The sequence below is a fragment of the Pteronotus mesoamericanus genome, unplaced genomic scaffold (genome assembly GCF_021234165.1).
Source record: "Pteronotus mesoamericanus isolate MK-2021 breed Mesoamerican mustached bat unplaced genomic scaffold, CSHL_Meso_final contig_82, whole genome shotgun sequence".
Classification (NCBI taxonomy): domain Eukaryota; kingdom Metazoa; phylum Chordata; class Mammalia; order Chiroptera; family Mormoopidae; genus Pteronotus; species Pteronotus mesoamericanus.
Window position 1 is genome coordinate 25,037,000 of NW_026555265.1, and position 72,089 is coordinate 25,109,088.

The following is a 72,089-nucleotide window of genomic DNA, read 5'->3' on the forward strand; positions in this document are numbered from 1 at the left end:
TTTAAGAGTGACATTTAGCCATTAATCCAACCTGTATAAATTTTGAACAAATAGTTCCTTTCCTTTTGACGAAACTCTGCCATTCAGAGACATAATTTTAACGGCGGCTGGCAAAGGACCTACAACCGAGGGACCCCAGGGAAGGAGGGGGTCGTTGTTTTGATAATAGCATCTGGGCACCCACCCTGCAACAGGTACATTTGTTCGGTAACACTTTCATAATATTTAATCATATACCTTCTATAGATATTAATATATATAGTAACTTTATTTTGATTTGCAGTTGTGTCTTTATACTTTGATTTTATATTTAAGCAGTAAGCTCCCATAAGGCAAGTGTTGTGCCTTTTCCAAGTCATTCTTTTATCCCTAGCACCAAGTTAAATGACCGAAATGATTTGCTTGTTTAATTAAAAATCCATTACAGTAATTTCTAATGTTATTTGGAGTATTAAAACATTACACATGATTGAATATATAGTCCCTTATGATAACATAAAAGATGGGGACACACAATCGGTGAAATCTGAAAAAGACTGCTTCAGAGACACTTAACATCTAAGAGTGAGAGTGGGAGGTGTTCATCGGAGGCACGGAATGAAAAAGGTGGTGAGAAAAAATCTCCCTCTCTATTTCCGCTTGTACATGGATGGGCGCTTAGGCTCAAGTCTTTCTCTTAACACTTTCTAGAAAAATGTTCAAATATTATAAATTGTCTCTCCATCCTTTATTTCAAATTGAGTGTTGCTCAAGATCATAAATCTTGTTTGTTTTTGCTTTTTAAAGAACTGTGAACTTTTAGTCTTTTATTCAAATAAATTTAAGTGAAGGCCATAGCAATCATCTGGTAGTTTGATTCTGGTAGTTTTCCAACCTGAATCATTCAGGTCAAATACAAACATTTTTCATTCTTACAGGTTTCTTTCTTTTCCCCCTTCGTCCTTGGTTTAATTTCCTCATCATTCCTCTTCACATTGCCTATGTAAATTAAGCTGTCGTACTCTAAACCACAGTTCCCTCTTGTCTATCTCCTCAGTAACAGATTCAAAGTACTGAAAAGCTAAAATAGCTACAAAAGAACAATTAATTTGTGCAAAATCACAGAGGCGCTGTAAGTATTCCAAACACTACAATAAGGCTTTTATCAGAGAGCTAACCTGCAGAGCATTAAGCTAAAAGGTAATAGGGCTGAACATGCAACACAATGATGAGGATGATAAAGGAATCTCTAGAACATGCAGAGAATCAGAGTAACATGATTTAGAAGTGATGCAGTTATTTCAAATGAACATCTTCATAAGTACATATGAAAAATGCTGATCTGTGTGGAAAGGTAGGTTTAGACCAGCAAGTAAAATTACACCTATTTTTTGAGAAACTTATATTTTTATGGAAAGTACTGTTGAAGGTTCTGATATTGCACCCTAAGGTTGTTCAATATATACTTGTTGATTGGCTGACAAATTGATGTTTAAAAGTGTAAGTCTCTGAACTATTAAAAAAAGAGAGGTCATATCATACTTAAAACTGCCTAAAAGAATAACATTAAAACATAACCTGGAGTGCATCACCTCTTGTGCTGAAACGACAATAAAAACAATTACTTTAGTCATCAATTGTTTATTTAATGGCTACTCATTGTCCAAAACTATGTTAGGTGCTATGGACTGGAAAAGAAGTAAAGCTATTGCTATAATATCTATGTAAACACCTTAAATGCTTCCTGAGTTAGATCGAGAAGAATTAGTGAATTAAATATAGTGGATGCACTAGGATATAGAAGGAAGGAAGGTTTTATAGAAACTCTAGGGAATGTATGCCTTAATTACTCTTCAAAAACATATATGTTTAGATTTAAATCCTAGGTTCTCTATTAAAATATTCTCATATTTTCTGCCAAATATTCTTTCTCTTTGAGTTTAAGTTTTATCAGCTGGAAAATAGGTAGAATAACACAGAACTCAAAGAGCTGTTATAAAGAGAAAATAAGAAAATATACTTTATTGATGGTAGCCATTCTGGCAGGTGTGAGTTGATGTCTCATTGTGGTTTTAATTTGCATCTCTCTGATGGCTAGTGATGTTGAGCATTTTTTCATATGTTTATGGGCCATCTTATATGTCCTCCTTGGAGAAGTGTTTATTCAGGTCCTTTGCCCATTTTTAAAAAATTAGATTGTTTGTCTTCCTGGTGTTGAGTCATATAATTTCTCTATACACTTTAGAGATTAAACCCTTATCTGATGTATTGTTGGCAAATATGTTCTACCATACAGAGAGTTCTCATTTCATTTTGATAATGGTTTCTTCAGCTGTGCGGTAGCTTTTCTAATTTGATGTAGTTCCATTCATTTATTTATTTTTCCTTTATTTTCTTTGCCCTAAGAGATATATCAGTAAAAATATTGCTAGACAAGCTATCTGAAATTTTACTGCTTATGTTTTTCTCAAAGAAATAATTGAAGAAGATACAAATAAGTGGAAATGTAGACCATGTTTATGGATTGGAAGAATCAACATCATTAAAATGGTCTTACTACTAAAAGCAATTAAACTCCTAGATTCGATGCAATTCCTATTAAAATACCAATGCCATATTTCATAGATCTAGAACAAATATTCCAAAAATTTATATGAAACCATAAAAGAGACTGAATAACCTCGACAATTTTGAGAAAGAAGAACAAAGTTGTGAAGATCACAAGACCTGATATCAAACTATACTGCAAGGCCACTGTAATCAGAGCAGTCTGGTAATGGCATAAGAACAGACACACAGACCAATGGAACATAGTAGAGAGCTTAGAAGTAAACCCATGTCTTCAGGGTCAATTAATATTTGACAAAGGAAGCAAAAACATACAAAGGAGTCAAACAGTCTTTTCAATAAATGGTCTTGGGAGAACTGGATTGGTACGTGCACAAATATGAAACCAGACCACCATCTTATACCATACCCTGGAATAAACTGAAAATGGATAAAAAGACTTAAATCTAAGTTGTGATACCATAAAAATCCTCAAAGATAATATTATTTTTTAAAATAAGAAAATAATTTCATACCATAGAGGTATTCCTGGCATTAACATTTCTCTATTTTCATTTACTGTTTATTGCCACACATACAAAGATAACAAATACAACTTAAAAAAACTTTTAGTCATTCAGATGTTGGGTTTACACCAGTTTTTTCATTTATTGGCAACACAAAAAATTACATGAATATCCTGAGCATTTGTTTTCTCTAAACTTGCAAAAATTATGTGATACTACTTATATGTAAAGGCTCTAGTGTAGTGCTTGGAATACTAGAGTTCAGTATAATTTCATTTCCTTTCTTCAAAAATGTTGAAAATTATTCTCTATGTAAATATTTGTTGAAAACCTAATATAAGGCTAAATAATTAAGATGATGGATTCAAATAAATGTACAGAGACTCTAGCATAAAGAAAAAAACAATGTACACATAATTTTAGCACAAAACTAGCAATAAAATGTTAAATACTAAATTAATGATTCTTATAGTAGAAAAGAATATAATGCACAAACTTTTAAAATAGCATACAGCAATATGTATTAAAATGATAAATAGTGATATAATTATTTGATAAGTCAAAGAAAATGGAAATAATTGTAAGTGTATTGGTCAGGAAATACTTCATTGGGATGGTGGGTAATAAACTAGAGGAGAGCAGGAATTGGACAAATACAATGTGGAGAAGAAAACTTCAGCTTTATGAATGCATATTAGGTCAAACTATGTCTACCAATAGCAAAAACTTACATACAAGATGCATTGGTTATGTAGCCCACAGCCAGGAATACTTTTTATTAGTTCTCTATTCACAATTGGATTGACAAATAAATAACTTCAAATAATCAAATAACCAGCGTATATAGAAAGATATTGTATGTTTCCCTAGTATACTATTTTTAATTTTTATAAACTTTTATTTCTAATGGCTTTTTCCATAGGCTTTCCTAAATATTTATTACCTTGCCTAAACTCTATGTAATCCTGCAATTTGGAGGGGTCCATGTTAAACTGAATAAAATAGCATTATCAAGGTGCAGCTTTAGAAAGACTTATTTATAAAGAAGAGTTTCCTGGTTCCAATTTTTCATGTGTTTGTAAATTTTCCATTATATATTTTAAATTTTATAAATTTGTAAAATAGTTAATAGTATACTAAACTCCCATCATTCAGCTTTCACAGTTTTTGCTGTTTTTAAAATCTTCCTTCAAATATTTCAATTATTATTTTTAATAATTATTATTAAAATAATTATTTTTGTTATTTTCCTCCTAATACAAATACTAGATATGATTTTATTTTGCTCATATATTGCAACATTCATCTATATATATAAATTGATCTTTTACAAATCTTCTCCTATTTTCCCTAATCTCCCAGTCAGTGGCAGCCACTTTTCTGCTCTATTTCTATTAAGTCTGACTTACTTTTTGATTTCACATATGGGAATTTATGCTGTATTTGCTTTTCTCTTCTTATTACACTTTGCACAATGCCCTCTAGGTTCATCTATGTTGTTGTAAATGATAGAGCTTCATTCCTTTTAAAACTGTACTATTCCATTACATACATACACACACACACACACACAAACTCACATATATTACATGTGGTATTATATATATTGCATTTTCTTGATCTATCTCTCTGTTGATAGACACTTAGCTTATTTCTATAGTTTGGCTATCACAAATAACATTGCAATGAATATGAAAGTCTAGATATATCTTTGATAAATGGTTTTGTTTCCTTTAATATATGTCCAGAAAGCGGTATTGCTGAATCATACAATAGTTCTATTTGCAATTTCCTAAGGGGAATCTCCATATTGTTTCTCATAGTGGCTGCACATTAACATATTTACCAAAAGTGCACTTTTCTCTCCACCCTGCTGAACATTTGATTTTTTTCTGTTTTTGATAATTCTTATCTTAACACTTGTGAGATGTGAATTTTATGTGCATTTTCTAACTATACCTAACTCATTGTGGATTTGATGTGATACTGAGCATGTCTTCATGTACCTGGTGGCCATTCATATATCTTCTTTAGATATACCCCCTTTTTAAAATGTATTTCTTATCTTTTATTCTGTAACAAATCCCCCTCCTCTAACTTTTGTGCTATTTATTTGTTGAAGAAGTTGAACAATTTGTCCTGTAGCATTTGGCTGATTTCAACTTCTTGGTGTTTTCTAACATATACCACTATCTCTCGTGTTTCCTAAAATCTGGTGGTTCTATATAGAAGCATTATTAACATTATATCTTTGGAGGTAAAATACTTCATGTTAACATTTCTGTGTATGTTGTGTTTGAGGAAATCAGGTGGCATGTGTTTGATTTTTTTGACATTTAATTATATTTGATCAGGGAGTTCCAATGTCATTCTGATTCATCCATTGTTCTTTATCACTTTTTCTCCAGCTAGTTTTGCCAACTATTGAAGTGTTTTTCTAGATTAATTAATTTATTAAGCCTGCAAATGATAGTTTTGTAATTCCATCACTGCTTCTACAATTATTACTTTGAGTCCCTCACTTGAAAACTCTTACTCAACAGCTGTTAGTTACATTGAAATTGAGGCATATACAAAATGCAATATCAGTGTTTGATTACACTCATGCATTTACAGTTTTTAGAATAACTAATTGCATGTGTTTCCATGAGTTATGATAATTATTCTGTTTGATGTTTTAATTGTGTCATCCTTGGCCAGTGACTGCCCCTTCAAGTTGGTTCCCATGTTTTTTGAAAAGCATTGGTATTTCCCATGCCATCGCCATAAGGTCATCTTATACATTTCCTGACTCAGATTTAGAATCACCCATATCTCCACAGAACTCTTGTCCTTTGAGTGGAAGATCATGTTTAGAGATAACAATCTGAAGGGATCATGTAGAAAAAAAGAAATTTAATGAATGTTACTTTAAATCAAGTTGTTGTAATACCAATTTGATTTAAAGTAACATTCATAATTTCCAAAACTTGGAAGCAACCAAAATGTCCGTCAGTAGTTGAATGGATAAACTATAGCTCTATATCCAGACAACAGAATATTCAGTGCTTAAACAAAATGAGCTATCAAGCCATGAAAAGACATTGAGTAATTTTAAATGCATGTTACTAAGTGAGAAGTAACCAACCTGAAAAGGTTATACACTGTAAAATTACAACTATGTGACGTTCTGCAAAAGCCAGAAGAGCAGGAACAATTAAAAGGTCAGATCCACTTCACACCTGTAAGTATAACTTATCAACAAAATAATAACAAATGTTAGAGAGTTTGCAGAGAAAAAAATACTCTTATTCACTACTGGTAGGAACATAAACTGGTACAGACATTATGGAAAACAGTACAGTGTTTCCTCACAAAATTAAGAATACAGTTACCATATAACCCAGCAACCCCTCTTCCAGGTACCTACTGAAAAATTTGAAAACATTTATTCGCAAATATATATGTGCTCTTATGTTCATTGCAGCATTTTTCACAGTGGCCAAAACATGGAAACAAGAAAAGCAGTATCTTTTGATCAATGATTGGATAAAGAAGATATGGTATATACATACGATGGAATATACTCAGCCATAAGAAAAGGTGAAATACTGCCATTTGCAACAACATGGATGGACGCTGAGAATATCATGTGAAGCAAAATAAGTCAGACAGAGAAAGTTAAGAGCCATGTGATGTTATATAAAACTGAAAGCAACACATGCACAAACAGGACAAACAAACCAACAAAACTCATAGACACAGAAAACAGTACGGTGATTACTAAAGAGAAGGAGACTGGAAGTGTAGTAAAAAGTGTAATAAAGGGTCCAATATATGGTGAAAAAAGATTTGACTTTGGTTGGTAGACGGACAATGCAATATGCAGACAATATATCACTGAATTGTACACTTGAAACCTATATAATCTTACTAAACAATATCACCCTAAGAGATTTAATAAAACATAAAACAAAACATACAAAAAAGATAAGTGGTTGCCAGGGTTTGGAGTGGGGGGGAAAAGGATGAAAAGGCAGAGCACAGAAAATTTCTCAGGCAATGAAAAAACTCTAAAATGATACTGTAATGGCAGATACATGTCATTACATATTTGCCTAAACCTATAAAATGTACAACATTAAGAGTGAATGCTAAGGGAAACTATAGATTTGAGATGACTCCGATGTGTTAATGTTGGTTCATCAATTATAACAAATTAATCACTCTGGTGAAGGATGTTGGTAATGGGGGAGGCTATGGATCAGTAGAGGAGGCATGGGTTATGTGTGAAATCTCTGCACCTTCCTCTCAATTTTGCTGTGAGACCTAAAACTCCTCTAGAAAATAAAATCCTTGAAAGAAAAACAAGTGTGCAATTTGTCTAGAAAAAAATAAATACAGTTTACATAAAGAAGGGTAAGCTATGCATTTGAGTCCACAGAATTCAATGGACCTATCACATGCCCCATCATCCAACAACAGGTGTAATAATACACTAGTGGAATGTTCTGCTGAAAACTCAGTGGTGTGCCAGTGAGGAGACAGCCCTTTGTGTGGCTGGAGTACGTCTTTAATAAACCAGTGTTTAGAATTTCATATCATTTCCCCACTGCCTGAATGCAGGACTCTTTTTTTTTAAATCTTCCCTTCGCTAGCCTCTGCACCACTGTTGAACTTGCAGACCTCTTAGTTGTGAGTTGGAAAATCCACTTATATTCTGAAGTTTTGGGCCGTATTATGTCCCGTTTATTGAAATATTTTTCTCTATTGAAATCCAAATTACTGTCTTTCTATGAAGTGATTTTGGCATATTTATAAATAAAATTGAATGACCATTTTCCCCCAACTGCTCATTATTTTTTAAACTACCATAGTACACTTTTCATTCAAATCTAGCCTTTAATTCACAATGTCATCAGATCATTTCTTTTATGTTTCTTTAGGGGGGTACTCCTGAAGAATATCAATTTGGAGACAGCATATCATGAGTTTTTATTTCTAAGCGTGTGACTTGTTTGATTTGAAAATTTACTTAATTTTGAGAAACATCAGTTATCTTTTTCTATGAAAAAATAACAATTATATTTACCTGAGAGAGTAATGAATTCATTAATTAATATCTTACAGGACTAACCACAATACTGAGGAACGGATGTTTGTCTTTGTCCCCATTGTGATTTAATTTCCTATTCACTCAACATTTCAATTTGTTAATGACACCCATTGAGAAACAGCTTCTATTTTTCTTTGTAAATGATACACATTGGAAATAAATTCCTAAAGAGGAAAGTTGTCTAGCAACTGAAGATACTGAAGGAAGCACATTTGGCTTATTTATTTTCAATACAATGTTAACAAATAAATGTTGTCCAATATCAATTCTGGCAGCAAGCCATCAGAAAGTCTAGCCACATTGGCTGGAGAGACTGGTTTCATTAAAACTATTGATCAGCCATATCTCTCAAAGTACTTAGACTGATTTGGCATATCAGACAGAGTTTAAAAATGGTCACTGACAAAAAAAAAAACACCATAGTACGCTTGTTTATGAAATATATATTTCTAGTAGATAGGTATACTGCTTTACTTTAAAATATGTCTTTAGAAATTGAGGGCCATGTTGTGTATATTTTCTGTATTGCTCCTAACATATTGTGAGAGATCAATAAATATTAAACCAACACATTGTGCTTCCACAAAACTAGACATGAATTCATACAGTGACAATCCAAGCACCAGGCAAAATATCTCATTTTGAACTAACCATATAAAGAGGCAATGGGGAACAGATTAAAGGGCACAGCTGTCTCATTCCACAAGTTTAGTTGGAAAATAGCCTGGAGAATATGGGAATATGTGACTGTACATCTTTCCTATAGACTCATATCTTCTGGGCTCCAGAGACTTTTACAACAGTACCTTTCCTCTTCACTGCAGATCTGTGGTGCTCACACATTGACAGCAGTTAGTTCTACTTATTGAACTAAAATTTTAGTGTGACACTTGTTCCCCCAATGGCTAATGAAGAGTCAGAAAAATGTACTGCATTTAGTTTAGTTCCACACAACTTTGGGTTGATTATATTCGAGATGATAGAAGAGAAGTTAAAATAAGTGAAAGACATAGTCTATATTTTTCTTTAAATGATACTTTACAGATCCTTTTACATAGTAAAGTTATAACTGTAGTCTTGAATTACATTAGGTGCAACTTTTATCTTATCATTTATCATATAGCAGCAGGCAAACTGGGCTTTTTAAAATTGGTATTATGTATTTATTTTGTTTGGGGGGAGTGGGGTGTGTGTATGTGTGTGTGTGGTCACACACTGTCAACACTCCTATGAGTTCAAGAAAATGAAAATCTGGGGTCGGAGGGAATTGGAGGAAGATGTAAAAAAGGTGCAAACTTCTCGTTATAAGATAAATAAGTACTGGAGGTGTAATGTACATAATGATGACTATAGTTAACACCTCTGCATGGTCTATGTGAAATGTGAGAGAGTAAATTTAATAGTTCCCATCACAAGGAATTTTCTTTCTTGTTTTACTTTTTATTGTATCTACATGAGATGAAGAATGCTGCATCAATCATTTCACAATATATGCTAATCAAACCATTATCTGTATAACTTAAACTTAACAACGTATGCATATTATATTACAATAAAAATGCAAAACAAAATTTGAAAGCTTTTATTGGATTTGGCACTAAGAAGCATTTTGGGTATTTTTTTCCAATTTATTTAAACTAAAGCACGCACACAATTTACCTATTTCTCCCACCCTCTACCCCTGCCTTTGGCAACAACCAATCTTTTCTCTGTATCTATGTTTTAAATTTATTTTTAGATTCCATATGTAAGAGAGATTATACTGAATTTGACTCAGTGACTTATTCCACTTAGCATAAAGCCCTAGAGTTCTATTCACATTGTAGCAAATGGCACTATTTTATTTTCTTATGGCTAAATAATACATATGTATAATCTCACACTTATTTAATATTAATATATATCACATTTTATTCCTTTGTTGATAGAAACTGAGGTTGTTTCCATATTATTATTATTATAAATAATACTGCAGTGAACATGGGGATGTATGCATCACATTGAGTTCATGTTTTCAATTTTTTAAATCCTCACCTGAGGACATGATTTTAGAGAGAGAAGAAGGGATAGAGAAAAGCATTAATGCGAGAGAGAATCATTGTCTGCCCCCCAAAAGTTCCCTGACGGGGATCAGTCCTCCAACCCAGATAATTGCCCCAACCAGGAACTGTACCCACAAACGTCTGGTGTACAGGGTAATGCTCCAACCAACTGAGCCATCTAGCCAGGACTATTTTCATTTTCTTAAGATAAATATCCAGTAGTGGAATTGCTGTATTATATTATAGATTTATTTTTAATTTTCTGAAAAACATCCATGCTGTTTTACATAATGGTTGTACCAATTTACATTCCCACCAGCAGTGTATAAGAATTCCCTTTTTTACATATCTTTGCCAACACTTATTTCTTGTCTTATTGATAGTAGTCATTCCAGCAGATGTGAGGTGATATGACATTGTGGTTTTGATCTGGCATTTCCCTGATGATTAATGGTGTACAATATCTTGTCATATACCTGTTGGCCATCTGTATGTCTTATTTGGAAACATATCTATTCAGACCTTCTGCCCAATTTTTAATAGGATTTGTAATTTTTATTGAGTTGTATATGTTCTTTAAATATTTTGGATATTAGCTCCTTACAGATTCATGATTTAAATACGTTTATTATGCTTCCTTTTCATTTTTGATGCTTTTCTTTGTTGTGAAAAAGCTTTTTTATTTAATGCAGTTCCACTTTAGTTTTCATTCATTGCTGTTGTTTTAGCTGTCAGATTCAAAAAGTCACCACCAAGACTGATGCCTATGATTCTTCTAGGAGTTTTATGCATTCAGGTCTTAGATTCAAGTGTGTAATCCATTTACAGTTAATTTTTATGGATGATGTAAGATAGTAGTCCAGTTTTATTATTTTGCATGTGGTATCCAATTGCCAACATCATTTATTGAAGAGATTGTTCATTCCCCATAGTGTATTCTTAGCTTTATTGTATATTAATTGGGAATACATGTATGGTCTCTGTTCTGTTCCATTATTTTATGTCTGTTTTTATGCCAGTACCATATTGTTGTAATTACTCTAGCTTTGTAATAGTTTGACATTAGGTTGTATCATGCCTCCAGCTTTATCCTTCTTTGTCAAGATTGCCTTGGCTATTCAAAGCCATTAAGAGGTCCATACACATTTTAGAATTGTTTCATTTCTGTGAAAAATGCCATTGGAATTTTGATAGAAGTTACATTAAATATGTATATTGCTTTGGGCAGTATTGACATTTTATTAGTATTCATTGTGTTTATATAATATTACTTTTTTACTCTTAGCACTTTAGAGAATGTAAAAAATATTATAAGCATGGTATTTGGGTTTTTTAACTACTCTGTGAAGCCAGAAGAACTAGTATTATTTTGTCCAATACAGAGATGAAAATCTGACCCTCAGAAAATTATGCAATTTGCATATACTTGATAGTAGACAACTGTGAGAGGCAAAGCTAGAACTTGATCCTTGGGCTATACTTTGGCCCATTTTTAAAAAATAATACTTTGAATTAATTCATTCATTAGTAAGTTATGCATTGAGTAAGTAGTATATGTCAAAAAGTGCCACTCTGCTAATGATGAAAAAGGCCTTGTAAACTAATAAAACAAATATATAAATAAAGTAACTATAAAATGTGTGAAGTGCAATAAAAGCTATACACAGGGTGAGATACCAAAGGCCAAAGAAGTCTTCCAGGAGTTGGGTTGCCAGATTGAGCAAATAAAATATAGGATGCTGGGTAAGTCTAAATTTCATATAGCTAACACATTTTCTATTTTTATATTTATGTTCTATGCAATATTTGCAAGATGCATCTATATATATATATATATATATATATACACACACACATACTTTTTTATTTGAAATTCAAATTTAACTGAGCATTCTGTAATTTTTCTGGCAAACCTATTTGTACAGTGACATTTGAACTAAGACCTAAGTGGTATTTGAACTATGAATGAAACAGAAGAGTTAACTAAGTAAAGATCCAGTCCAAATAAATAAATAAATAAGCAAACAAATAAAACAAAATAAAAAAATAAAAAGAAATTCCAATAAAAGATCAGCTAAGTGTTTGAATCCAGAAAGTTCTTGAAAAACCTAGATAAGTTTGTATATTTTTGATGTTGGCCAGTAAGAATGATAATGGTTTAAGATAATATTGGAGGGGTAAGCCAAAGTCAGATGATATAGTCATTTATTTATGTAATGTGGACTCTATTCTTAGTACATCACTTATCTCTGAGGAGGCTGGAAGCTGGAAAGGCATTGTCTGATATATGCTTTAAAAATATCTGGGTTCTGTAAGAAAAAAAAATGAAGAGTAGGGCAAAAAACAAAGTAGGGGCATGATTAAGAAACAATTTCCAATGTCCAAGTAAGAAGATCTTGGCTTGAGTTCAGAACTGGTAGTAGGGTACGAGAAGTAGATGGATTTGAATTTGACATTTTAGGTGACCCTCAAAAGACTTACTAATATGGTATGAGGGATGAGAAAAGGGGAGAAAGTAATAATGACTTTTGTTTTAGTCTCAAGCAACTGGGTGTGTAATGATGGCATTTGCTGGGATTAGGAAGAATGTACAAAGGAAAAATCAAGAGTGAGGTTGGGAATCAAATGATCTCTTTTCAGCATGTTAAATTTGGGAGGCCTGTTAGATTTATAAGTGGAAACATCAAATCAACAATTGGTTCTCAACTGAGAGAGCAGAGTTAATATCCTCAGTGAAAGTGATGTTTAGAGTAAGGTCAGGAATAATACCACCAAAAAGAAAAAAAACAAAAAAAGGAATTTACATAGAGAAATATCAAAAGTTTTATGTCTATGACCTGGCGCACTCAACTTTACAAGGATCTAATTTCATCAACAGAAAATGAGGAGGAAGACCTAAAAGTTTAGGTCAAAAAAAGCAAGAATAAACAGCTGTATTATAAATGATGGGATGAGACTGGTCACCTATCTTCTAATAGAAAGTTGAGGCTTAGAATAGATTTAAGATAGAAATATAACCATTTGACATGAGTAAATGGGGTCTCGGCTCACTTTGAGAAACCGAGTTCCTTAAAGGTATTAAGTGAAAAACTTAAAGATCATCTTCAGATATTTCATAACTGAAATCTGGGTTTGTTTAAATAATGTTTATTTTCCTTTTTGTCAGTGATTCAAACACCAGAAACTCTCTCATATATTTAAATGTGTCTTTAAATGTGCTGCTCATTTCCAAAATATTCTTTCCTACTTAAACTTTTCTTCCTTTACTAAACATGGATTTAGCATCTATCACATACAGTCACTGGTCTAATTTGGGGAATAAAAACAAGTCAAATATATACTTCTTAATCTCAAAATTGTTGTTAAGTGCAAGAAATTGAAAAGGCTACAGCAAACTATAAACTAATGTTTTTTAAGTTGTAAAAATATTGATAAACTTATGTACAATTCTGTTTGGGGAATTTAGGGTACCTAAATTTAAACCTGTAAATAATATGCCAACCCTTAAATTCCAATTAAAATAGTATTTAAAATCAACCATCCTTCTTGCAAGTCCTTAGAAACTGTATTTGGTAAATCACTTGGTTAAAAAAAAAATCAGTGTTATTATATTTCTTACTTTGTTTTTTGACATTCACAATGAAAAATTGTGCTATATTATTAAAGTGGCTGACATTAACTGCACCCTAAAAGTTAATTAATTTATTTTAGGGTGAAGTTCAGAATACAGAAAGAAGTTGCAAAAATGCATTAAATGTTTCAATTATAATGTTCACTGCAATACACTGTCACTGCAATACATTGAATGATCTAAGTACATTAACTAAACTTTGTTAATTTTATTTTTGCAAATTCCACCAAAAAACCATCAAAATAAAATGTATTTTTATCCTCTAGGAGGGAATCCATTACATTGCACCTTATACATCAATCTATATTTGTGGCTTCCCTAGAGGCAAGAATCGCTCATCTCCATGATCTTGATGTATATGAATGCTTCATTGTTTTGTATCCAATTAAAATGTGTTACAGATTTTGCAAGGAGGTAATTTGTTTCATGCTCATATTTGTGAAAAATATGTGTTTAATCTTTCCATAATTCTTAATTGGAAAAGTTCCTTAGAGAAATTAGCCTCAAAAAGAGGAATTTGAATGGATAGAACTACCATTCTAGCTGACATTTTGAAGGGAGTGAAATGCTATATTGGGTATTACTGAGGAAAACATGTCCAAATTCAGGAATATTAGGTATGTGATTCTCTCAAAAAGTTGATGTAATGTCTCTAGAATTTAAAAATATAATCTCTATTCACCTAAATTCATGGAGTTATGAATTGAGCTTTTTTACATTATAATAAACATCACAACTAATGACTGTACTGGAGAATCATTGGTATTGTTGACAAAAAGGAAGAGATCTATTATAGTAATATAAAGAGTTTTTATATTTCTCCATTCAGAATTTGGAGAAAACCATAAAAACTTTGTTATGTGATTGTTTACCATAAGCAAATGTCATGGAAATATCACTTGTGGTCATTAATGTAAATAATGAAATCCAATATATGAGGTCTGTCCAGAAAGTGTCCAACCATTATAAATATAATAACAGTTTGAGCATCATTGAGGTAACCAGGCAGCCAAGGGGAGTGGATTCGAATCCATGCATGAATAATAATGACTTTGCTGTACTAGTCAGTGGGGACAGTAGACACCATTGAGCGAGCATGTGCACTGTGTGCCCATCGCATTAAAAATGACTGAGTAAATGGAGTAACAAAACTTCATCAAATTTTGCATTAAACTTTAATATCCCTCCAAGGAAACTATTTGGAGGGTTCAGAAGGCCACAGCTATGGGCAAATGGTCATCGGCAGCTTCGTCACTGCAGCATATTCACTCAAGCATCTCATCTCGTGCAGTTTTTTTGATGAAACAGCAAATCACTCAGGTGACTCAGCCCCCCTACAACCAAAATTAGTGCCCTGAAACTTCTGGTTTTTCACAAAATTAAAATCATTTTAGAAAGGGAAGAAATTTCAGACTGTCAATGAGATTCAAGAAAATACGACAGGGCAGCTGATGGTAACTGAGAGAACTGTGTGAGGTTCTAAGATACATACCGTGAAGGGACTGAGGGGTCATTGTCCTAAGTATAATGTTTCTTGTATCTTGTATCATCTTCAATAAATGTCTTATTTTTCATTGCGTACGGCTGGGTATTTTCTGGACAGACCTCAGTACATTGCCTTGTGTTCTCATTACCCAAAGTCTTCTCATTCCATTACCATGTATTTGACCCCATTACCTTTTTAATTGAGGTTTTTACTGATCTAAAGAATCCCAGTTGAAAATAGTTTTTCTTTTGAATTTTTAAGGCATTGGGCCTTTTACTCCTTGCTTCCAAAGATTTTTGGGGGGGAAATCTAATGCCATCTTAGCACAATATTGTACATATTTGTCTCCCCTTGCTTTTATTAGAGTTTTCACTTTATATTCACTGTTCAGGTGTTTGAAATTATGTTTTTGAGGACAATGTTCCATGAACATTTTCACATTTCTCTGTGATAATGGCTTACTGAGGAAAAATTAATGATGATCTAGGTTAAAAGGATACATAAATGTCAAACAATAATTGGATATTAGAAATTATATTTCTTGGCTAGAGAACTTGAAGTTTTCTCTTTCCCTGAACCATTATTTCAAAGATGAAGTAAATATAGAGGTTTTTCCTCTTCCTAGAAAGAATTTGTTCATATTCTAGAACAAAACAAAGATCTTTTCTCTCTTCCCTCATCTCTCTCTGTGTCTTTCTCTGTCTGTGCCCTCCCTCTCTTTCTCTCGCTCTCCTTCTTCCCTCCCTCCTCTCTCTCTCTTCCCTTTCTCCCTTCCCTCTTTCTCTCTGTCTCGTTATCTATCTAATCTATCATCATCTTCAGAGGAAGAAAGCTAGATGTGTTGTCCTTCTTATATAAGCTACAAAAATTTAGAGGTTCTTCTCATGTGCAAACTCCACTGCAGATGCAAGTTAAATTAGGCTCTGTCCACTGAATAATTCTTTGGGAAATTAGGATGTGAAGAACTAGTATTATGGTGCTACACTGGCTACCATAATTGTCATGAATAATAAAAGGTTCAACCTCTCCTCTGGAGGTCTGTATGAAGACTGAATAAAAATAAACAAAATTCTTATGCATTCAAATTTTCATATTTAACTACATGTTCAATGTGAATCATTTGTTTACTACTTGTTCTGGATGTCCTCAATCAAGAAATTCATTCCCTTCATTCTAGGGTATTTCTTTGTATTGACTTTTGGTGATTCATTTCCTACCACTTCTTTCTGTTCTTTCCTTCTGGGACTTTTATTAATTCTATATTAGAGCAAACTATAGTTTTCTTATTTTTATTTCCAATTTTGTGCATCTTTTCCCTATATCTGTTACTATCATTTCTACTCTCTTTATTTTTAATATTCTTAGTTATATAAAAAAACCACAATCTTTATATTTAACTCATATTTTAATTACAAAGAGATATCTCATGTCTTCTGCTCTTTTTAATAACTAATTGGTATTTTATGTATAAAAATCTCACCATTTTCATTATCACCATATATTATATTCTTAGAGATTAACTTTATCCTTTTATTCAGGTATTTCTTCTTTATAGTTTGATTCTTATCTCTAACTTGTCTTCTCCCAGTTCTCCAAAGATTATTGAATGTCCATTTATATAAAATTCTGAGGCACTAAATAAACTTTCAGAAAATGTGACAGTAGACTGGACATTTGCCATCTGTTAGAGCTTCCAGGAATGATATTCACAAACGTCAGTATGCATTAGTCCTTTCTCCAGGACCATTTAGTTTCTGACCAGGGTGGAATGATGGAAGAGAGTAGATGCTGATATGTGACTACTATTATTCTAAAACTGAGCAGTCCCAGAGAAGTTGGAGATTTTAATCATTCGATATATTTTTTTTAAACTTAACCCTACGCTTTCAGTACTTGATTTTTTTCTGTGTTCGTTTGTGACTGACTTCCCTGTGCCTGGGCTTCTGTAGTTAAGTTTCTTCCTAGAATAAGCCAGGCTCTGAGAGTGTGTAACCAGGTCCCTCCATGTTTAGAAGACAACATTGGGTTTCACTGCTCCTTACATAGACTTTCTAACACGTCCTCTGTTTTTATCATAGTTTCATTCTCTCCTTCCTAGTTATCAGAGACATTTGAAGACTGAATTTTTAGCTTCTGTACTGAGATTCAAATTGTTTATTATTATAATTCACTTGTTCTCATTTGCTGTTCAGGATTTTACTCTGCTGATTTCTTCATATTACTATTGTGCACCTAGTGAGTACTCGTCTGTACTTGTATGCACTCACACTTTTGTTTTCTAGAGAGGGTTGAATTTTTTTCTTTTTCTTCTCAACTTAAGTTTTACAAGGGTATAGATAAAATTATTTATGTTTAATTTACTATGTTAATTTGGAAATCCAAATATATTTTTGTTCAAATTAATCCAATATATTTTTGCCTACTTATTATCCTAGTTTTTATGCTTCATTTTTAATCTCAGTTCTTATTCTAACCATTTTATGTTCAAATAATAAAGATGAATCTGATTATAAATATATTTAGACAAAATCTAATTGCACAATAATCTGAGTAGTCCATTCATTCATTCATTCAGTCCACAAATATTCATTGAGTGCCTACTATATGCTTGAACTTTGAGTTAATAAAAGAGTTACTACTGTCAGAGACATTATGTTCCTATGGGGGAGAAAGTTATGAAATAATAGACTTTATTATTAACTACAGCAGTATTTAATTTAAGCCATATTATAATTCAGCTATAATTTATACGGTATGTTAGCTTTATACTATATTGCTGTGAGTTTCAATATTGGTGACATATCAATGAATTTTGATATGTAAACTGATGATTTGGTAGTTCATTATATTAGGGAAATTGACTTTTCATTTTTTCCTTTATTGAATAAATATAACTGAATATTGCTCTAAATGTCAAAGTTATTTTTGCATTAATTTTTCTGTATTTTTGCCTCCCCCAAATATAACATAGTTTTCTTTTAAACATGCTTAGAATAGACACAACTTTTTATTGGCTCCTTAGGATCAGTAATACTTTTATTTTTTACATTTTGTACTGCAAATGATGACTATGTCTCATGGTTTTACTTTGTATCTGAACTATCTGCAACAAATAAAAAACCATTAAGTGAAAAAATATTTTTAATAAGTTTTAGGGGAAGAAATTATGATCCAACCCAAAATATTCAAAACAATTTTTATAAATAAAAATCAGTTCAGAAATGAAAGCAAGATTTATATAAGCAATAACTAAGCTGAAAGCAAAAAAAAAGAAATCCATTGCAAAATATAACATATTAAGTACTTGTGTTACTTTGCAACCAAAGAAGAGAAAGCTTAATATTGGTTTGGTAAAGGAAGGATGTGGGAGAGACATCCTTCGGAGCTGATAGAGAATTAGGGGATCAATTTTCAGGCAGAGACTTTATGACTTGAGTCTTAAGGATATCTTGCTCTCAAACTGCTCATAAAAATAAACATATAATGCCAAAACACTTAAAAGCAAGTGTTTGGTATGGCGGGAAATGACTGAGCACAAGAATATTTCAAAATAATAAAAATAGAACATGGGCGAGCCAGACTGACTGAAGATGCATAGAAGATGCTATCTCTTTATTCACTTTCTGTGATTAAGCACACAAAGGAAACGATTTTGGTTACATATAAATATGGTGCATAGTCAATTCATTCTTTATAATATTCTATGATTAAAAACATTTGAGTATAGTCAAGTATTGAATATTTATATCCCTGTGAAATTGTCAGGTTCTTGTTATAGTTCTACTACAAAGATGTTTCTTGATATTATGACATTTATATTTTAGGCATCTTATTGTATTTTGGCATGTGAAAGGAAAGAAAATAAATTACCCAAATGAAATAGATTTCATTCACAGATTTAATGATCATGTAGAATGCTATGAAGTCCATTTCTAATATTCTAAAGTGGTTCTACAACTCCAGGTCCTCAGTCTGGAGAGGTACAGGGTAAGATTTTGTAGTAATCATGGAGTGTGAACATTTTACTTTATGTATACCTGAGACACCTCTTGATACAAGACAATTTGAAACACAATTTCAACTTAGAGTTTTGAAAACTTGGAGTGGTTAGCTGTATTTAAGCAATGTCAACTGTATAATGCTCACAGAATACAACAATTTATACATAAAAAGTGGAAAATAATATTGCATGCATTTAAATGTGAAATAATAAGTACACTTAACCTTCCATATCCACAGATTGTGCATGCATGAATGCAACCAACCTCAGATCCAAAATATATTTTTTAAGTTACATCGTTGCTGACATGTACTGTGCACAACAGGCCCATGCATAATGTCTTATTCAATGTCATTTTTTGATAATGTTGATAGGAAAAAAAATCAATTTCTGCCAGGAGCTACTGTCTTTGTGGAGTGTGTATGTTCTCTCCATGTCTGCAAGGATTTTCTCTGGGCTTTCAGGTTTCCTCCCACTTCTCAAATATGTGCACGTGAGATTTATTGACATTTCTCTTATTGTCCCAGTTTGAGTGAATGTGAGCAGGTATGAGTGACCCAGTTTGAGTGAGTGTAGAGCACCCTGTCCAGGGTGGGTTACCACCTTGCATCCTTAGCTGCCTGGAGAGGCTCCAGCCATCCTCTACCCAGAACTAGAATAAGCAGTTTAGAAAATAATGATTTAGCTTGTTTTTATAATCTTTCTGAAATGCATATATAGGTCACATTTACTTCACAATGTGTAATATTAAAAGTGTTTTGGATTTTTATGTAGAAATTTGGTAATGTTTCTTGTGACCAGAAAATTGCCATAAAAACCTTACTCTTCTTTATATTAATTAGCTTGTGGTAAAATTTGTTTCATTTCATCATACATTGCTTTACATAACGTTAACGTTTCCAACAAACTATGGGTGATATTAAGTGAGGGCATACTGTAATTAGGCCTATGATAAATATCTGTACTATGTAAACATTTGGAATACAATAGTTTGTACTATACATGTACAGACTATTTTTCTCATAATTATTCCCTAAATAGATTATTTAACAATTATTTACATAGCATTTACATTATATTAGGTATTATAAGTAACCTAGAGATTCTTTAAAGTATACATGAAGATGTACATAGGTTATATGTGAACACTATACCATTTATATAAGGGTCTTGAGCATCTGCTGATTTGGTGGGAACCTGGAACCAAATACTTCAACAGATACTCAGAGATGACTATAATCATCTACAGGTGAATCTGCAGAAATGAGTCTATATGCTTTTTTTAATGTTAGAAATAGGCATAGATATTGGTTTATACCTCTAAATGAGTGATAAAAATCTATTCCTTTTCTGAAAAACAACAAAAAATAATTATTTCAAACACTTAAATGTGCCACAAAGTCTTTTTGATTTCCCATTCCCTGTTGCTAATTATGTTGGAAAAGTTTTCCTTGGATACATAAAATGTATGACAATTTTAAAAAGTAGAGTACATTAAAGTATATAAAATATTTTATTAAGGTTATCTGCATATGTTGATGCTTGTATTTTAGGAAAAACAGAAAGCAAACAAATCAACCAAAACACAAACAAAAAACTATTAAGACAGAAAGAGTGGGTTAAATTACATAGCTACATAAATTTGTTCCATCTTTTCCTAAAGCCAAATTAGAGATATATAATGAAGCTGTGCAAAATGAATCACTGGGAGTTATTTATTCTCAGCACTTATTGAGCTAAAAATTGTCCTGCTTTCTTTGGGAGTTGTCTCTCCAAAGTACCTGGGTAAGCACAAAGAAACAATGTGTAGGCTAAAAAATAGTAATTTATTTAATGAGGTCCAGGGGAAAAATTATCTGAAAATAAGCACTCAGGCAATTTAGAAAATTGCAGGTGTCTACCTTTTCTAGTTGTGAGACAACTACAATTTTCAAGAGTAAAATTTACTTAATCTTAGTTGTGTTAATTCTTCTAGCTTGTAACATTGCTAAACATTATAGTATTATAAATAAGAGTGACATGAACACATGAAATTCCATACATCATATAAGCTTGTTTCTTCTTTGGGGATTGTAAGTATGCTAACTTTCTCAAACAATTTTTGAGACGTCTTTGGAGTGATTTTGTTATTTATATATTTATTTATTTGTTTATTTTACCAGAACCTACATAAATGTTTTTTGTTACTTGTCAGCTCTGTATATTAAAAAAAAAGATAAGTTCCATTTTCTGAAATAGTTATGAATTCTTCCCAAAATCTACAATCTTATTTCACATCAAAAACAGTGTCTCTAAAGTTACAAGACCGATTTATTTACATGGGTTAAAAATCCTACTGTTATTTGTTAATGTTTTAAGAAAAATCTCTAGAGTACTGACATTACCAATCCAAAATACAAAAAGAAAATTATTATTTAGTGGTGAAAATGTTTTAATTTGTATAAAAGTTTTATGCAAATTATTTTTAAAATAATCTCATTGTATATATTAAAATAATCTCTTGTATATATATAAATACTTACCTCACATATAATCAGAAATGATAAAAGTACTTAAGAATAGTAGAACAATAAACCAGGAAATTACATCAGTAATTTTATCAGATTTTAGCTTTAAAAATAACAGGCACCAGTTTTCATATAAAGAAAGGAAGGGAGAAATGAAGATTTATAGATTATTACAACTTTATTATTAATGTCAAAATTTTTAAAAATTAAATTTTCAGAAGTATAAAATAGATTATTATGCAGCAAACAAAATGCCTATTAAATATATACGTGCTGTTAGAAATTATTATGATAATTTTAAAAATTGAGGCATGAACAATGTATACTAAAGTGCACCAATTATTTGTGCTAGAATGTAGAAACACAATAATAGCTTTGTTTGTGGTTGCAAAGGCAGGCTATTGTCAGTGACTAATTTTTTTACTTATATGTTTCTTATGATGTATTATTAACAACAAGCATGTCTTCCTTGTACCATCAATGGGAGAGGCCTGCAGCTCTGATTTACTAAATTTTCCAAAGGAGATAAACTAAAAGGTCAGGGAGCGGATACTGACTCCTAAAGTTCAACACTTTATTTTGGTAAACCATTTGTATATGGTACTGTGGATTGTTTGAGAAATGTAACTGATTAGACAGATTCTTATTGTCGAAGCTCCAGGAAAAACTGCAGGGGTTTTAAACAAACTTGAAACTCTTAATGCATCTCTGTAAAATTTCTTTCATTTTTCTCTCTGCCTGCCCAAGCCCACCACTTGGGTTGACTGAGTAAACAGCCCACTCTTCACTGCTTTCTCCTTGACAAAACTCACTTCATTTAGTCAACATCACCTTATTTTGCAGAAAAGTTAATATATTTATTTCAAGTAAATAATTACCAGTAAGTGGAAATGAATGATAGGTTTAAATATCTGGGATGCATTCTCTTATTTAATGAGCAGCATTTCTGGCCCAGATAATCTTTATTGAATCTGTAACTAAGACTGCTCCCTCTCTACATTCTTTCATGCTATTAGAATTAATTTTTGACAACTAAGGACAACTGCATCAATCTAGTTCATATGAGTATTTTCACATAGATTTCTTCTTAATAAAATATATGAATTTTCTTATTCTAAAGAGTTTTCACCCAGTTCAAAAAATTCATCTTTTTAGTAATAGCAAAACAAGTAACATCTTCCTTCCTTCCTCATCATTAAAATCTGACTTTTTTTTTTTTTTATTTAGGTCTGAGATATGATTTGCCTATGGTAAAATTCACCATAGCTTGACTTCATTTTCTGGCCAAGATAGAAATAGAGTTACTTTTTGCCTAAAACTACTTATAATCTTGGGGGAAAACTATAGGAAACACTGATTTTTAGACATTGGTTATCAGGGAGTGCAGGATTCTAATTCATGAGAGAAGGGAAGCAATTAAAATGATCTCTATGAATGCCTCACAGTACTGACTCAAGAGAGTTCTAGATCACAGTTTATAAAGGGGGAAGCCAGGAGGAACTTGTCAAGATTTACTTGTTTAGGAGATGGAACTGAAAAATTCAGAGAGAACACACAAATGGACTATGCAAGGCAATAAAACAGTGAGGAAAAAGCTCTAGTTTGGCAGAACTTCAAAGCCCCTCTCCAAGTCCTTAGCTAAAAAGTATCACCCCATGCAAGTAAGGACATGACCCAAGATGGGGAAATAAGTAACCAAAAGAGGCAGATGGAATAATCACCTGATCGCACAGGACTGGGAATAGTTCATGTATTCACCACTTTTTTAATTCGCTGGGCATTAGATAGAGTGTTTAGGTGTACTAACTAAGGAGGTGCAAAATGAACCCTAAAATAAACTGTTTTGCTCCAGTATAACAAAACTATAAGTAGCCACCGTAGAAAACAGTTTGGAATTTCCTCAAAAAGCTATATATGGAGCTGCTTTTTGACCCAGTGATTCCATTGCTGGGATTGTACCCTTAGAATACTGAAACACCGATTCAAAAGAACCCCTGCACCCCAATGTTCATAGCAGCACAGTTTACAATAACCAAGTGCTGGAAGCAACCTAAGTGCCCATCAGGAAACGAGTGGATTACAAAACTGTGGTACATTTACACAATGGAATACTATGCAGCAGAAAGAAAGGAAGAGTTACTACCTTTCATGGCAGCATGGATGGAACTGGAAAGCATTATACTAAGCAAAATAAGCCAGGGAGTGAGACAAATACCATATGATCTCACTTATAAGGGAAACCTAATCAACAAAACAAACAAGCAAGAAAAATATAACCAGCAACATTGAAAGAAAAAAGAAAACAGTAACGAGAGGGAAAGACAGAGGCGGATAACGGGGAAAAGAAAGGAAGGGGTCAAATCAAGAAACATGTATAAAGGATCCATGGACAAAGCCAAAGTGGGTAAGGATTGCAGGAGGGAGGTGGGGGTGAGTGGGGCAGGGGAAAGTAGTGGCAGGAAAATGGAGACAGTTGTATTTGAACAATAAAAATAAAGGAAAAAAATTAAGTACAAAAAAAGTTATACAAGCAAGCTTCAAATACATCAAATGTAATTGCATTCCAGAACAAAGCTCAAAGGTCTTTATACAAGCATATTTAATACCCAACAAGCTAAACACTACAATGTATGATAGCTAATAAAAAATTATTGAGTATGAAAATGTGCAGGAAAATATTACTGATGATGAGGACAAAAACAATCAATAGAAACAAACATAGAGGGTGCATATGATAAATCAGCAGATGAGAACATCAATAGAGTTAATAGAATTATATTCTATACAAGAATGAGAGAAGAGTTTGAGCTGATGTGCAAACTCAAAATACATTATATATAAATAAACATTGAAAATATATAACATAATATGTATAATATACAAACCAGATTTTATTTAATAAAATCAAAAAATATTTGATACAAAATATACTATACATTGATTATAAGTAACAGCACATTAGCCAATAAACAGATCAATGAGGGAGAAAGATGGCGGAGGAGTGAAAGGGAGTCACGCTGACCTCCTCCCAAAACCAAACTGGAATTGCAACTAAATGAGGGAGTAATCACCTGGAAAGCAGTGGAGCGATAGTGGGAGAGGAGCCTCGGTGCCGCGGACAGCGGATTCGACTCTCACGCATCCCAACGGGTGAGAATTGCGGTGGAGGCTCGAGAGGGTGGGCTGGGTGCGCACGGGCACTGGCACCAGAGGGACATTGAAACGGCCAGTTAGCGTCCCCCCGAGAAGAACGGGGTCTGAATCATAAACGGGAACCCCTAAACTACAGCAGCTAAAGCCAGGAAAATACAGACAAAACGCAACCCCAAAAAGCTTAGGTGCGCTCTCTGCCAGAGACAAGTGGCTGGGGATGCAAAGAGACATTTAAAGGGCAAACGCAAAAGTTGCAGCGGCAGCCACCCTCCTTGATCGCTGGGTACAGGCGGCAGCTGGGTGGGCTGGTGCCTGGGAAAAGACTGGTGAGGAAAACTTTGTGAAGAGAACTGACACTGTGGCCGGTGGAGCCCGGGTGATAACGCACTTCCCACTCTGCAGCTACCATCTCGCTCAGGCATAAGGGAATCAATTAACCTGCCTTTCGTGCGCTCCGCACACAGCTAGTGCATGTGAGCTGTGGGGCTGAGTGCAGACTGGCTGGGAGAGCTGTGAGGAGAGACTGGAGACGGAGGCATTGGGGAAAGAACGGGAGGAGGAACCGGGGAGTCCCGACTCCCTCCCCGTTCGGTGGTCTCCACTGTGGGCTGGAAAGGCGCGACCCCAAAGAGGCAGAAGCGGGGCGCGCATGAACCAGACTGCCTGCGATTGAAACGCAGTCCGCACAGGGGTTGGATCCTCGGCCGAAGGGGTCACAGAACTGCCCAGAGGCCCCTAAGGGGAGACTAGAAACAGAGGCATTGGGGAAAGAACGGGAGGAGGAACCGGGGAGTCCTGACTCCTTCTCCTTGCCGAAGTCTCCATTGCGCGGGAAGAGGCCACACCCCCAAAGAGCCAAAAGCCGAAAAGCAAACATAGACACCCCAAAAACACCCAGAGCAGGCACGCACACTTGCGCCGAGTGACTGGCGAGGGTTGGCGAGCGTGTGTGTGACCCACGCGGGCTGGCGAACGCTTGCACCTGCCGGCAAGGCCTCACACAGACTGGCACCCATACGGCCTGCGAGGGATTGCACAGAGGGGCAAGGGCAGGCATAAATTGACCTACACGCCGCGATTGAGGAGCGGCCCACAAAATAAGTAGAGCTGCCCAGAGTCCCTGGAGGAGAGACCAGAAACAGGATTAACCTGAGAGTCCTAGAGCTGATTTCCTCCCATTTCCGTAGTCCCCATTTCGCGAGGGCAAGCAACACACCCAAAGAGCCAAAAGCGGGGAAAACACACAATAGAAGACCCTAAACTGACCAGTGCCGCGAAGCTCGCGTGCCAGGGAGGCCAGATGAGCACGGGAGGTCGCGAATAAGCCCCCTGGTCTGGGGCAAACATATGCGAGCCCAGGCAGGTGGGGGACCCTGCCACACTGGGAACGCGCTCAAGGAGCTCTTGTGAGAGCGCAGAGAGATCCCAAAAAATAGCCCGGCCCTGACCGAAGGGGTCACAGAGCTGCTCCAAGCAGGAGTCAGACACAGGCATTAGACTCCTGAAAGGCTCAAACAAACAACCCAAGGCCCTATAGGGTCAACAACTGACACCATCAGAGGCAAGCCCAGAAAGAAAAGTAAAGGACAAAAATACTTAACAGACTCTCACAAAAATGGGAAGGAAAAGAAGTTCCCCCCCAAATGAGTGGAAAAGGGGACTCCCCACAGAGAGAGCTCAATGAAATAGAGGCAAGGGAACTCTCAGATATGGAATTTAAAACAATGGTTCTAAGGAAGCTCAATGAGCTCAGCCAGCTCAAAGATAACTATGAGAAACTGCAGAGAAACTATCAGGATCTTACAGCAAACTATATCAGCCTGAAAAAGGACATAGAAACTATCAAGAAGACACAAGAGGATATGAAGAATACCATTTCTGAATTGAAGAACACAGTAGAAGGAATCCAAAGCAGGCTGGATGAAGCTGAGGATCAAATCAGTGAGATGGAAGACAAGGTAGAAAAAAGCTCCCAGAAAGAACAAGAAATGGAAAAACGGCTCAAAAAGAATGAAGAAGCATTTAGGGAAATGCAGGACAACCTGAAACGCAATAATATCCGTATAATAGGGATACCAGAAGGAGAAGAAGAGGAGCAAGGAATAGAGAACCTCCTCGAAAAAGTAATGATGGAAAATTTCCCTAATTTGAGGAGAGAAAGGCTCTCATGGATCCAGGAGGCACAGAGGACCCCACTCAAGAAGGACCCAAGGAGGTCCACTCCAAGACACATCATCATTAAAATGGCAAATGTCAAAGACAAAGAGAGACTCCTCAAGGCAGCAAGGGAGAAGGAGAAAGTAACATACAAGGGGGCCCCGATACGCCTAGGAGCTGACTTCTCAACAGAAACACTCCAAGCCAGAAGGGAATGGCAACAAATATTCCAAGCCATGAAAAGCAAGGGCCTACAGCCAAGGCTGCTCTACCCAGCTAGGCTCTCCATTAAAATAGAAGGAGAAATACGGAGTTTCCCAGACAAAAGAAAGCTAAAAGAATACATCTCGACCAAACCAGCACTCCAAGATCTGCTAAGGGGACTGGTTTAAGCAGATGAAGGAAAAGAATGAGACAGAGAGGAACACAAGTACAAAGAGAAAAGATGAGTAAGTTTCTATCAGTAATATCTCTCAATGTGAATGGACTAAATGCCCCAATCAAAAGACACAGGGTAGCTGAATGGATGAGAAAACATGACCCACACATATGCTGCCTACAAGAGACCCACCTCAGAGCAAAAGACCTACACAGATTGAAAGTAAAGGGATGGAAAATAATATTCCAAGCAAATGGACATGAGAAAAAGGCTGGCGTTGCCATACTTGTATCAGACAAAGTCGATTTCAAAGCAAAGGCCATAAAGAGAGACCCAGAGGGGCACTTTATCATACTTAAAGGAAGAATCTATCAAGAAGACATCAACATTGTAAACTTATATGCTCCCAATATAGGAGCCCCCAAGTTTATAAGGAAATTGTTGGATGACTTCAAAAAAGATAGAGACAGAAACACACTAATAGGAGGGGATTTCAACACCCCACTGTCAAAAATGGACAGATCTTCCAAACAAAACATTAATAAACATATCGTGGCGCTGAATGACACACTGAATCAAAGAGACTTAACTGACATATATAGAACTTTACATCCCAAAGAAGAAAAATACACATTCTTTTCAAATGCTCATGGCAGTTTTTCAAAGATAGACCACATGATAGGACACAAAGCAAGCCTCAGTAAATTCAGGAAAATTGAAATAATACCAAACTTTTTCTCAGACCACAAGGCCTTGAAACTCGAAATCAAACTCAAAGAGAAACTTCAAAAAACTTGCAAACTCATGGAGACTGAACAGTACACTATTAAACAATGAATGGGTCAATAATGAGATAAGAGAAGAAATCAAAAAATTTCTGGAAACAAATGAAAATGAACAGACAACTGTCCAAAACCTATGGGACACAGCAAAGGCGGTCCTGAGAGGGAAGTTCATAGCAATACAGGCTTACCTTAAAAAGATAGAAACATTTCAAATAAAAGACTTAACACTACAACTTGAAGAACTGGAGAAACAACAACAAATAAATCCCAGAGCAAGTAGAAGGAAGGAAATAGTCAAGATTAGAGCAGAACTGAATGACATAGAGACAAAAAGAACAATTCAGAGGATCAACCAATCCAGAAGCTGGTTCTTTGAAAAGATTCATAAAGTGGACAAACCTTTAAGCAGACTCATCAAGAAAAAAAGGGAGAGGACCCAAATTAATAATATCAGAAATGAAAGAGGAGAAATAACAACCAATACCACAGAAATACAAAGGATTGTCAGAAACTACTGTGAACAATTATATGCCAAGAAATTTGAAAATCTTGATGAAATGGACAAATTTTTAGAAAAGTATAATCTTCCAACACTGAAGGAGGAAGAAACAGAAAGCTTGAACAGACCGATAACAGTTGGGGAAATTGAAGCAGTCATCAAGAAACTCCCAGCACACAAAAGCCCAGGGCCAGACGGTTTCCCAGGAGAATTTTACAAAACATTTAAGGAAGAGCTAACCCCTGTCCTTCTCAGACTATTCCAAAAAATCCAAGAGGAGGGAAGACTCCCAGACTCCTTCTATGAGGCCAGCATCACCCTGATCCCAAAACCAGATAAAGACCCTACAAAGAAAGAAAACTACAGGCCAATTTCGCTGATGAACATAGATGCTAAAATCGTCAACAAAATATTGGCAAACCGCATCCAGCAATACATTCAAAAGATTATCCATCACGATCAAGTGGGATTCATCCCAGGGATGCAGGGATGGTTCAATATACGCAAATCAGTAAACGTGATACACCACATAAATCAAAGAAAAGACAAAAACCACATGATCATCTCGATAGATGCAGAAAAAGCATTTGACAAGGTACAGCACCCATTTATGATCAAAACACTCAGCAAAATGGGAATCAATGGGGCATTCCTCAACGTAATTAAAGCCATATATGAAAAACCTACAGCCAATATCATACTCAACGGGCAAAAACTGAAAGCTTTCCCACTAAGATCGGGAACACGACAAGGATGTCCGCTGTCACAGCTTCTTTTCAACATCGTATTGGAAGTCCTAGCCACAGCGGTCAGACAAGAGAAAGAGATAAAAGGCATCCAAATAGGAAAGGAGGAAGTAAAACTATCATTGTTTGCAGATGACATGATAGTGTACATAGAGAACCCTGTAGACTCTACCAAAAAACTCCTCAACCTAATAAGTGAATTTGGCAAAACAGCAGGATACAAAGTCAACATTCAGAAATCAAAGGCGTTTTTGTACACCAGCAATGCAATAGAAGAAGAAGAAATCAGGAAAAATATACCATTCGATATAGCACGAAAAAAGATAAAGTACCTAGGGATAAATTTAACCAAAGACACAAAAGACCTGTATGCAGAAAACTATACAACATTGAAAAAAGAAATTAAGGAAGACACAAATAAATGGAAGCATATACCGTGCACATGGATTGGAAGAATTAATATCCTTAAAATGTCCATACTGCCAAAAGCAATTTATAGATTCAACGCAATCCCTATTAAGATACCAATGACGTATTTCACAGAAATAGAACAGACATTTCAAAAATTTATATGGAACCATAAACGACCTCGAATAGCTGCAGCAATTTTGAGAAAGAAACACAAAGTAGGAGGGATCACAATACCGGACATCAAACTCTACTACAAAGCCACTATACTCAAAACAATCTGGTACTGGCACAAGAACAGACCCATAGACCAGTGGAACAGAATAGAAAGCCCAGAAATAAGCCCAGGTCTCTATGGACATCTAATATTCGACAAAGGGGGCAGAAGCATAAAATGGAGCAATAACAGCCTCTTCAACAAATGGTGTTGGGAGAGCTGGATGGCTACATGCAAAAAATTGAAATTGGATCATCAGCTGACACCATACACAAAAATAAACTCAAGATGGATCAAAGACTTAAATATAAGTCGCAACACCATCAAAGTCCTAGAGGAGAACATTGGCAGGAAACTCTCAGATATTCCACGCAGCAATTTTTTCACGGATATGTCTCCTAAAGCAAATGACATAAAGGAAAGAATAAACAAGTGGGACCTCATCAAAATAAGAAGCTTCTGCATGGCTAAAGAAAACATCAGCAAAATGAAAAGGGAGCCAACCATTTGGGAAAATATATTTGCTAATGATACATCAGATAGAGGTTTGATCTCCAAGATATACAAAGAACTCGCTCAACTTTACTCCAAGAAGACAAACAATCCAGTCAAAATGGGCAAAGGACCTGGGCAGATGCTTTTCTAAGGAGGAGATACAGAGGGCCCAGTGGCATTTGAAAGGATGCTCTGCATCACTAGCCATCAGAGAAATGCAGATCAAAACCACCATGAGGTACCACCTCACACTGGTCAGAATGGCCATCATAAACAGATCCACAAACAACAGGTGCTGGCGAGGCTGTGGAGAAAAGGGAACCCTAGTCCACTGTTGGTGGGAATGCAGACTGGTGCAGCCACTATGGAAAGCAGTGTGGAATTTCCTCAGAAAGCTGAAAATGGAACTGCCTTTTGATCCACCGATTCCCCTGCTGGGACTATACCCTGAGAACACCAACACGCCAATACAAAAGAACCAATGCACCCCAATGTTCATAGCAGCACAATTTACAATAGCCAAGTGTTGGAAGCAACCTAAATGCCCATCAGTAGATGATTGGATCAAAAAATTATGGTACATATACACAATGGAATACTACGCAGCAGAAAGAAAAAAAAGAAGTACTAAACTTTACAACAGCATGGATGGAACTGGAGAGCATCATGCTAAGCGAAATAAGCCAGGGGGGCGAAAGACAAATACCATATGATCTCACCTATAAGCGGAACCTAACCAGCAATGCAAAGAAGCAAGGAAAATATGACCAGCAACACTGAAAGGAAAAGAAATCAACAGAGACAAGAGGGAAGGGGGGCGGGCAAGGAAAGGGAATGGAAGGGGAAAGTCAAGGAACATATAGCAAGGACTCCTGGACAAAACCAAAGGGGAAGAGCTGAGGGAGGGAAGGTGGGAGGGGGCAAGGGAAAGAGGTGGGGGGGAGGCAGAGACAAATGTATTTTAAAAGTAAATAAATTAATTTAAAAAAAATAAAAAAAAAGAAGTGAAAAAAAAACAGATCAATGAATATTAAAAAACTGAACTAAAAAATTTTAAATAAAATGCAGAAAAAACAAAACAAAAAATTAGAGCATTAGAGTTATGAAATAAATTCAAGGAGCCTAATAAGTAGATAAAATTATGATAGGAAAGAGAGAAATGATAGCAGAAAACTATCCAAATTATTAAAAACTGTATACCTTAAAGCAACTATTAAAAATAAAACAAAGGGGAGATAAATTGGAATAATAGAAAATATAATTACAACAATTCTATAAAGAAGTTAGGAAAATAGGTAAAGCAGAGCAGAGAATACATGGTACAATAAAGCAATAAATAGCAAGATGGTAGATTTTAATTCAACTATATCAATAACACATTAAAGATAAGTGATATAAACAACCTAATTTAAAAGCTGAGATTATCCGGTAGAACAAAAAAAATAATACTTAATTGTATGCTGCCAATAAGAAACATACTTTAAATACAAAGAACAAATAAGTTAAGAGAAAACTGATGCAAAACAACATACGATGCTAGGACTAATCAAAAGAAGCTGGAAATGCTATAATTATATCAGGCAAAGTAGATTTCAGACATATGATAATAATAAAGAGGTTCATGTCACAATGATAAAGGATTAACTATATCAAGAAGACATGGCAATAATAAAAAATAATTATGTTACCAAATGCAGCTATTTAAAATAGAATCTAAAAGAAATAGGCATGCCCACATCTATAGCTAGAGAGCTCAATATTCTTTTTTGAATTATTTATAGATGTAAAGAGAGAATCTGTAAGGATAAAGACAACATCAACCAACTTACCATAATTGAAATTATAGAAAAGTCCACTTAACAACAGGAGAATGTGTACTTTTCAATCACACATGAAACATTTACAAATATAAACCATATTTGGGAGTGTAAAAGAAATCTACATTAACTTGATAATACAAAATGTGCTCTCCAATTCCAATGAAATTAAATTAGAATTCCATAATGTAAATTATATCTGGAAAATCTCCAAATATTTGGAAACTAAATAGTACATTTCTAAATAACAAAGACAAAATTAAAATGGAAATTAGAAATTGTTTTCCACTGAATGGAAACAATAATTTATCATATCAAAATATGTGGAAAATTGCTAAAGCACTTAGAGTACTTTAAAGTCCTCTAGGGGAAATTTAGAGAATTAGAGGTCTATCTTATAAATGAAAGGTCTCAGGTTAATGACTTTAGGGAATGACAGGTATGATGTGGTTTATTATAAGGAATATATATTTGGTCTTCATCCTGGCTCCTAGCACATAACTCCTAACACCCTTCCAATTCCCTAAGTCAGTGATTTTCAATCTTTTTCATCTCACAGCGCACATAAACTAATTACTAAGTTTCTGCAACACACACAAAGTATTTTTTTGTCTATCTGACAAAGAGTAGGTATAATTTTGATTGTTTACAAAAACATAGTAGTGATTACCTACCGTTTTGCTCTAAAGCGATTTTTTAAAAAATGAGGTGCCTATACTGTATATAAGGATTACTGGTACCAAGAATTGACCAATCAGATACAACCTTATTATGCTACGTGACCAGTAAGATACAACTCTGTTATATGATGTGTGTGTATATATGGTTCAAGACAGGGAATTCATACCAAACGGCTATTGATTTTTTTTTTTAATTTAACAGTCTGAAAGAACAGAGGTCAGTGTGCCTGACTAAATAATCAGTATTGCATGTTTTGAAAATTCTTGCAGCACACTGGTTGAAAATCCTGCCCTAACTGATGAGGAATAAATGGGTTTTGTTATCCACAAAAACAAAACACACACACACACACACACACACACACACACACACACACACACACACACAAACTTTCAATCATACCTGAGTTTATGTTAATTCAGTGACTTTGGAAAGCATCTAAAGATAGGGGTTGGTTGCTAGGAGACCCACCAGGTAATTGGAGGGTTGGAAATTATAATGCCCTCCACCCTAAATCTTCAGAGAGGAGAGGGACTGGTTGAATCCATAACCAATAGCCAATGATTCAATCAATCATGACTATGTTATGAAGCCTCTATAAAACTCTGAAAAGATGGAGTTTAAGAGCTTCTGGGTTGGTGAACATGTGGAGATGGCAGGAAATGAGTGCACACAGAGAACATGGAAGTTTCTAACCCTTTCCCAAACCTAACCCTACACATTTCTTTCATCTGTGTGTTCTTGAGTTATTTTCTTTTAAAATAACCTGGTAATCTAGTAAGTGAAATGTTTTTTTGAGTTCTTTGAGCCACGCTAGCAAATTAATCAAACCTAAGGAAGGGGTCATTGGAATCAGCATTCCATATCCAGTATTCAGAGCACAAGTAATGACCTGGACTTGCTATTACGGCCTGAAGTAGGCTGTGAGAGGCAGTATCATGGAACTGAGCCCTTAATCTACCTGGAGATAGTGTCAGAATTGAATCAAATAGTTGGACACTCAGCTAATGTTGAAGAATTGGTTGGTTTGGGGAAAGAACCCACACATTGTTATTGGTTCCTGAATACTAATAGGCCTGTATTTTTTCTCCTTTTTATATTTTACAAACATTCCTTTATTGCCTTGGTTTCATAGGATATCTGCTAGGATTCTTATCCTTTTTCAATAAATAAATAAATAAATAAATAAATAAATAAAATGACTGTCTTTTTTTCTTGTTTCCTTCATAAATTGTTTTCTTTATCTTTCTGTTTTTGATTTTGAATATGATGTTTCAATATATACTGTGTGTTTGTCTGGGTATTTATACTACTAATTGTTGTCTGACCTCATAGGTTTTCTTTTGTCTCTTATTAATTTTAAACAATTCTCAGACATTATGAAGAAATCTTCAAATATTTCTTCATTAGTTCTCTGTCTCTTTTCACCTTTTACAATTCTACTTACACATATGTTACATCATTTGATTTTTTCAATTGTTATTTGTTTTTCAGTTTGCTAATTTCTATTGCATTAACTTCAAGTTCGCCAATTTGTTTCCTCACTTGTATTGATACTACTAGAGAGTGCTTTAAAGGAATTCTTCATCTCTTTACCATTTTTTTCCTAGCAACTCTGACTCAGTTATTATCTCTTTACTGAAATTGCTTATCTGATCATATGTCACCACCATTTCCACTACAATTGTTAACCTATTAATTATAGCTATGATGACAATGAATAGAAGGAAGAGGAGGAGGAGAAAAAAGAGGAACAGTAAATTTTCTTTGAAAATTCTGTTTTTTAATTTTTTTTAGTTATTCTCTTACAGTTGTCCCAGTTTCCCCCTCTTTGCCCTCCTCTGCCCAGTCCACTGCCTACTCCCACAGTCAGTCCCCACACTGTTGTCCATGTTTGTGGGTCATTTATACATGTTCTATGAGTAGTCTCTTCCCCTTCTGTACACCAGTATTCCCTTACCTCCCCGTCTCTAATATTTGGGAAATCTCTAAGCTTGGTTCTGTTTATTGTTCTGTATATGGACAGCAGAGTGTGGTTCATTGTTTTCTGTGTATTTCACAGTCTTTATTGTTTTAATTGAATGCCTGGCATCATGTGTAAAATAGTAGAGACTCAGGTAAAGACTTTTTGATACAAATGGACCTATGAATTCTGCTAAGCCTTTATTGATGGAGATTTGTTAATATAGTCAGGAGTTATCTGCACTTAAGTTTTTGTGCTTCTATGTGCATTTTAATGTCCAGAAGCTTCAAGTTCCTCTAAGTTCAGATGACTTTGAAGATTGCTATTTTTTCTAAGAGTTTTAGTCAAAGCTGTTCCACCATCAACTTTCAGCTATATTTTGTTCACCTGTGACACTAAGGGGCTCTTTCTCCCTGCACTTGCTCCTCTCCCACTGGTGCAATTTTGTTGCTGTTTTCTCCATGCTTACCTGCTTGGTGGTCAGGCAAGGTTGTTACCTGAAGGTTCATCCCAGTCTTAGGCAAGTCATGTCTGCCTAAGGGTAGGGCTTTCATTGATCCTGTTCCTTCTGCCTTGGATAGTCAAAATCTGCCTTGAATACTTTTGAGATTTATGCAGGAGATTTTTAATCCTCTTCCCCAGCTGTGGAAGATTTATTGTGATATGTGTCCATTTGGTTGGTAGAAAATGCCCACTAAAAGGTGTTTACTATAGACTAAATTGTGTATGACCACAATTCACAAGTTGAGCTATCACCCCTAATGTGACTGTATCTGGAGATACTGTATTTAGAAGTTAATTAAGCTAAATGAGTCATAAGTTTGGCCTCTTATCAGATAATACTGTAGCCTTGCAAGAAGGAGGCACTCTGCTAACCAGTTAGAGGCACACACCAGAACGTGACCATTTTGGCACACTGATCTCAGACTTGAAGCCTTTGGAATTGAAAAAATTTGTTGTTTAAACCACCAAGTCTACAGTATTTTTTTTTTCCTTAATGAAAACCCAAGCCAATGAGACCAAATTCATGTCTTAATCTGTAGAACTGTGAATATCATACCTTAAATATCAAGAGGGACTGTACGAATGTAATGATAATGTTGTTTACTCACACACATAGTCCTTAGTGAAGAGCTTTTCCAGGCTATGGTCACACAGGACATTAGAAGGAGAATCAGAGAGAGATTTGATTTGCTGTCTCTGAAGATAGAGGATGCAGGAGGATTCTAGAGGCTGAAAATGACAAGGAAATCATTTATTCCCTGGAGCCTTCAAAAGAAAACAATGCTGCTTATGATCTGATTTTTGTTCAGTGAGACCCATGTAAGGCTTCTGACCTACAGACCTGTGAGAAAATAAATTTGTATTGTGTACGACAGAAAGCTTGTGGTAATTTCTTACAGTAACAATGGGAAACTAATCCAGTGTAGAATTCTGGGCCCATGGTTATTTCCTGCCCCCTCCCAAAAGTAGGTATTTTTTGTTTTGTGTTTACTCTTCCTCCAGCAGCAACGGGTCTTCAATTGTGCCTGAGGGTAAAAAGTCCTGCTGATTTTTTAGGAGAGAATGGTCAAGGTGGGGTTTGAGACATTTCTTCATTTGATGTCCTTCCTCAGGCCGGAATTGTGACAGGGATCTCTGAAATTTCCTTCTTTCCTCAAATCAGTTGCTCCATAATAAAAGAGGAAAACCTGTGGATAAGTGCAAAATCCTTTGATATGTGCCTTCAGGTCTGCTATGCTCTTGTGCTTAGGCTATACTTGGCAATTTGTTATTTATTAATTTTTTATTCTGAATTATTCTTACCTGACTGTATGGCAACCAGAGCCTGTCCCTTCCATAATTTTCCATAGATGGTCCAGTGATTATGTTCTGTTCATCCAAAGAAGAGTTGGTCTTCCTTGAATTAATGGTACTTGATTCAAAAAAGGTTTTGATTTTGTAATTTATCAGGATAAGTAAGGGAGTACTACTCTTTCCAGTTTTCTACATACTATGCAGAAAGAAACCCCAATAATGCTTTTAATTCAGGTCTATTGCCTGTTTCGTTTCTTCATGAATGTGAAGGAATGTGACTATAGGCATGCTGTGAAATTTACCATGTCTAATAAAATATTTTATTAAATACTTCAGCTTTAACAGTTTATGCTCATATAATCTACTAATAGAAATTAACCATCTTACCCTTTTCTGGACTTCCTTATTTTCTACATCTGTTTTGGAATATGATCAATATTAAAACTAATGTTCTAATAAGAATATACTGTTGTACTGTTGCAGGGAAAACTCAGTTTTTATTGCTGATACAGTAAAGAATTATAGATCAGCAAACTGATTGGCATACAGGCAAAGTTTATTAGTGCTGCTTTCTTATAAGTGCTGTCAAGAGAACGGGCCTTGCCAAGGCAGGGGAGAAAGTTGTAGGTAAAGGGTGACAAAAAGCATCAGGTTCTTTATCTTAAGGACTTGTATAGTTGGTGGGATGGGGGTGAGGAAGATATATAGTTCAGTGTGCAGAGCTTCTGGTCCAGCCAGTCCCGAGAGGCAGAAGAAACAAGTATCCAGGCACACGAACTTAGTGAACCTGAAGAGAGAAAGGAGGAGCACCTCTAGGCAGAGAGTGCTCCTGACCAAGTCTCTCTCAGGGCTTTTAGTCATATTGCCTCCATACACCAGGTGAATGCTGTTAATCATTACTCACCCCCCACGCTTGGGAAAGCTATTTCTCAGAACAATGGCGAAATGCTTCGCAGAGCAGGAATACACTTGCCTATACAACTTACTTGATTTGTTTATAGCAATTAAAGGTACATGTTCCGGGACACCAAGCTCCTTACATGCTGCTATTTGCCCCTAGACACATTCGGCTTCTGGCACCTCGCCTGCGATTCGGTCAGGCCACCTGTGAGTCATAGCTGCAAGAACCAGAGCTGGCTGTCCCTAAACTTCCAAGGAGACACAGTATTCTCCTTGCCTGATTTTTCCTTATCAGTACAGTACAAAGCAGAGCAAGCTTCAGTGGATTCAATGGATTCTTTAGGCTAGATTTTCCATGGGATCCTTGGTGTTAGCATCTGCTCATGCCTGCCTCCCAGCATTCCCTGTGCTCCAGTTGAGTCTTACAGGCCCTTTTTCAAGACCTGGCTCTTGTGAGGCTACAGTTCCCAATACCACACAAAGTGGTCCTCAACATCGGTGGGTAATGGTTGTGCTGGCTTCCTTGGGGGCATATGACCACCTAAATCCAGGCATGTGTGGAGTGTTTTTAGCCCAGATTCTTATCTTGCTCCATACTACAATATGAATTTGTTCATATTGTTGTAAAACAGATACGTGACAGTAGGCAGTTAATTAAAGTTGAAGCAGTGACCCAAAATTATTTATGGGCTTTTTCTGTAAGCACCATGGACCCCCACCTCTTCCCCTTTCCAGACCTTGGGATAAATACACAGTTTCAAAGACTTTCTTTTCCAGATAGCGGAATGACACAGAATTTCAAGAGTTCCTCTCCTCTTGTGCTAGCATGGTGTTTCTTGTGATGCTGGAACATCTGGCAATATTAATGGATGGACCAAGCTCAGGACTGCTGAGTTAGTGGGAGAAACATGTCTCCTTATGCCCCTCTGCCTTGGTTTACTATTTATCCTGCCTAACAATAATAGAATAAATTAAGTGGTATTATAGTATCTGTAGTATATAGAAGTACATTTATAAATGCATGTCAATCAATAAAATGAATGTGCAGAAAAAGAACCTTTCCTATGCTGATAGTTTCAGTTTGAGTTAGTATAGATACTAAAGTTCTGGAGACCAAGAAACGTTTCTTCTAGAGATACTTTCTATAACAATCATTCACATATGCATAAAAAAATATGGGTGCTTCTTATAATATTTTTGTAATAAAAGAAAACTTTAAAAAATAATAAGCAACATAGAAAATATTAGGAAAAATGTGACTTCCTCATAAATATTGCTCTTGAACTGTATTTATATGAATAACATTGTTGAGTGTCAGAAACATAATATAGTGAAAAAGCAACTTTCAGAAAGATATGTTCAGTATGATAACATTTATGAAATATTTGTGCAATGTAAATAGTGTTATATTCTTTTGAGATTGTGTGTGTGTGTGTTAATGTAATATACAAAACACAGACTTCACCAACCAAATTCTTAATAGTGGTAGGTTGGTTATGAAAGGAAAAGAGAGAGAAAAAATGAACTGGAATAGTTACATATTGGATTGCAACCTTATGACTGTTCTGTTTTTTTGGAATTAAAATGATCTAAAAATGAACATGACAACATTTTGCTATTTGTTAATTTTTAGTCAAATTATAGCACTACTATATTTATTTTATTCTGTGTGGTTCAAAATCTTTATTTTCAAGTTATAAAAACCCTACATTGGTTACAATTCATAATAAGTAATGACACTTTCCAGCTTTATTCTGTATTTGTATTCTGCCAGTCCTTTTATAGGCAATATCATAAGCTATATTAAAATTTGTGGCTTGCATTTATCCTTATTGAATTTTATTTTTTCTTTTGTACAGGTTACTAAATTTTAAAAGCAATGCAGGTTTTATTTTTACCTGTGGCAATATTAGCTACCTTACACATTATTATTAGTTATAATTTGACTGATCATATTGGCAACTCTTTTGTCCAACTCATCTAGATATTTTTACTGAATGTGCAGAAATAAAGTATTGTGTGGTATTCCTGGTGGATACCCTGGAGTGATGCCTAACTACTGAAAACGAAGTTCCATTGTTAAACAAAGTTTTATTACTAGTCTTACCACCAGAGACAGTAGTCTTAAAACTAATGAGAAGTAAGATCTGGACCAAAGATATAGTCCAGACTTTGAATTTGCAGTTGTTAACAACCTCATTGTTACAGGGCAGATTTGCATATTGATCTATGATTAACAATGCAGAAATCCTATTAGACTTTCAAGTGGAAGACTAAAACAATGTTGGCACACAGATGATTGCAATAGAGCCCGATATTTTAAGTGTGAAATTAAATGTGGTGGGTTTGTGGTTCTATCTCTATATGAAGGAAGCTTAGGAATATGTTCCAGGGCAATCTCATGTGCAAGAACGCATCATTACTCATTATCAAATGTTCCCACATTTAGGAGCTATGGCAAAAGCTTCTTAATAAAAGAAACACAGTAGAAAAAATATGAATATAAAAGTTACTAAGCACATCAAAGTAAGCACCTATCTAAACTTCTGGAATTTAATTAAATTGATTATTTGTTCTTGTGTGTGTTATCTGAAAGCCATCATAAAGGAAAATGAATAATAATGAAAATCACCACCATCTATTGAGTAGGTACTAATATTTAGGGATTTTACATATATTATTCCGTTCAATGATGAAAATCATGACTATAATAAATAAGCTGTTTTTTTTAACTTAGACAATTAAGCTATATTTGTCATTCCTTATAGGGATTCTATCAGTATTAGCTAAATTTAACTGTGTCTTCGAGATTATTTTTATTTCTTTATCTATTAAAAATCTTAATTTTGTATGATACAAATTTCTCAAGGCCACATTATATTGGCACACAATCTCTAACACATGAATATATTATATTTTAATATTACTGTCATTTGTATGTATATCTGCACACAAATACTTAGAGAGATAATGCATAGAATTCACAGATCATGTTTCACTTTAATTGCCCTTACATAAATGCATTTAATTATCTTTAGTGATGCTTATAAATTTATTTTAATTATCGTAACAATTAGGCTTGGACATACTTGTTAGTTTATTTGTATTTTGCTATTATTCGTGGTTGGTTTTAAGTTAACATAATTTATGACTGACGCATCCGTTATTTATAAGATTCTTTAAAATTTTTTTTAATGATGTAAGATTGTCTTATTTATTAATCAGCCTATAAAAACTTTTGATGCATTTTATATATTTATTCTAAAGTTCAAATTATTTCAAAGTCAGAATATTTATTGCAGTTATGTGTCTCTAAAATGTTGATTTCAAAAATTACTTTTAAATATTTGTTTTGTAAACTATGCTCTTGAACAGAATATCAAATAATATAAATTTTTGTTTATCATTTATATTGCTAACTATATTTTATATGATTTTGGAGAAACATTTAATTTTGAGTTTGGGAGATTAATGATTTATTCTAAAGTGGATTTTCAGTTGACCAATATATAACAAGATCATTAAAGAAAAATAAGGATGGACACAACATTTTCCTTTCCCAGGTCCTCAGGGACTCCTTGTCTTGCATGATTTCCTCAAGATAATGGCAAATGGCTCATCAATGGCATCTGACATTTCCTTAATTACCCTCAGGGCACAGTACAGGAGGATGTTCTGATTTGAATTCCTTCATTTTTTTCCAGGAGATATTTTCTCATTTCAGCCTGATTCTCATTCCATGCTCCAAGTAACAGGTTGCCTCAAACATTAAAAGCTTTATTGCTGCATATTATCAGTGGTTCTCCTTACCTGTCAAAGTAAGTTCATTTTCTCTGATTCTCCTTTTTTGCCTAATGTATTCACATACTGTTTTTTTTTTTTTGAAGAGCAAGTGATTTTTAAGGACACTGTTAGGAACATTATCTCTCTAATTCTAGCTGTCCTGCATTAAACCTATATAATTAGACATTTCAGATTTTTCACCTGACCTTGAATTCTCTGTTTTATACATAAGGTTTTATATTAATGATCAATTATTGAATTCTAGGTATATTTTCACTTTCACTTTAATGATAAAATGGGATTTGTCATCAAAATTATTCCTAGCAGATGAATTCTTAAATTATTTTTTACTATATTTGAGCTAAAATTTTACCTGGGCAGGTGTTAGTGAAAGAATTACATTAAATGCATTCCATTCATGGGGGTGAAAGTATCAGATATGGAAAGCAGAGAATATGGGCTAAATCATGTCTCTTTGTGGTCCTGGAACAAATTTTGTTCATTTTGTTCATCTTATTTTGTTTCAATATGTAAAAATAAATGCTTAAGAATTCTTACCCTACCTACCTCAAAAAAGGAGAACAGGTATAAATGCACTTTATAGACCATGAAGCTATAGATAGATGCAAGCAACTGTTGTTAAAAATACATTCTATAGATTAAACCACTCTCATGTATCATTTGTGAAAATGTTCTTCCATATAGTGGGTTCCCTATTCTTCTTGCTGATGGTTTCTTTAGCTGTACAGAAGGCTATTAATTTGATGTAGTCCCATCTGTTTATTTTCTGCTTTGTTTACAGTGCCTTAGTAGGTATAGCAGCAAAAAATATTTCTACGTTGAATATCTGAGATTTTACTACCTATGTTTTCTTCTAGGATGTTTATGGTTTCACAACTTACATTTACATCTTTTATTCATTTTGAATTTATTTTTGTGTATGGTGTGCATTAGTGGTCTAGTTTCTTTTTCTTTTTCTTCTTCTTCTTCTTTTTTTTTTTTTTGCTGCATGTACCAGTTCAGTTTTTGCAACACCATGTAGTGAAAAGATGTCTTTGTTCCATTGTATGCTCTTGCTTCCTTTGTCAAATATCGACTGCTCATACAGGAGGGGTTTATTTCTGGGCTCTCTGTTCTATTCCATTGACCTAAGTGTCTGTTCTTGTGCCAGTACCAAGCTGTTTTTATTATAGTGGCCTTATAGTATAGTTTGATATCAGGAGTTGTGATAGCTCCAGCTTTGTGCCTCCTTCACAAGATTGCTAAGGCTATTCTGGGTCTTTTCGGTTCCACATAAGTTTTTGGACAATTTGTTCTAGTCCTATGAAGTATGCCATTATTATTTTAATATAAATTGCATTGAATGTATAGATTGCTTTAGATAGAATGGCCATTTTAAGGATGTTAATTCTTCCAATCCATGAACATGGTATATGCTTCTAATCTCCAAAATATGCAAAGAACTAACATAACTCAATGCCAAGAAAACAGTCCCATTAAGAAATGGGCAAAATAACTGAACTGACACTTCTCCAAAGAGTACATACAGAGGACCCATAGACACATGTAAAAATGCTCAACATCACTAATAATTGGATAAATACAAATTAAAACCTCAATATGATATCATCTTATGCCTGAGAATAGCTATGATCAATAAAACAACAAGCAACAAATGCTAGTGAGGGTGGGGAACAAAGGGACCCCTACTGCATTGTTGTTGGGAATGTAGGCTGGTGCAGCCACTGAGGAATATAATATGCAGTCTGTTTTAAAAATTAGAAATGGAACTTCCTTTTGACCCAGGAATTCCACTTCTTGGAATATGGCCCAAGGATCCCAAAACACCAATACAAAAATATATATGCACACCTATGTTTTTAGTAATGCTATTTGTAATAACCGTGATTTGGAAAGAGCCTAAATGCCCATTAGTAGTTGAGTGGATAAAAAAAGCTGTGGTACATTCATACAAAAAAATATTATGAGGAAGTGAAAAAGAAGAAACTCTTACATTTTGTAGCAGTATGGATGGAGAAAATTATGCTAAGTGAATTAAGCCAGTCAGTGAAAGAAAACTACTACACAATTTCACTTATATGTGGAATTTAATGAACACAATAAACCAATGACCTACATAGTAACAGAAACTTAGATACATAAAACAGACTGACAGCTGCCAAAAAGAGGAAGAGGGGATAGGATGAAAAATGATGAAGGAATTAACCAAAGAACATTTATGCACAACAAATAGACACTGACAGCAATATGGAAATTGGTTTGGAGAGGGGAGAGAATAGGGCTAGGGAGAGGTAAGAACAGAGAGACAAAGCAGTAGCAACTGTAACAGCATAAACAATAAAAACTAAAATTAAAAAAATGCATTCTGTAAAGAATAAATAAGAAAAAGCTCTCTCCGAGGAGCCGAGAAAAACTGTTAAGGTCCTGTCTTCCATACTAAACATTTTGTTAGCATTACAGTTATCCTCCAAAAGCACTATTGTTTACCTTATTTAATTAGATGTTACAGGGGATAGGAAATCCCCTGCTTTCCTAGCTTTATACTGTAAAAATGGATAATCCTGTGTCATTTGCTAAGGGAGTAAGTAGGAGGCTCTCGAAAGCTCTCCCCACATAACTCTCTCCAGCTGAGTTGATACGTATCCATTTTCTGTTCAATGTCAAGCTCTCATTGAACTCTGTGTCAGCTGAATGTCCTAAAATTTCCCTCTAAATTTCGCTGCTAGTTCTCACTGATACTGAGAGCACACCACTTGATGTGTCCTCACTCTCTATGCTTTCTATTCCAGCACAAATATCAGACAACTGGAAAACATGAAATGTTCAAGTCTTACTGGGAGGCTGTCTTTCGTAATAGTTCATGTGTCATTTCATTTTTTAGGCCAGGTAGTGTATAAAATGTAGAGCAAAAAGGGGTTCAGTATTTGCCTGAGGTTAGGGGATAAAGAGGAAAAGGGGTAATGTGTTTTGGACCTGATACACTCAAGTTGTTAAGAAATGAGTAAAGTACCTAGAATGATATCTTAAGTAGAACTAGCCACAGTTTATTTTTGTTGTGGTTATTGTTGTTATTCCAACAGACACAATGGTCTTTCCTTTTCCAAGATAACTATGGAATTTAATTCTGTGTTAGCTAAGTACTAATCCTGGTCTTTGGGTAATTCATTCAACTTCTTTCAGACTTCATTTTCAAATTTGTAAAATGAAACTAGTAATACTTATCTGACCCAAATTCTGTTAACAGTAATTGAGATAATGTATTGGACAACATTTTTAAATGAGTAGAATATATTTTAACTGGTATACATTTTACCTCCAGCAAAATCAGTAAAATACACACAAACAAACCTGTATGCGGACAAAAATGTAAGGCATCATGCTTATGTCATAGGACATAAACTATAATTGTGGATTCAAGACGCTTTTACACTATATAAAAACAGAATACATAGAAATTCAATAAATATGTGACTTAATTATTATAAATAGTTATTCAGGAATGTTAAGATCAGTGAAAACTGAAGTAGTAGAAAAGGATTCATAGAGATTTTCTAAAAGGATGGGGAATATACAGGATTTAGTTAGAAGATGGATAGAGAAACTCAGAAGTAAATAGAGTAGCAGTCATGAATGCATATATGCAGAACGAGGAGATACATGTATAGAGCAAAAAGGCTATTAAGCTGATATGAGCAAAAAATAGATAAATAAATGTTTAAAATATCTTCAGACGGATATGAAAAAAATCAGTTTAGGGAAGTTTTTAGAGGTAAAGACACATTGAATTTAGTGAAATTGGAAATGCAAATTAACAAAAACTTTTGAGCAATGAAATTATATAAGAATTTTTCCAAATTGTTCTGCTTTTTTAAAAAAGAAATAGTCTAACAATGATAAGAAGAAAAACTAGAGTTGGGAGAATTAGTTATGAGTTTGTAGTTCATATTTATGTTTAAGGTGATGATGTTATATACTCAAATACTAAAACAATAATATAGCCAAAACTAAATTCAGGTCTAAAACTGACAAAAATGGAAGCAAATCACACTGACTCTTCCCTGGGAATTTATTTTAGCTTATCATTTCCATATGAGTAAAGTCTAGTCAAAATTAACATCAATAACAGCCATAAAAGAATAAATAAATAACCAAAAAGGAAACCCGGTATGTACATATTAAAGAGAATAAGTTTCTTTTTTCTGGCAATGAAAAAATTGTTTTTTGTTTTTAAAATATTGGTTTTTTTTAAACATTCAGATTGTATATACCTGATATTTTAGCTTCAGTTTAGAATGCTCTTATTGTCTGACTACTTCAGTTATTAAAAAGGATTCAACAACATGGAACAGTCAAGAGTCTGGATCTAGGCAGATTTTACAAAATTGCTGTCTGCTAGATATACTTCTGAAAGCAGTTGTCAAATCAAACAATGCTACGTTGCTTGCAAGCTACTGAAAGCAAAAGACAAACAAAATAAATGGTTGACCTGACTCAGCATTACAGTAAAGAAAAGCTATGCATGTCAGTCAGATTATCTTACAATTCTTCCTGGGACAAATAAAACATAGGAAGAGAAGGAAAAAATAAAACCTGAGACCTGAAAAGGATGTAAAGACCAAGGTAAGAAAAAACACAGTGGAAAACAAAAGGCAGGCACAGCACAGCAGAAAAGACAGATTCACTTTTATTCAGTAGAAAATTTAAGCATTCATTCCCCCTTCTTTTCAAATTGATCACCTTAGGGCCATTATGGTTCACAGAAACTACCCAACAGCACAGTAGAGCAACAAGAACATCTGATGGAGAAAAGAATCGATGAAGACAAGCTGGTTTAACTTTGAAGAATTATTAATCACCAGAAAAGTCAAAATGCTTAAAAAACAAAGAGATGTAAGTCAAAGAGGAAAGTGTGAAAGATTTATTTTTAAATCCAGTTGACATGCCAGTTTACCCAGTCAAGAACTACGGTAATAGCTTAAAACACCTTGGGAACTTTTCTATGAAGTATGGTAAAATAAGAATTGAAAGGACTTGCCAGCTCTGTAGGTATTCAATGATTATTGAATTCTTAATTACCCAAAGGCATCTTTTTTTTTTTAATCTGATGCTTTTTGTTCACTGCTGCTAAAAAAAATTAATAGTACTTTAAAGAGAGATTTAAAATAATTTAATCATAATGTAAATCCACCAAAATTATAACTTTACATTAACTTAATGTAAGCATGACAGACACAGCCAGAATACATATTTGACTCTAAAATAAAACAATAAGCTAAACAGAAAATATAATGTATCCATAGGTTTTATAGTACCTCTCAGGAATATTAAGTGCATAAAATATTAAAAAGTAAATTATATTATTGTTTTCAAATTATATACAATTAAATTTAATGTCTTTGTAAAATGTAGATGCAAAGAGAGAAGATTAGACCCCCCCCACATACTCAAATATGCACTAATATCTACATTACAAACCCTCCACCCCCACAAAATATTTTCTCTATCCTCTTGGTTACGTCTGGGATCTATCTCTTCTTCTGGAGTAATGGGGGATGTACATTCTCTAAATCTGTGTATCCTAAGTTGGGAAAACATTTGAGCATTCCTCCAGTTTTCCCTTGCCACTTCCATTGCTCCACCATCCTTAATATAGTTCCAGCTCTATTTAGTTTTATGTTCTGCTCTATCACCCAGTACCTTTCTTCTCCCAATGTAATCTAAGGTCCTAGGCACTCCCTTTCAGTTTTAGAGATGTATTGTTATTACTCAAAACAAAGTCAAGTGCCTGAGGCTTACTTCAAACTCAGAAAGTTAGGAGTTTGGAGTAAAGAAAGGTTTATCCTTTGAGAAGGTGCCAATTGGGACGACAGGAGACTTAATGGTACCTCAAATCCATCTTGCTGGCTCCCTGGACTAGGTTAAGGGTTTTTAAGGGACTAAGTGGGGGAGGTATGTGGAAATGTTGATGAAGCAAGTTTTAATTAAAGACCATGAACTTGGCCACTTACAGTAAAGGCATGTCAACAACAGATCTTCCTGGAAAAGGTACCTTTGCTTCTGAAAAGTTCTGGTGTTTGAGATTCTGTTATGTCTTGGTCCTTTGGTTCTGTCTGTGTGTTGATGGTTGAAAGTAGTGAGACTTTGGTTCTGGGTGCAACTAGCGGTCAAAGTGCTCTCCTCTGCACATGCTTTGCTTCATGACTTGTGGTTATCATCTGTTATCTCTGAAAAGCAACTCAGTGTCTTGTAAAACAGCATAGAACCATTTTGAGCTGGTTCTGCAGCTACAGCATCTTTCTTCTTATCTCAATACCTATATGATTTGGGTGACATGATTTTCCACATGAATTATCTACATATAAAAGTTATGTACTTGAATAGAAATTTCCCCTTCCACTGTACTTCAACTACATTCTCTTAGGCCCAAAATCTTAATTTCATCATTTGCATCAAACTATTTATTATACCTGTGAAATATTAAACATATATGTGATGTTGTGATTTATAATTAAAAATATATATTTGATTTCAACCTGTTTCTGTCACAGAGTTCCTAAAACCCTTGAGATCTGCTGTGGTGAGAGACTTAATGGTGTGTTTTGAGTATGGAGACTCTGAGCACTTTCCCCATAAATTGTCCTATGAGTTTCTTTTATTCGGCTGTTCCTGAGTTGCATTCTTTTATAATATAGCGGCAATCTAATAAGTAAAATGTTTTCCCTGAGCTCTGGGAGCTGTTCTAGCAAATTAATTAAACTCGGGAAAGGGATTGTTGGAACCCCCAACCTATAGCGAGTCAGTCAGTTAGAAGCACACTTGACACCTGGACTTGCCTTTGGCATCTGAAGGGTTTGTGTGTGGGGGATGGAGGGTGAGGGGGGCAATCTTTAGGACTGTGGCCTTAATCTGTGGGATCTGATTATATCTCCAGGTAAATAGTGTCAGAATTGAGTTGAATCACAGGATACCTAGCTGATGTCCAAGAGAGCTTGTTGTTACTTGGTGTGAAAAAACAAACAAACAAATAAACAAACCATAATTTGGAATTAGAGTCTGAATTGTATTATCCATCCCACTCTAACTAAAATTACACATCCTTTTGTTCCCTTAACTCAATTACTTTATTTACCTTTTCTTCTACCTAACAATCTTCTTCAGTCCCTTAACAGCACTACTCTCATATTAAATCATTTATCACTTTTTTAAACTTCTGAACCTATGATATCCTCATCGGTCCTTGGTTGCTTTGTATTCTTAATTCAAAGATAGTGAAGAGGTAATAAAACAAAAAAACTTCAACTTTCCTCCATCAAATTAAAACTCTTACCTGTTGCCCATTTTTTTATGGTTATTTTTGTCTGCTTTCTAGCTGGTGAATTTCTACTGAGACTGTGATCAGGTCTTAGCCTTGATATCCTGACTTCCCCAAACTCCCCTTGGGTTAGAGTCAAGTGCCGCTTCTATTTATTCTGATAGCATCTTACAAGGGGATAAGGCCCCCCAAACTGGAATTCAATAAAAAAAAAATGTGTATTTATTCTTACATGTTTAAACTTCAGTCACCTTCAAAGTGCTCTCTATTTGATGCAATATACCTATTGAGACTTTTTTTCCACTGCTCAGAACAGTTTTTGAACTCATTGATTTTGATGTTTTTTAGTACTTCTGCTGTTTTTTGTTTCACCTCTTCCATATCGGCAAAATGTTTCCTTTTGAGGACTTTTTTCATCCAGGGAAACAAAAAGCATGTCATTTAGGGCAAGATCGGGTGAATAGGGAGGGTGAGGCACAGGGATCATGTCATTTTTTGTCAAAAACTGCTAAACACTCAGTGCAGCGTGGCAGATGCACTCATAAATCACCCATCATGAAATGGGCAAATGCATTGAAAGGATCTTAAAAAAATTTTCACTGAAACTGAACATTGCTTTTCACAAGAACACCAGCTCGTACACTGATACAGATGGGTTCCTGGGAAACTCACCTAGTGGGGGAAGCCTGTACTACAAGGGGCCCATTCTCCAGAAGAAAATGATGGGATTTTGGGGTCCCCCCTCTAATATTTTCTCTTTCTTTCAATATATCTGTTGAAATTGCACCTGCATATTAAATTAGATGAATGCTTCACTTAACCAAGCAGACCCTAGAATATTCATGGGTATGCATAAACATATATATACACATGAATACCTGTATGTGTATGTATACATACATAACATTAAAATATTGGTAATTATGTATACATAAGTACACAGTTTTTCTTTTAGTTAACCATGTACAGTTCATTCTCAGTATGAATGAAGTGTTTTCACTACTTTATAAAGTCCTTAGCCAAAAGAACACCACACTTTTAGTGGACATTTTTTAGAACAATTTTAGACTTACAAGAAAATAGAAAAAATAAGAGTTCCCATAACAGAACATCCAGTTTATCTTATGATTAACATCTTACTTTATTTTTTTTAAGATTTTATTTATTTATTTTTAGAGAGGAGAAGGGAGGGATAAAGAGGGAGAGAAACAACCACATGTGGTTGTCTCTCACACGTCCTCTTCTGGGGACCTGGCCTGCAACCCAGGCATATGCCTTGACTGGGAATTGAACTGGCTACCCTTTGGTTTGCAGGCTGACACTCAATCCATTGAGCCACAACAGCCAAGATTAATATCTCCCTTTAATATGGTATATTTTTTATAATTAATAAATCATATTAATACATTATTAAAGTTCATAGTTTAGATTATCTTAGTTTTTACCTAATGTCCTTTTTTTTTATTTTAGACTCTCATCCAGGACACCACATTACATTTAATTGTTTAATCATTTCCTTGGGCTCCTCTTGAAGGGAAGAGTTTCTCAGGCTCCTTGTTTTTATGACCATGACAGTTTTGAGAAGTAATTATATTTTTTTAGGATGTTTTACTATTTGAATGTGATGTTTTTCTTATGATAAGACAAAGCTGTGGATTATTGGGAGGACAATCAGCAAGATAAAACCCCACTTCTGTATATGGTATAAAGGGTAAATAATATCATTATAATTTGTGACTATTGATGGTTAATTGACTTATTGAGGTAGTGTTTGCAAGGGTTCTCCACTGTACATTTGACCTCTTTCTACTTTTTACCCTGTGCTCTTTGGAAAAGAATGCAGTATGCACTTAAGAAGAGGAGGTTATGTTTCTTCCTTGAGAGAAGATTGTTCATGTAAATTATTTGGAATTTTCCTATATTAAATATTGGTCTCTTTTCCATGTATTAATTTGTTTAATCAGTTATGTCACTAAGGGTTCATAGGGATTTATGTTATCTTGTGGGTTATAAACCATTACTACTTTATTTTATTGTTCAGATTGTTCTAGCTTCAGCCATAGAAAGCCCTCTCAGTTCGGTTATGCTCCATTGACATATTTGTATTATTGCGTGTTATTTTATGTGTGTGTGTTTGGTTTGTGTGGTTATTTTTTTGTTTCGTATAAGCACTCCTTTATGTTTTAGCACTACAATATGCTCCAGGCTTATCTTTTATATTTCTTGCATTAATTCTAGAATTAGCCATTTCTTCAAGGACCCTGGTTTCTTTTATTGGAAAATAAAATTCAAAACTAAGATTTGGATGCTAGGTGTGATATTTGCTACTGGATATTTGTTTGCTTCTTTTTTTTTGGCCCTCTCAGATGACTAAGTAAGGAAATGTATGTTTGTATACTAACTTGTGTATGGCTACATATCTATACATATTTCTGGATGTAAACCTCTGAATCTGTATTAAACTAAACATGAATTATTATTACCAATGCCTACAACACTAATTACAAGAAAGATTATTCTAATTCACTCCATTTTTTTATTTGTAAATTCTCACTCCACCAATGAAAAACCTAGCTTCCACAAAATGCCATCAGTTCACTTGAGTCTGCATTTCCAGGATATGTGTATATCAGTATCACAATTGACAAGCATTACTCCCATGAAAATAAACTTTATGTAACAGAGTACAGCACTCATGTGCTATTCCTGTTGCCTTTGTCTCACTGACTCCACTCATTTCCAGATGAATAAGGGTCTGATGTGATTTTTTTTTTGGCAAAGTAGAGATTTATTATGGATAAAGTCCTGGGTGTATTTTAAAACAGTTTCCTTACTCTTGCCAAATTCTTGAAAGACTTTTTTCTTCTCTTTTTTTAAATTGTTGTTCAAGTACAGTTGTCTACATTTTCCCCCTACCACTAACCCCCACACCACTTGTTCCTGCCTCCCACCCACCAAGCTACCCCCTTTGGCTTTGTCCATGTGTCTTTTATACATAATCCTTGACGGCCCATCCCCTATTTTCCCCCGTTATCCTTCTCTCCCTCCCCTCTGGTTACTGTCAGTTTGTTCTTTATTTCAATGTTGCTCGTTCTATTTTGCTTGCTTGTTTGTTTTGTTGATTAACTATAGATGAGATCATGTGGTATTTGTCTTTCACCCCTTGGCTTATTTCACTTAGCATAATGCTGTCCAGTTCCATCCATGCTGTTGTGAAGGTTCGGGGCTCCATCTTTCGTTCTACTGTGTAGTATCCCATTGTGTAGACGTACCGCAGTTTTTTGATCCACTCATTTACTGATGGGTACTTAGGTTGCTTCCAGCACTTGGCTATTATAAATTGTGCTTCTATGAACATTGGGGTGCATAGGTTCTTTTGGATTGGTGTTTCAGGATTCTTAGGGTATAATCCCCGCAGTGGAATTGCTGAGGCAAAAGGTAGTTCCAATTTTACTTTTCTGAGGAAATTCCATACTGTTTTCCATAGTGGTTGTACCAGTCTGCATTCCCAAAAACAGTCTACATTTCCACCAACAGTCCATTAGGGCTCCCATTTCTCCCCAACCTCACCAGCACCTGTTGTTTGTTGATTTGTTCATGATGGCCCTTCTGACCAGTGTGAAGTGGTATCTAATTGTGGTTTTAATTTGCATCTCTCTGATGGCTTGTGTTGCCGGGCATCCTTTCATATGGAGATACTTTTTTTTTTTTTTTTGGACTCATCACCATGAGAACTTGGTGAGGTTCCTGAAGATAAGACACAAATATGTGTAAATACCCCTAAGGCTAAGACTGAGACTAAGACTGAAAACCTCCAGTATTTTCTTATTCTCACACTGGTTCACACTTAGAGTTCAGCATATTGTCAAAATAAGCAGTTAAGTGTTCCCACCATGTAAGCTTCTCTGGCAGCTGCTGTTCCAGGTAAGAAGATCTCAGTTATGATTCTTTGTATTCACCTGTTACTCAAGATTTTGGTGAGGCAGTTTCATAGTTTGAAGGATCCAAGAATAGTAATTGATTTAAATTTTTTTAGCTTTTTTTTCTTGTAAGGATAGGAATAATAACTTTCAAGTTTTGGCTGTACATATTGCAACTGAAATCAGAAGTTCTTCCTTCCTATGACTTAAGGAAGCACTTAGGCTTTCTTAACTAATCCAGATAAAAATTTTCCCATCATCTCCTGAAAAAAAAGCCACTTAAAGAGTGTTATGAATTCAATTATTGTACAGACTTAAAACATCAATCTCCCTGGGCCAAAAATTAGGTCATGGTTCATTTATGTTGCATGCATAATGACAACATAAAATGTATAATGGTAATAATTTTGAGATAAACACACTATCAAAATGAATGAAAGCTGAAAGAAATAGAGACTAGGAAAAATAAAAAGCTATTCAGCTAGCAAAAATTTTTGCCAGTATGCCAGTTTTTAACCATTTTAATATAACTCACAGTATTATATATCTATTCTGTAGATCCTGCCATGATTTATATATTTCTACAGACTGTGGAAATTACAAGTGTATAATTATAAGACCAGATCACGACTGCTTCTTTGCCTTTTGGCTAAGATCAAGTGAAGAACAAATCATGAAAAAAACACAGAGAATTCTGTCCAGTGTATTACATGTTATAAAGCAGGAATGTATTTTAAAGCAACCCCCATACTTAGTACATTTAACATTTAAAAACAAATTGTGGCTTAAGTCAATCAGCATCTACTGCTTGAAAACCACTTACATAAAACAACTTAAGTCTACCAGGGTTCTCAGTAGGTGAACTGTTTCTGCATATTTTATCTATGAACTCTCTGGTACAATGTATAATTATAGCCAGCAGTAGCCATATTCAAATAAATATTTTTCTAATCCAATGCTATTATAATGGAATCTCCATTAAATATATTGACTGCACTTAACAAATTGAAATTTGTTAAGAGTTATCAGGGAATATTCTCTGATGATAGTTTTTTTTTGGTATATGAAAATCTATGTTATTGTTAGTGACAGAATCATAATTTGCTCTTTGTGAGAGTGGCAGAACAATAAATGCTTGCACCATGATGGTCTCTTATAGGTATCTGTTTAAATCCAGTTTGAAAGAGATAATTCACTCTTGCTTTGTGAAGACACGTCTGGTATGTACTGGTAGTATACTTTATGACACTGATTATGGATTCTCACAGGAAGAGACTTATGCTTGACTAATGGCTTTCAGTGGCCAATAATTGATGAAAAGATATTTCCAGGTTACACACCAATAAGGCATATTATTGCAGGAGACTCAATTTACAGAGTTTATCATAGTTCAGAATTATACTCCTTTGCCTCAAAGTCTGGCCTGATGTACTTTAGAGTCTCAGAAAAAGAGTGACATTAGCAAAATGACACTTTTGGGAGATGATTCTTGGAGCTGTCGGGTGTGATATATTAGAGAAGCAGAAACTGGTGCTGGAGAGGTTAGACAGGAGGAACTTTACAGACATTTAGATTCAGGCTGAATTTTCCTGAATGAGAGCTCTGGTTTATGGCTAAAGCATTGCAGACTAATGGAAGTCATGTGAAAAATTAAGGAGGTTTTAGCAAGCCTTGGAGACACTGAAAATCAAAGGAAATAATAATATTTATTTGTCATCTTATTGAGTATAATTATCATGGATGATGAGTTTGGGAAAAATTTTACACAGAAAATGAATTAAATGAATTAACTGTTTTCTGTCTTAAACAGGAACTGGGGATGTTTTTCTAAAATAATAAATTCTTCAAGATGGAAGATACTGTTTTATAGAATTGCATGTCCAGTGGGGTACATATAGGTTTTGTCCAGTAATAGCAATTAAACCACAATGCTTAAGGGCAAAAGTCCTTAGCCCTATTTACAAAAAAGCTACTAGCATTTGGACTTAGTCACTCTCTTACAGACCTTATTGAATTCTAATAGAAATAAAACTATTACTAGCCAGATCAGGAAGCCACTCCCTAAGAAAAAAAGTGAGTGAAAGCAAACAGTATGATGGTTTTTGAATAATAATAATATCACACAAAGTATATTATTATCTTTTCTCCTGTGGGTTTTTCTACCCAGATTAAGTGAAAGAGGATCCAAGAACATCATTTGAAGGAATTAGAAAGGCCTGGAGAAAAGATGATAGCAGTAAGGTTGTCAGATAAATACAGGAAACCTAGTTAAATGTGAATTTTAGAGAAACACTAAAATGTTTGTGTTATAAATATGTCCAAAGCAGTATTTTGGATATATTTATAATAAACAATAGTTTATTATTCATCTTAAATTCAAATTTAACTGGGAATCTTGCATTTTTATTTTCTAAATATGGCAACATAGGTGATAGGCATTTTGTTTCCTGATAGGTACTTGTTGAGTGACAGAATGTTTAGTTTTATTCAGATACTACCATCTGGTCCAAGCATAATGAGAAAATATTTTAAAATGCATTATGGAAGGCTAAGAGTATGATATAGTGTTGAGATATCTCAATGAACAAGTTCCATGGTTTTGAGATTTTTTGTGATAAATTAGGGTACCTTTCCACATAGAGCTGGATTGGATGCCTGCCATGAGATTTCAAAAAGTAGCAGTATCTCAGAGGAGGACAGCTAAACTGTAGTGTGAAAAGAATACCCTGAGGATTTTCATAAAAAGCAGGATTTGATTCAGAAGGTCTGGAATAGTGCCTGAAATTCTATATTTTTGAGAAGCTCCAAGTAATTGCTAAAGCTGACCTCACGTTTACCACACTTTGAGTAACAATGCATTTGAGCAATGAGAGTCCATAGTCTGACTCTTAAAATATGAAGTCTGAATACTTGGTCTTGCCAGTGACCCCAGGGATTCTGGTAATTTAGATTTATTAGCCCCAATTTAATCAAGCAAGACAAGTATAAGAATCCAGAATGTTATGTTATACTACACTCAATGCATGCTTTTTTTATTTGAATTCAACTAATTTATTTGAGAGGAGGAACTAGTGAATGGAAAGTTACTTTGAAAGATCTGAACAACTGTAAGAGCATAAACAATAAAATATTTTTAAATAAACAAGAAAAAACTGAACACGAAAGAATGGAGGTAGAAGGTCATAAAACGCATTTAAACCACAAGAGAGTAAGTCTAATCAAGCATACATGCAATTTACCGTGTTACCAGGAGCCTAGTTATTTTATTCTGGTGGAGTCAATGTGCTTTTTTCTTATTATTGAGTACTGGAAACCCCCTTCCAAATACTCATTTCTCTTTTCTTTCTTCACCCTTGACGTTTGTATCCATTTCATTGACTCAATACTTTTCATGTTAGTACCACAGGTTTAGCTATTTTGTAAAATAATTTTATCTTTTTCAGATTGTTTGGTGATTATTTGATATGATCCAGTATAAGCTGATTTTATTACTTAATTCTTCAGAGATTTGGCAATTTGCAGACTTCAAATAAAGTAATTCGTTTTGTATAAGTATCTGAAAACATAAGATGTTTAAAAGAACTAATGGTAAAAAACTGAAGACATAGAATTGCTATTTGTATAATACTATCATTTATAACAGAGAAGGAAAAAATATAAATGATAAGAGAGCCCATGACACATAGGGAAAACCTACATAAAAAACTGTTTCCATTAGTCCATGTTCAATATTATATTAGTTTATTTATTACACTTTTTTGAAATATCTGATGTTTAAAGTATAAGAAAGTGAGCTAATTCAGAAGAAAAATAATGGTTAAGGAAATTAGAAACTAAGGATTGACCATAGATTTTTAAAAGATAGAGAATGTTCTTTTTTCATAAGATAAAAAATAACATTGATTCATAAGGAATTTATTTTGTTTGGTACTATATGCAAGGTGCCAGAATCATGATGTGTGTCTTAACATAAATTAAAATGGAAACTGAAAAACATAAAAATACCACAATATGGGAAAAATAACCCATAAATGTAAATTCTGTGACAAAGAATCATATAGAACATTTATGATTTTTCCCAAAATGATTTTATACATTTTTGGAATTAAATCTCTTTTATAGCATCTTTCCCTGAAACTCTATCAACATGCTCTATGCTAACTTTTTTATTAATTTTTATTATATAAATAAAGCAACAATGAAAATTGCATTACAAAGTTTTAGCAAACAACATTAATTAAATCACTAAAATATAAAATACTTTTATATTTTTTAAAGCCAAAGGTAAGCATTTATATATATATTTTAACATTATTTTCAATTTAAAATATAATCTTTAGGCTAAATTCACATTCTTCTTATTATTTTCCTTTTATGCTTATAAAAGTAAAATGAAACTCAAAAAATGTGTTGAATAGTTTCCTAATAGTCTGTAAGACAGGCATTTTATCTTACATTTAAAAATTTAAAACTTAGAGTCATATATTAAAAATTCTATTTTTTTCTTTTCTCTATCAAATTTTGAAAAGGTAAAAGTTACTCTTATGTTGGAAATATATTTTTTATCATGCCAAAATGAACTAATATCTATTTAATATTGTAAGGAAATGTTGAAGATCCATATAATGTTCAAAGAACTGATTGCTATCTTTTTTCTGTAGATGTCAAAACATTGTTATCTGTCCAGTGGTGAACTTCTCTCTCTAGGGTGCTCTGAACCAGTGTGAATCTAAAACTGCCGATTGCCTCAGATTCTCTTTGGTCTGCTCTATTATGTATCCTTTTTCTATACATCTTTATGCAAATATAGTCGATCTCTTACAACATGTGGGTTAGGGGTGCTGACTTTCTATGCAGTTAAAACTCCACATATAACTTTCGACCCTCCAAAAACTTTAATAATAGCCTACTATTGACTAGAAACCTTACCAATAACATAAATTGTGATTAATAGATATCTGTGTTATATATGTACATATAAAATATAGTATTCTTATACTAAAGCTACACAAAAGAAAATATTAAGGAAATCATGAGAGAAAATACATTTACAGTATTTATTGAAAATAATCTGCATATAAAGGGACCCAGTTCAAACTCCTGCTATTTAAAGTTCAGTCGTACTCTCGTAGCTTCCCATGTTATAATAATACCCTCTTTATTTAGTTTGTCTGTGTATCTGCTCTTTGCAAGCAAAAGGGTTTTATCTAACAAGCAAAATAGAGACAGTCATAGATGGAGAGCAGGATGACAGTTAAGGGGCAGGGGTTGGTTAAGAGGGTGGAGGGATGGAAGAAAGAGTAGCAAAGGACTTGCGGACATGAACAACAATGTGGTGACTGTGCGGGGAGGAGAATATAAGGGGACTAAATAGTAGTGGAAAAATACAATCAAATAAAAGACACAAACAAAAAAAAAACTACGCTTTTAAATGCATATAGGCTTGAATGGTGTCCCCAAAAAATACTGTCCACAGAAACTGTTTATGTGACTGTATTCGGTAAATGGGTCTTTGCAGAAAAATAAAGTTAAAATTCTCAAAATGAGCTCATCCTACCTACATTATCCTGGTTGACCCCAAAACCCAATGACAAATATTTTTCTAAGAAACAGGAGGATTTACTTATTATGCATATTTATGCTTATATTTCATAGAAATGCAGTGTTTTCAAAAGTCATTACACATAATAGAACAAAAGTTTTTTTAAAGTTTTACTTTTCTGTTTTGTGTTTGAAGAGAAGCATTAAACTTTATGTCTTATCTACGAGATTTTGACCAAGTGTTTAGCATTTTTTACCTGTTTCATTATTTGTAAATTAAGATATATGATTAGTGACTTCATAGATTTGTGAAAATTAACTGAATTAATATGTGTGACAACTTAGATCACTGCACTCAATAAAGGTTGTCCAGTATTAACCAGTCAAACTCATGCTATTTGTAACTATTAATCAGTTATTACTAATATTTAGTTCTGTATATTTACTAGTACTTCCATATCAAAAAAACAAAAAAATACTTGCTTCAAATGTATACACTAGAAACAACACAATTTTGTTTTTATAAACATATTTTAAATATGACTATATAGTCTCAAATTAATGACCAAATGGGAACAGAGATACTTCTAGGTGTTTAAGTTTTAGTGCTTGCTTTTACAGTGCACTGTTTATTTTTGAGTCATTTTTTATGTTCAAAACTAAACATATTAGTTCCTCCAACATCATTCCTTTGATACATAATATTCAACAAAAACATAACTATTCTGATTCTCTCTCTAATTTAAAATACAGAATGCATATTCAACTCTTCTTTCCTCCACAAAATGATAGCCAATGTATTGATAGTTCTTTTAATTTCAATTGTAAACCTCATACTTTTAGACTAGTTTCTACTCACATGCCCATGCTTTAGGCCTTTCTTTAGCTTGAGAAATGGAAATAGCCATATTATTTGCCCTCTCCATAATGTGTGTGTGTGTATGTGTGTGTATTTTGTGTGTGTAAGAGACTAAAGAGAAACAACATAGCTATAACCCCATCATACATGATACATTATCAAGCCAAAAGCACCTGCTGTCTCTCAACTCTAAAGTCCATAAGGGCTGCCATTTCCTGCTTTTTAAAAATTCCTTATGATGCAATGAAGGTTATAAAATTCACCTCTACTCTCCTCATTTCTTATTTCAGATGATATTTCAGCTGTGAGTATCAGTCATTTAGTTCCTCTTACAGTTCCCAGGTCAAGTCCTTTCTTTTCAGGTGTTAGTCTCTTTGAACTGTTCCTAACATTAAAATTATATAAAATATATTGGTGAAAATCTTAAAATTGTTTTAGCTGGGTAAACTAGGATTTTATCACAAGAAAAAGCATTGAAGAATATTTGTATGTAATATTCGGAGTTAAAAATACAGAGATGACAAATAGCAAGTCATAAAGGAATAAATTTAAAAAGGCTATACTATGTTATTTATATATGCTTTAACTAAATATGTATATATATTATATATATTTACATATACATATGCTTATTCATGTGTGTGCATACACACACATATACTAATGTGCTTAGACATAGTATGAAATACTTGACCATGTTAGAACTTATGTGCCTCCCCAATGTCCTCTGACAGAGGGTGGATTTTAACAGTGTAATCACAAACAATATGTCATAAAATACTACTAGTATTGACAAGATGAATCGGTCTTTTTGTAGTCACTGTAATGAATGCACTGGTCCACATTTACCTTCACAAATTTACTGTTACAGGATTGACACTGATGCTGTAAAGTGCAGAGGGTTAGTAAAGTCATCAGGAGAGAAGGCCCAGAGAAAAGTAATCCTAGAGATTGTGTGTGAGGCTTTCTCTATGTTAACTAAAAGGTGTGTTTCTTTTTTTCAAACAGGCACTTCATTTTCTTGCTCTGACACCTTTAATTAGAATGAACATTCTTGGCAATTGCATCCAAACGTTTTTAGCCAGAAGAGGTAAGAGGTATATATTCTGTTGTTAAGAGACTCCTCTGCAATGTTGAGAGAACCAAAGGATGCTGGAGCTGCCAGGAAATGGGCATGATGAGCTCCAGGATTAAGACAGCTGAGCCATTAGACACAACAGTCTCAAGTCTTGAACATTATCCAAAACTACTCCAACAAAGCCCTGCCTGGCAACTCAAGGCCCTTCTCTTGGAGGCTTGGATAACAACGAAGACCAAAAATAAAGATGACTGTTGTTATTAGTATGAAATAGTGAGCCAAAATGGAAAGGACATCTCTTTTGTTTCACCCACATAGAATTGGTAGAAAAAAATGCCGCTACCAGAAAAACACCTTAAATATAGAAATATTTACTCAGTCTACATAGCCAGAAATACAAGTCCCTGTGGAAATAAACAAAAACTTAACTCCAAGTCACAGAAGTGGGGTAAAGTTGAAGCCAGCAGGCACCCGGAACTGGTAATGATGAAACTACATCTCAGCGGTTACAGGTGATTGGAATCTCATTGGTTTCAGGTGGTTGGAGTTCAAAAAGCAACCCCAGATGCTCAGGGAGCTAGAACAGAGGCTCCTTCACAAAGCTAGGAGCTGCAAAACACTATACAGTATTTCTAGTGCCCCTAGAAATCTCTGTGAATGTGTCAGGGAATATTATTACAAAAGTAGGCCACTTAGCTGGGACATGGAACAGAAAAGTCTCTTGCTAGAAATCCGACCCACATAATAAAGGATTTGAATTTGAAGTACCTGTGAGCAAATTCAACAAAAAATTAAAAACGTACATACTATTGTGTAAAATAAATAAATAAATGCCTATGAGTGAGAAAGCCTTGTGCTCAAATTCACATTTAATGCCTCATTGTTACTACTAGGGTAGTTATGCCAGTTGTGTCAGTTGTATGCGGTTGTACATTGACTGAACTGGTCTCAGCTCTGTCACATGTCTCTTATTTCCTGCTCTTGGGTTTGTATAATGGAACACCTATGAGAACCTGCTCGTGCACACTGACTCATGTGCCTGGAAGTTAAAGGGAATTAATAATAAAATGGGCAACCACTGACCAGCTGAGGGGAAAAGCTGATGTAGAAAGACTTTTTGGTGTTTTTTGTAAGCAAATTTGCCAGATTTAACAAATAAAAATGTCAGACACCAGTTAAATTTGAATTTTATATAAAAATAAAATTTTACTATAAATAAATATCATTCAATATTTGGAACATACTTATATTAAAATTGTTATTTGTCTGAGGTTCAAATTTAACTGTATGCTCTATGTAAACCCTTGATCCTGCTTTAGAGGGTAATTCTCAGGCCCCTTCTAAATGGCTCCTCATAATATGCCTATGGGACAGAGCCCTAGCTCCACACAGCAGGGATCAGGTCGACAGCATGCCTTTTAATGGGCCTTTCTTCTTTCTTCCTTTTTTTTTCTTTCTTTTCTTTGTCTCTCTTTTTTTTCTTTCTTTCTTTCTTTTTTTTTTTTTGCCAATTTTTAATGCCTGTTCCTAGGGACCAGTTCTCAAAATAAAGCAATGGCACGCAGAACTCGTTTACTTTTATAGAAACCATAAAATCTAACTATAAAAAGGGCATGCTGATGATGGGATTCTGGAACTAGGTCTATTGTTAGGATGGAACCCCATCGTTGGTGGGAAGTGGATTGGTGCTTGCTATAGATTGAATGTTTATGTCTACCCAAAGTGCATATATTGAAAAGCCAAGATGATGATATTACTCTAGGTGAGGCCTTTGGGAAGTAACTAGATTCTGAGGGCAGAGCCCTCATGAATGGGGTTAGTGCCATCACAAAAAAGACTCCAGGGATATTCCTCTCCCCTTCTGTCAGGTGAGGACAAAACAAGAAATGTGTGACCTGGAAGAGAGCTGTCACCTGACCATGCTGGCACCATGATCTTGAACTCTGTGCTTCCAAAACTGTGAGAAATAAATATCTGTTATTTAAAAGCCAATCAGTCTGTGGTATTTTATTATAGCAGCCCAATGGACTAACACAATTATAATCCCTAGTAACTAATAGCAATAGAATTAAGATTTTCACATATGATGAATCAGGGTGAGTTACTAGAGGAAGGTGTGATATTGAGATATGTAGTATCTATCCAAAGACTGTATAATTAGTCAACTTCTGTTAACAAATTGAAAATACAGTATCTGTTAATGGCCTTGAAAATGATAACAAACAAATAAAAACTATAAACCTACTCTTAAGGAATGTTGTAAGATATATTTGTGTCTTTTCATATATCTATAACTGTTTCTGTTGTGGTTGTTGTTTATGATGTAAGGTATTAGTCAATTTTTATATCATCCCATAAGGTGAACACATTTCATTGTTCCTTTAATTCCTATAATTTGCCTTTTTTTTTACTGGTTTTCAGTGTTATATCTAACATATATTGTTTCTATATATGTATGGATTTGCATCTGGGCTTTTAAATATACTCTATTTTTTCCCTCTATTTGTTTCTCCTTCAACCAATACCATGCTATTTAAATTATTAGAACTTAATAATAAATCTTTTATCTGTTAAAGAAAGTGAGCATTTCCATGTTCTCTGAGATAACATTAAGTATTAATGTTAAGAAACTCTGGATTTTTGGCTGTGAATGCATTGAAACTATAAATCAATTTGAAAAGAACTTTATGATAATACAATTTCCAATCTATAAACATGTTTTATTTGTCTATTTAATTATTTTTAAATGTTTCTCAATAAAGTTTTATATTTTCCCCATAGACAACTGCTACATATATGGTGAGATTTATTTCCAGACATTTCATATTTTTTATAATATTGTAAAGAGCATCTTTAAAATTTCATTTATTAACTACTTACTGCAAGTAGGTAAAAATAAATAGATTTCTATATTGATTTTTTATCCAGCATCCTTGATAAACTTATTACTTCAATAATTTATCCACAGATCTTTAGATTTCTCTGTACACAATCATATTATCTGCAAATAAATACAGTTTTATTTATTACGTGCAATATCTTAAAATTTTAACTTTATTTTCCTGACTGACTTTATTGCCTAGGCTCAGTAATAAAGTGCTGAATAGAATCAGTGCAAGTAGGCATTCTTCTAGCACAGGAACACAGCTACTCATAAACCTTTGACCAAAGAACAGTCCTCTCTATCCAGGAAGGTGGTCGTCCTCTTCCAGCTTCCTCCAGCTCCAAGAGGGATGCACAGGGAGCAGTGAGGGAGGGAGGAAGGGGGCATTGGCCAGCCAACCAGGTCAGCCAATCAACCCTAGCAATCAATCAGGTGACAGATGTTGAAGCCAAATCACCCTCACATCCTAAAGTAGGCATTCATACCATTCCTGACATTAAATGGACCATCACAAGCATGCTGTTTGCTGTAAATTTCCCATAGATACACTTTAGCAGTAATTTTCCCTTCTAAGTACTCTATGAAATTTTATATTAAATATGTTGAATTTATCTTTCCTGATTCAATAAATATAACTCGATTAACGTAATCTTCTCATTTATTGGATTACAGTAATTGTCTTTCTAATTTAAATCTTATAGTCAGTACTGTTAAAATGCCAAATATCTCCAAATAAAACTATAGATAAAAATGCAATTCTAATAAAAATTCTGGCATTTTGGAGAAATTGACAAGATATTTATAAAGTGCAAATAAAAAAATCACTTTTTCCTGCCTCCCTCATCTTTAGGTAAGCACAGGTGTACTTTCTCTCTATATAGATTAATTTGTTTTCCTAGAGTTTACATTAAAACATCATTTGTACTTCTTTTTTTTTTTGGCTGTATTCTGCCACTCAGCATAATTATTTTGAAATTCATCCATGTTGCGTGTACAGCAGTTCATTATTTTTAATGTTAATAAACTAGTTTTTATAGCAGTCTTAGATTTACAGTGAAATTGAACAAAAAGTACAAAGAATTCCCACATTCCCTACCATGTAATCCCTGATTCCACACATACGCACAACCTTTGCCACCATTGCTATCTTACTCCACATTAGTACATTTATTGCAATCAATGAACTTACACTGTCACATCTTGATCACTCAAAATGCATAGTTTATATTAGGATTGACACTTGGTTTTATATATTCTATGGGCTTGCGCAAATGTATCATGACCTTCGTAGTATGGAACAGACTAGTTTCACTATCTTAAAAATTCTCTGTGCTCTGCAAGTGAATTTCTTACCCCATTAACCCCTGTCAACCATTAAGCCTTTTCCAATTCCTGTAATTCTGCCTATTTAGGAAAATCATATAGTTGTAATCATACAGTTGGCTTTTCAGATTGGCTTCTTTGTCTTACTAATATACTTTTAAGTTTCCTCCACATCTTGTTCATGTTTGATAACTCATTTCTTTTGAGCACTGAACAGTGATCCGTTATCTGGATGTACCGCAGTTTATTTAGCTATCATCTACTGAAGGGCATATAGGTTTCTTCTAAGTATGGTGATTTCTTTTTTTCTTTTAATTATTATTCTGTTATGATTGTCCCAATGTTTTCCTATTTGATCTCCATCTAGCCCACCCCCCCCCCCACTCCCACCGTCAATCCTGTCTCCATTATCCATGTCCATGGGTCGCTCGTACGTGTTCTTTGAGTAGATCCTTCCCCTTATTTCCACTATTATCAATTTCAAATAAAGCTGCTATAAACATCTGTGTGCAGGTTTTTGTGTGGATATGAGTTTTCAGTTCAGTTGGATAAAAATCAGGAATCACAACTGCATGATAAGGTACATTTAGTTTCGTAAGAAACTACCAATCTGACTAAAAAAGTGATTGTACTGTTTTGCGTTCCCACCATCCGTGAATGAGTTTATGTTGCTCCCTATGCTCACCAGCATTTGGTGTTGTCAATGTTTTGGATTTTAGTCATTCTAAGCAATGTGTAGTGGTTACACATTGTTTTGATTTGCAATTCCTTAATAACTTATGATGTTGGACATCTTTCCTTATGTTCACATAACCTCGTTTTATCTATTTTGGTGAGATGTTTGTTTCAATCTTTTGTTCATTTCTTAATCAGGTTCGTTTGTTTTCTTATTGTTGAGCTTTAAGAATTTTTTCCATATTTTTGGATAACAGTCTTTTCAGATGTGTCTTTGGCAAATATACTCTCTTAGTCTATGGTTAGTCGTTTTATTCCTTGAAATTTTCTATTGCAAAGCAGAACTTTTAATATTAATGAAATCTGAGATAACAGTTATTTTTTCCTAGTGACTTTGCATTATATCTAAAGAGTCATATATGACACACAAACTATATGTATACAGTCAAGCATAATTATTCATGGATTCTGTATTTGTGAAATTACCTACTCACTAAAATTTATTTGTAGCCCCCCCCCCAAAAAAAAGCTTTAAATGACTTTTTGGTATTCTTTATCCATTTATTGATTAAAGGTTTGTAGAACTTTTTTCCCTGAAAAAAAAGAAGTCTATTAAGCCTGTTTTAGATGTGTGGCAAATACTTTTCTATTCATTGTCCTTTAACTTTTTATATATGTATATTACTATATAGTTAAATGTTTAATATAGTCATATTGTCAATATTTACTTTATAGCTTCTGGGTTTGAATATTTTACTTCAGAACTAATAGAAAAATATTAGTTTTATTTTCTTCTAAAACTCCTTAGATTCTACTTACTGATTTTTAATTCACCTGAATATTTCTTGTACAATGTGTGAAATAGGGTTCTATATTTGTTTGATTTCAAGTAATAGTGTTCCATGCACCTTATTTGTTGAATAAGCCTTATTTTACCCTTTGATTTGAAATATCAACTTAATCATATATTACCTTGTCAGACAGTTATATACATTTGTCTCTAGAATGCTCATTATATTTCATTGATCTACTTGATTATTTCCGTGCAGGTGTCATGTTGGCTTAATTGCTGAAACTTTATAATGATTTTAAATATTTTTAATATTTTATAATTAACTTTGACATTTAAAAAATAAATAAAATCAATCAGCATTTAAGAAAGAAAGAGAGAAAGAGAGAGAGATGGAACTCCTACGTTTAATGACAACATGGATGGAACTGGAGAATATTAAGCTAAGTGAAATAAGCCAGTTGATGAAAGGCAAATACCGTATGATCTCACCTATAAGTGGACTCTATTCAACAAAGTAAACTAATGAACAAAATAAACCACAGACATGGAAACATAGAGCAGACTGAAAGTGACCAGAGGAGATGGGGAAAGAAGACAATGGTGGAAAGAAGGGGAAAGGATTAGACAAAGGACATGTATGAATGACCCGTGGACATGGACAACAGTGGGAATTGACTGTGGGATTCAGGGGTAGGGCTGGGATGGATGGAGGTGGGTAATGGGAGAAAAGCTGAGACAACTGTAATAGAATAAACATGATTTATAAATTTAAAAATAATTTAAAAAAATAAAGTCATATAGATGTTCTCTATAAAAGAGAAAGTCATAAAGGTTTTTTCTATGTTATATTCTAGAGTTTATAGTTTTTAATTTTACATATAGGCCTGTTTTCTATTTTGAGCTAATCTTTGTGAGCACTATATCTGTATCTTGATTTTTTTTTTTTTTTTTTTGCACACGAATATTGAGTTGTTCCAGCACCATTTTTTTAAGAGACTATCTTTGCTTTGTGGTGTTTCCTTTTCTCCTACATTTAGGTCTTGATTCTCTTTTCATTTACTTTTTTGTATATAGTATGAGGTAAGGGTCCAACTTCTTTTTTTTTTGCATGTTAATAATTCATTCCTTTTTGCATATCAAACTTTTTTATTTGAGTATTTTCTCTTGTCTAAAATCAATCCATCAAAATTTCTTCTAAGCTTGGCAATTTCTTTTGAGATTTCTTTTTGGAGAAATCCCAGGTTTTCTATATAAACTTTAATTTTGCTTTAATTATTGAAAAATACTTGTGTGGAATAAAGTGTTTTAAGTTGGCAATTAATTATTTTTCGTGTATTAATTTCTTTTACTCATTTTTTTATCTTAAAACCACCTGTTATTCTATTAACATCTCCTTTGAGGGTAATCTATCTTTTTTCCTTGTCCACTTTTAAGATTTTCTTCTTATCTCAGGTTTTAATTTTTATTATAAAATGACCACATGTGGACTTCTCATTACTGTGTTGTTTTGTTTTGTTTTGAGATTGATTTTACTTCTTAGACAGTTAACTGGTGTTTTAAAATTTATGGAAAAATTCAGCCATTATCATTTCAACTAATTCTTCTTTCACCATTATCTCTCTTATTCTCTAAAACTACCAATAAAAAAATCCTTTATCTTTGTGAACTATATTTCTTCTAATGTAAATTCCAGTTTAAATTTTCTTTTTCAATTGCATCTAACCCCTTGTTAAACCAGCTTCTAAATTCTTAGTTTTAAATATTTTATTTTTAATATCTAAAAGGTCTATTTCATTCTTTGCTTTTTTCCTATTACCTTTTATCATTTTTTTATCTATTACTGACATTTTTAAGTTTTTATTTTCTTTCACTATATTCAACATAATAGTTTAGAAGATAATTGCAATATTTGAAGTCCTTGCCTGTATTAGTTCTGCTAATGTTGATTCCTGGCACTTGTTTTCCATGTATGCTATTACTTTTTGTTGAGATATAATGAATGTGTTTGAACAGTAATTTGAAACCTGTGTCAGAAGTACTTTTCTTTAAGGTGGATTTGTATTTGCTTCCACAAAGCAAGTTGGCAGTACCAGTTCAGTTGAATCATCAACAAAGCTCACAGTTTAAGGTCAACTGGACTTTGTTGGTTATGGAAATCAAAACTGTTAATGTATGGGAGAGCCAGTTATTGATCACATATAGTATATGAATATCATGCATATGCTTTTTAGTGGGAATGCAGTTGGTGCAGCCATGGGGAAAGCAGTATGGAGTTACCTCAGAAAAGTGAAAAATGAAATTGCCTTGTGACCTATAGATTCCACTTCCTGGAATACGTCCTAAGAAACCTAAAATACTAATTTGAAAGGATATGTGCACCCCTAGGTTAATTGCAGCATTTTTACAATCGCTATAAATTCTTTGTTAAGAATGAAGCTCCCATGCAGGGACACAGGTCTATAGGAACTTCCTTAACAAGTACTAAGTACCTCTGCCACATTTAGTGAAGTTTTCTAAACAGATGTATTCATTTACTATAAGCATATACATGACAGTATATATTTGACCTAATTGTCAGAAATGAAAATGAATTGGATACTAGCAAGTTCAAAAGAGTTGACACAAGAAAAACATTCCAATGTTCAGAAAAATCCCTAAAAACTAAATTATCTTTGATTTTTTAAAAAAATTATGTAACTCATTTCATCTTGTTATTATCCAATAAAATAAGTCAGAGAGTGAGGCTGAATCAAAACAAAGAAAGAATTAATTTTTGTCTTAGAGTGAGGCACATAGTTTAGTTGTTAACAATAAAACCTTTTAAGCCATATGCTACTTGTGGTTTTATTTTAAGCTAGAAATTAGAATGTGCTAATTAGAGTGTGGGATGGATATAAAAATATACTGATCTATTGCAAACATGCTTAGATAAGGACCTATACTAAATCCAAGTAGAAAAAGAAAACCATACTGTAATTACCAGACAACCCAATAAGTAATTCACCTGAGTAATTTTTTTAATATGTCAAATGCCTGCTTCATAAACCATTTAATCACATTTTATATATCATTTTTGTGATAAAATCAGAAGTTATTGTGTACAAATATTGTGTAATTATTTCACATTCATTAACCCTTAAATTTTCAGCACAGATTCCTTTTGGCCTTCTTAGTATTATCTTCACATTGGAGATAATTTCAGGAAAACAAAGCACAGAAGTTTAGCTCTGACTTTATGACAAGTGCTGTGATATTTTGACTCATTAAAATTTGGCAAGCTAGTCTACAATGTTCACTGTGTTTTTTTTTGTTTGTTTAAATTATATATTATTATGGATTACCTTTGTATGAGAGAAAACATTTTTTAAGAATAGTATATTTATATAGTAAATTATATCAAATAGATACTATGTAACAATAACCTATTTACTTCTCAAAAATTAAATGGTGGTAGAAAAGTATAGATAATTTGGTCTTCTTCATACATTAACTCATATATTTAAATCTAACAATAGTACATTGGTATTACTAATATTTTCACAGTGATATAATTGTTCCTGGATTGTGAAAAAATTCCTGAATATAAAAATTAAAATTAAGCATCCATTGCAGAATTAAAGGAAATGCCATAAGATGAATATTTAGAGAAAAATCCATTTTAATGAAAAACGTTTTTCTTTAATGCTAATGGAAATTATTTTAAATTACTATGAAAAATTTAGGCCTTCTAATAGGAAATGCAAAGAACAGAAATAGAGCCTAGAGAGTCAATTCTACCTGGCTTTAAAAATGAAATAAGCCTTAAAATGATATAATTTCTTTATCTTTTTGGACTTCTCATTTCCATATGCATTTCATACTTCTCATTTGTTTTTACTGCACCAATTCTTGAGACCCTAGAAGTGTATTATAAAAAATGTGAGAATACAAATATGCTGTATAAATATCGGCTTGATTAAAAGATTGGTTTGAATGAAATGGAGTTGGTTTTCTTGCCTTATTTTCAGAAAAATTTCTTCTTTTTCTCTTCTCTTTCATAACCCTCTTCAACCATCATTCTTATAAAATACCAATGTGTTTTCCTTCTTAGTGAAACGTTCTTCAATCTCAATCTGTTTTGATGTCATTGTTGCTTTCCCATAATTGTGCTCAGAAACATGACAGAAACAATGTTCAAATAGCTTATATTTTTAACATACAATATTATTTTCCCTTATGAGTTCAATTTAGGTTGAATTATGAAAATTAAGTTAGTTCCTAATCAATTTCAAGAAAAACAATGTTCTCTTTAGCTGACTCACTTGTCATTGACCAGAAGTTAACTAAAAATGAGTCTGGCTAACCCATTACTAGATTCACACCAAAAACAGCTTGCAAGGAAATACATGTCTTTTCAGTGATGAATGGGAAGCATTGCTAATTATTCTGCCAAGGATTTACCATGTCATTTGTTGGAAAGCTATGTGTTAACATTGATTTTAATTGGTCATCATCAAATGTCAAAAATTATTGATATAAAACTATTACAGCCATCACCAATTATGAGTACCCTAAATATTGATGTAATTTTGTTTTGCATTGGAGTTTAAAATTAAAGTAAATGTGCAAGATGTGAAGTAAAAGCAGTATGATCCAGATATAAATTACTACAGAATTCTGTGCCTGAGAACAAATATGACATGCAGAGTTGAGTGACATCTTTCTTTAAAATCCTAATAGCTATTATATTTCTAAAACTAAAGAGCAGTTTCTTATGGTTCCAAGATAGTAAATTTTTATAGTGATCAATGAGGAATTATAGAGACAGATACTATTAAGTTAATAATGACAGATACATTCTATCTTTATCACTTATTTTTAAAAACATCATTACCCTATTGATTGTTGAGTTATTTCTAATACCATTTATTTGTAAGGAATAGGTGAGTTTTTACAGAATTTTTTACAGAAAAAAAAATAAGGGGAGAGAAAAATCTATGTGGTATCTCTCCCGTAAACAATGGATGATTATATTTCAAGTCATTTTTGCTCCCAAAGAGATGTTAAATTTGGGAGCCTAGAAAATATACTATGAGGTATCTTAGCAGGCTTGTTTGTTGTAGCAAGAAAATGCTTCATGCAAAATCATTTAGGTGAGAAAGGTGAGACTGAAAATTCTTTAAAAAGTGTCCTTTACATTCTCTCTTTGTTCTACTCTATAACCAATATGTTTTAAAATCAAAGAAAAATCTGTATTTTTATAAAGTATATTTTATATACAATATAGGTATAATGATAAAGACCTATTGACATTTAACTGAACTGAACTCTCATATCTAAGCTTACTTAATCTTTACAATACTTATTAATATGCTCATATTTCATAGGAAACATACTCTTCACTGAGATTAATTAACTTCTTTCTAAATCACAGATTTAATAAATATTGGACCTAAATTTCAAACCCAAGGAAACTTAACGTAAAAGCCTGTGTTCATTACCATGTTATTTCTTGACTCAAGAGCTTATATAATGATGCAACTCCACTGCTCTACAAAAATAAAAATCATTTACACTAAGCACTGCATTGCAATCCATCAAAAAAAAAAGTGCTCAAACACATTGGCAGATATATAGACTTTTTTATCTTATTAAAAATAAAATTTGGAAATGTTAAGCACTTTAAGGTCACACAGCAAGTGACTAGTAAAATAATTTAAATAAAAATAAAAAAGAAATGTAGACATACCTAACAAAGAATATTATAATTTATATTACATACACTCTTTGAATGTACCTTTCCTGCTGGCAGCATTCCATTCAAAAAGGAAAAGGCAAATATAATCAAACTATCTATTTAAACTACTTTTCTCCAGAGCGTGCATACATATACACACACACACACACACACACACACACACACACACATATTTAATATTCTAATAACAAGTCCGTTTAAAAAATATAATCTATGATTTTTTATAATGGAAAACCATTGTTGTTTTATTTTATGCTCCTCTGTGAAAAAGGGAGACGTTTAAACAGAAAAAAATAGTAACAATACCGATATTTCTGTAGAAGACATTAGACTTTTTAAGAAACCATACATG